The 71,147-nt window shown below is 38.7% G+C and overlaps 4 protein-coding genes across 8 annotated transcripts; 1 reads left to right on the top strand and 3 right to left on the bottom strand.

Annotated features, from left to right (window-relative positions):
- Window positions 1–3,279: 3,279 nt before the first annotated feature.
- LOC114475350 (solute carrier family 22 member 5-like) lies at window positions 3,280–17,136 on the bottom strand. 2 transcript variants are annotated; one of them, XM_028466060.1, is made up of 11 exons: window positions 16,794–17,136; window positions 12,239–12,421; window positions 12,025–12,128; window positions 11,363–11,517; window positions 11,104–11,275; window positions 10,841–10,967; window positions 10,166–10,260; window positions 9,740–9,954; window positions 4,477–4,659; window positions 4,183–4,318; window positions 3,280–3,826 (listed from the first exon to the last, which is right to left on the bottom strand). In XM_028466060.1, exons 1-11 carry the CDS (start codon window positions 16,998–17,000, stop codon window positions 3,769–3,771), a joined length of 1,635 nt encoding a protein of 544 aa, XP_028321861.1. In that variant the 5' UTR covers window positions 17,001–17,136; the 3' UTR covers window positions 3,280–3,768. The 2 variants fall into 2 exon arrangements, with proteins under 2 accessions (XP_028321861.1, XP_028321862.1); XM_028466061.1 differs by lacking the exon at window positions 16,794–17,136 and adding an exon at window positions 14,982–15,337.
- An 11,781-nt stretch (window positions 17,137–28,917) lies between these two features.
- LOC114475347 (solute carrier family 22 member 5-like) lies at window positions 28,918–44,346 on the top strand. 2 transcript variants are annotated; one of them, XM_028466052.1, is made up of 10 exons: window positions 28,918–29,356; window positions 31,625–31,728; window positions 32,974–33,128; window positions 33,827–33,998; window positions 34,953–35,079; window positions 36,728–36,825; window positions 37,497–37,711; window positions 39,664–39,846; window positions 41,274–41,409; window positions 44,129–44,346. In XM_028466052.1, exons 1-10 carry the CDS (start codon window positions 28,955–28,957, stop codon window positions 44,211–44,213), a joined length of 1,677 nt encoding a protein of 558 aa, XP_028321853.1. In that variant the 5' UTR covers window positions 28,918–28,954; the 3' UTR covers window positions 44,214–44,346. The 2 variants fall into 2 exon arrangements, with proteins under 2 accessions (XP_028321853.1, XP_028321854.1); XM_028466053.1 differs by lacking the exons at window positions 41,274–41,409; window positions 44,129–44,346 and having other exon boundaries at window positions 36,728–36,886; window positions 39,664–39,836.
- Window positions 44,347–44,960: 614 nt separating this feature from the next.
- LOC114475351 (solute carrier family 22 member 5-like) lies at window positions 44,961–55,968 on the bottom strand. 2 transcript variants are annotated; one of them, XM_028466062.1, is made up of 12 exons: window positions 55,819–55,965; window positions 55,172–55,650; window positions 53,835–54,017; window positions 53,595–53,698; window positions 52,701–52,855; window positions 52,439–52,610; window positions 52,183–52,309; window positions 47,533–47,627; window positions 47,210–47,424; window positions 45,937–46,119; window positions 45,705–45,840; window positions 44,961–45,554 (listed from the first exon to the last, which is right to left on the bottom strand). In XM_028466062.1, the coding sequence occupies exons 2-12, from the start codon at window positions 55,376–55,378 to the stop codon at window positions 45,497–45,499; spliced, it is 1,635 nt and encodes a 544-aa protein (XP_028321863.1). In that variant the 5' UTR covers window positions 55,379–55,650; window positions 55,819–55,965; the 3' UTR covers window positions 44,961–45,496. The 2 variants fall into 2 exon arrangements, with proteins under 2 accessions (XP_028321863.1, XP_028321864.1); XM_028466063.1 differs by lacking the exon at window positions 45,937–46,119 and having other exon boundaries at window positions 55,819–55,968.
- A 2,017-nt stretch (window positions 55,969–57,985) lies between these two features.
- On the bottom strand, window positions 57,986–70,440 carry LOC114475348 (solute carrier family 22 member 4-like). Of its 2 annotated transcripts, XM_028466054.1 has the most exons (11): window positions 70,004–70,440; window positions 68,176–68,358; window positions 66,565–66,668; window positions 63,902–64,056; window positions 63,652–63,823; window positions 63,115–63,241; window positions 62,204–62,304; window positions 61,630–61,844; window positions 59,418–59,600; window positions 59,192–59,330; window positions 57,986–58,772 (listed from the first exon to the last, which is right to left on the bottom strand). In XM_028466054.1, the coding sequence occupies exons 1-11, from the start codon at window positions 70,208–70,210 to the stop codon at window positions 58,703–58,705; spliced, it is 1,656 nt and encodes a 551-aa protein (XP_028321855.1). In that variant the 5' UTR covers window positions 70,211–70,440; the 3' UTR covers window positions 57,986–58,702. The 2 variants fall into 2 exon arrangements, with proteins under 2 accessions (XP_028321855.1, XP_028321856.1); XM_028466055.1 differs by lacking the exons at window positions 63,652–63,823; window positions 63,902–64,056 and having other exon boundaries at window positions 70,004–70,439.
- Between the last annotated feature and the right edge of the window lie 707 nt (window positions 70,441–71,147).

The following is a 71,147-nucleotide window of genomic DNA, read 5'->3' as shown; positions in this document are numbered from 1 at the left end:
TAGAATAGAATTCAAGATTCTTCTTCTCACTTATAAAGCCCTAAATGGACAGGCACCAGTCTATCTCAAGGAGCTTGTAGTGCCATACAATCCCCCCAGAACACTACGCTCTCAAAATGCTGGACTACTCGTTGTTCCATTCGTCTCTAAAAGTAGTATAGGAGGAAGAGCTTTCAGTTATCAGGCCCCACTTCTCTGGAACCATCTACCAACCACGGTTTGGGGGGCAGACACCCTCTCTACCTTTAAGGTTAGGCTCAAAACATTCCTCTTTGGTAAAGCTTTTAGTTAGGAACCAGCTCATAGCTCATAGTTAAGATGCAATAGGCATAGACTGCCGGGGGGGTGGGGGGGTCTGGCATGCTCGGTTGGAGAGAGGTTGGAGAGGGCGTTAAGAGAGAGGTCATTTAGGCTAGAGAGGGACCGGAGAGGGTCCCATTCCTCTCTCAAACACTCCCTCTAGGTCTGCTTCTTCCCTTGTGTGTTTGCTCCTGTACTCCTTCTGGATTTTGTCTTGCAGGTCCGTGGGATCCTCAGTGTGGAGTTACAGAGTCTCAACAACTCTGTCTCCACCCTTTCCTCTGCACACACCCAACACAGCATAACGTGGATGGCTGTTCATCATAGGAATGGGATCCACACAAGGTTGCTGCTGCTTAACAGAAGGTTTTCCTTGCCGCCATGATGAATTCATGTTGGGTGTGGGATACATATGTATGTGTATATACGTATATATGCATATGTGTGTATCCATAAAATGAAGAGTCCGTCCTTAAGACTGCTCTACTGTAAAGTGCCTTGAGATACCATTGGTTATGATTTGGCGCTATACAAATAAAGATTGATTGATTGATTGATTGATTGATTGATTGATTGATTGATTTCGGTTGTCATTTTGTGTACTTTTTGTATAAATATTGTTTAGTTTTTTTGTTTTATTTTACTCATTTAGCATATTTTTTATTATAAATACCTTATGTGTGGTAAACTTCCTTGATTTATTAGAGAGATTATTTTGTTGTTTTGTTTAATAATTAAACAACCTCATGTTGCCTGTTTGAAGCAAAGGCCAGAGTCCTTAGAACCAGCTGAGGCAGAAAATTTATAGTAAACATCTGCACGAGTCAGGAAAATAAACCAAAACATCATGAGTGAGGCCTTAATTCTGTATGTGCCAGTGGTTACTCTATATTTACCCAGCATTTCCAGTGCAATGGTTACACCTAACACACTGGAAGACCATATTTCTGATATTGCAATATATTTATAGTACCTCCTAATAGCAATCAAGGACACTATATAACCATAACACACAAATACAATTAATCATTTATTTTTTTTTAATCACAGCTATGACCTTGAAGGGGACATATCATGCTAAATCCACTTTTTAGCCCTTAAATGCATTTTGTTGTATATTTAGAGTGTTTAGAAGTACAGAAAAGTTCAAGTTAGTCTCTTCAGGTGCTCCGTTGATATCTTTATATTCTGTTTTGGTCATATTTTTCAATCTCTATTACGTTTTTTGAACAATGACTTCACAGTATTTGCAGCGGAACTGCCAAATTAGGACATCGGCTCCAGGCCAAACACTTCGAGCAATCTACCATTTTTATTTCTCGCTTTTATTTTGTAGTCCAAGCTCAAGGATGTCGAAGAAGCACATCAGAAAAGGGGTAGAAAAGGGGCCTGTGGAGCTATAATAATGAGGAATTCAGACCCAAGCAGTGCAGTTCCGCTTTATATAGACCACAACTGTATGATTTATATGTAAAAAGGAAGGATGATATGTCTCATTTAAGGGTTAAAAGAAACCTCAACTTCTTGTGATTTCACAGTGACTATGATTTTTCTTTAGTCTTAACTGAAGGTTTATTAAATACATGATGTATTGTAGAAGTGATCCCTTCAGATAGCAAACAAGTGATTTTTTCTCCAAAGTAAAAGGTTTGTTCTTAACTAAGCATTATGAATACATTTTGCATGCGCAATGAAGCGTACACATTTTTTTCCCCCCATGTGCACGTTTATCATTTCCCTTCCAGCCCCAGATATTTCAAAAACCTAAAAACGTCCCTGACGCAGACGTCTATTTTTGCCGGACGCAGGAACACAAAGCATTAGTTCAGTAAAAGATAAGCTTGTGCGGGACAGGAAGTAGTGCACAGACACAGAATAAAACATAGTTTTATAAAATAAAATACTCTGTGTATAAGGCGGGTCGTATTTCCATCTATTTTCCGACCCGCTTGCTCCTTATTAGTGTTGCGGGGGTCTGCTGGTATCTATCTCCAGGTATACCCTGGACAGGGCGGCACATATTGCACTTATCCATGGTTGAATCACAATAATCTTCACAAAAGTAGAAGATCTACAGGACAGGACCGAGTCAATTTCCTTCAGCTCCTCTTGGAGGTCGAAATGGATTATTTGCATGGCTTTGTGGTTTTCTTTGTATTGACTACAACTGATTATATTGCTCGATAACGCGTGAATTAGCAAGATCTCATCGGCAGCAGAGCCATTACGGAGCTGTTACACATCCAGTGGAAATCCAGTGTAACCCTGTTTTATTATGCTCTTAGCTTGTTGCATAAAATCGTACCAAAATCCAGCAAAATCCAAAGCAAGTGGCTTTTAAAAACATATGTGAAAGTCAATGTCACATCTCTGTATTATCTCATTCATCAGAAATAATTAAAAAGCCACTATCAAATGTTTTCTTTTACATAACCCAACAATTCCAGATACATTGTAAAACACAGAATTTAAGGACACAAAATACAATAATTCAAACTTGTAACTGCTTTACAAGAACATCACAGTCACATCTGTTGGAAGGATCGCTGCACATTATTTCTCTGTCGGGTTAATCAGGGATTAGGCAGTGGTGTTTTGGAATGTCATTCAGGAAAACTGGGGAAAAGAAGACCAATCCATTTGGTAAAGCTGTGGAACGGATTAGGAAGAAAACTATCTTCTGGAAAGGTCCCCACTGTCCCCAAAATGCTACTGTTACATCATTCTCATTCATAGTCATTGTTTGCCTCTGCTCTTGGCAGAGTTAAAATAAAAAAATACGAGACTGGTATTGAAACAACTTAAACTGTCTCTTCACACTTTACAATGGCAGGCAAACTGAAATCCAGACTCAACAAGTTGTTGAGCCAAGTACTTGTTTTCTTTTATTACAGATTTTTTTTAAAAAAGGACATAAATACAGCTTGATGCTGACACATTGCTCTCTTTCTCTCAAAGCCAAAAATGAAGAATTGCTGGTCAGACGAACACAGTTTATTTTCAAATTTGCACGTTGACAAACAGACCTGGAAGTCCTAGCTTCACTATGAGTGATCAGGCTTGACTACAAATCTACATTTGGTCTTCTGCACATTTATGGGTCTAGAGTTGCTGAAAAGAAGTAGCCAAAACACGGTGAAGACATTGCTTGTAAAGAACATGAATCTCTGTGCTGCAGCCATACAGATTCCAATGGAGCCAGCCTGTGCTTATGGCTGTAAATGGATCCTCCACTGTTTTTACAAGTTTGACCGAAAAGCTTCTAAAGGACTGATTTGTTCTTCAAAAAATGCCTTATCCATCCTAATCAATTTATTTTAAAGATGCTCTTTATAGAGTCTGTGATCCTCCATCATATGTTTATTCATTTATTGTTTATTTGAGTGGGACAGTGTGTATTAATGTACAGTCAAAATTGCAAATACACTGGATTTAGCAAAAATAAATGAATGGATGAAAGTCAAACAATCAGAGCCAACTTTCGTTAAGCACAACTTCTTTTTGAGTGAAGAAAGGACACTTCAAACTGTTAAAAAGAAAAAGAAAAAGGAAAAACATTAGCACAAAATTTGAAAGATCGTAATTCACTGTTTTGATTGATTTTTTTAAACCAACTTTAAATGATATTGCAGTTTGAAAATCATTCAAACAAAGAATGAAAATGTTAGTTAACACCGACAACTCGACAGGAAATAGCAACGTAAAATGTCAGCACTTGTTAACTAATTGATTGCAACATAGATTTGAAACAGCAATATTTTATGGGATGTAGACAACAACATTTGACTGAACACAAGACCTTCTCACTGTACATCAAAGTACTTACAGTCTACAATTAATAAGGTATTGTGCAAAAAGACAAATTGAAAAACATAAACTTACCGCTTTCTCTTTGGCATCTCCTCAATAGTTTGAGGAAGAGGCTTTTTAAAAGTCTCTGGCAAGAATAAAGTTGTAAAAAGTGAAACAAAAGCCAGAGTCCCTAGAACCAGTTGAGGTATGAATTTATAATAAACACCTGCACAAGTCAGAAAAACAACAACAACCTAGGTGAGGCCTTTATCCTGTAGATGCCACAATGTATAGAAATGAAGTTCAGTGTTTAAAATGACATATTTAGGACTTTTTCTTTGCCAACACAATGCCAGAATGATCCTTGATTATAAGTTTACTCACTTAAACTTAACAAGAAGGGAGACAAACTGCTTCCTATCCGTGACACAGTGGTACATAGTCCTGTGCCAGTGTTTCTGAGTCCTGTTGGATAGATCTCTGCTGTGTAGGGATACATAAGGCTTGCACCAGCTGTTAGTGCAAATTTACCCAGCATTTCCAAGGCAATGGTCCCACCTGACAAACCTGAAGATCAGATATAACATTGTTAACACTTTAAAAGCTCATTTTCTGAGCACACACTGTACAGACCATGAAACAAAAAAACAACAGACATTATACAGTAGAATTTGCACAAGTGTGTCTTAAAGAGTTGTGGTTTTTGCACTTTAATTAGGAAAAATTGAATGAATTGTTTTAATTCTGACACTGGGGGATAATTCTGACACTGGGGGATAATTCTGATATGATATTACGACAACTACAAGAGTAGTACAACCTTTGCATATTGCATTCATCGATCCCACCAAAACATTCAATCTGGTAGACAGACACTAGTTTCTGATATTGTAAAAGGCAGGCTGTCAACCAACCCTACTATCACTCATCTGATATTTTAATGATGGCATGATGGGGAAGGTCCAGTTTGATGGTGATGTATCTAATGCATTTCCTATTAACAGAGGCGTTAAGCAAGACTGCGTGTTGGCTCCAACATAATGTGACCTATCGCAAACTTTTCTACGTCGATGATGCTGCTCCGTCTCTTCAGAAAAATCAACCGTGTTGCGGTCATACGTAAAAGCAAAAAAATGCAGCAAACCAACCACTCAACACAAATAACCAAACGCACTGCGAGCTCACCTCACCTCTATTTTTAGGAACAACCAGAAAAAGTCAGGGACCTATGGAGTTAATGCAGCTTCTTTAATTCCTGTGGTGACAGGTAACACAGGTAAAATTGTGAAATTAAAGAAAAGCAAAAAGCTTTATAGAGATAAAAATTTGACTCCTATAACATGTCATCCAAAAAGTCCACCAGTGTCTCCAGTAAAGTCTTTAAAATTAGCTCTTCTTAATGTTCGATCTCTTGTTAACAAGTCACTAATAATTAATGATTTTATTTTGACACATCACTTGGACTTTTTATTTCTTAATGAAACGTGGTTGAATGATGGTATCAGTAATATTATTCTCAATGAAAGTGCACCACAAGACTTTATTTATTTAAATAAGTGTCGTACTTGCAGGAAAGGTGGTGGAGTTGCTGCCATTTTTAAATTAATATTTCAGTGCAAAGAAATAATATTTGGGGATTTTATCTCCTTTGAATATTTGTCATTCTTACTGAAGGGTGATTCAAGAGTTCTGTTTTTAGTCGTTTATAGACCCCCAAAATATTATGGAGAATTCATGGATGAGTTTGCTGAACTGCTGTCAGTTGTATGCACTGAATACAACTTTTTAATAATAACAGGTGACTTAAATATTCATGTAGGCAATAACATGGACAATACTGCCAAAGAACTGTATGCTTTAATGGATACTTTTGGTCTTACACAACATGTGACTGGTCCGACACACACTCAAGGTCACACTTTGGATCTGGTTATCTCTAAAGGTGTTGATATCTCTGCTGTTGATGTAAGAGACTTAGCTCTATCTGATCATTTCTGTGTCTTTTTTGATCTAGAGACTGTAACATCTGTTCCCCCTAGTTATGTGTGTTTAAAGAAAAGGTACATAAATGAGAACACAAGTGCACAGTTTATGGAAGCCATAGCAATGACACCAACATTGAGTGCTGAGACAGTTGATGATCTTCTGGATGAGTATAATAGAAAAGTCTGTAATGTCATAGATGTGGTGGCTCCAATCAAAACTAAGAGAAAACCAAACACACAGAAAACACCTTGGAGGAGGACTGAGATAATGCAGAATTTGAAATCTGACTGTAGAAGAGCTGAGCGTAAATGGAGATCAACAAAACTCCAAATTCATCTAGAACTGTACAAAATAAGTCTGCGAAAATTCAATGATGGCATGTTCAAAGCAAGGCAGCAATACTTTTCTGAAATTATTGCCAAAAATGTCAACAACTCTCGCACGTTGTTTTCTGTAATTGAAAAGCTCACAACCCCCCCAGATCAGATAGCCCCTGAATTACTGTCAGCTGGAAAATGCAATGAATTTGCTGTATATTTCAATGAAAAAATACAATCAATAAGGTCAAACATCAGAACAAACCAGCAAAATCACAAAAATCTTGAACAGCTTCAACCACTGAGGGATGAGTCAACTACAATGTTAGAGTTTATTACAGTGAACCCAAAAACAATAGAGGAGACTGTTCAGCAGCTGAACCCATCAACGTGTTGCCTTGACACAATACCCTCAAACTTGTTTAAAACTGTTGTAAAGTCAATTGTCACTGATTTGTGTCAGAAAATTAACTGCTCATTCCAATCAGGCACCGTACCAAAATCCCTGAAAGTAGCTGCTGTGAAACCGCTGTTAAAAAAGAGAACACTGGATGCCTCTATACTGGCTAACTATAGACCAATCAGCAACCTGCCATTCATGGCCAAGATCATTGAGAAGGTGGTCTTCAACCAACTGAGTCAATTCTTAACATTCAACAAAATATTTGATAAATTTCAGTCAGGTTTTCGTTCTCATCACAGCACTGAAACTGCTCTTATCAAAGTGATCAATGACATAAGGTTGAACACTGATTCAGGAAAAGTATCTGTTCTCATTCTGTTGGATCTAAGTGCTGCATTTGACACTGTAGATCATACAATGTTGTTGCACAGATTGCAAACATGGGTTGGACTAAATGGAAAAGTAATGCAATGGTTTAAGTCATACTTGGAGGAGCGAAGCTATTTTGTAAGCATTGGAAACTTTGAATCTGACAGATTACTAATGTCCTGTGGGGTTCCTCAGGGATCTGTTCTTGGACCTCTTCTGTTTAGTCTTTATATGCTTCCTTTAGGACAAATTTTACAGAACTGTAAGGTTGATTATCAGAGCTATGCAGATGACACAACTATATCTATCACTGAACCCAGATGACTATGGTCCCATTGAGGTGTTGTGTGACTGTTTAGAAAAAATAAACTGCTGGATGAGTGAAAACTTCCTTCAACTAAACCATGACAAGATGGAGGTGATTGTCTTTGGTAACAAGGAAAAGAGGACGGCTGTCAGCAATTATCTTGAGTCTCGATCTTTAAAAGCTAAAGACCAAGTCAAAAACCTTGGTGTTCTGATTGACTCAGATCTTACATTCAGCAGTCAGATCAAATCTATCACAAAAACAGCCTTCTACCACCTAAAGAACATCTCCAGAGTGAAAGGTTTAATGGCTCAGAAAGATCAGGAGAAACTGGTCCATGCTTTTATATCCAGCAGACTGGACTATTGTAATGGTCTTCTGACAGGAATCCCCCAAAAGAGCATCAAACATCTACAGCTGGTTCAGAACACTGCAGCTCGGGTCTTAACCAGAACAAAGAGGTCAGAGCACATTACTCCAGTTTTAAAGTCTTTACACTGGCTCCCAGTCAGCCTCAGAATAGACTTTAAAGTTCTGCTGCTGGTGTATAAATCTGTGAATGGGTTTGGTCCGGAATACATCAGTGACATGTTAGTCAGGTATGAACCCAGCAGGTCTCTCAGATCTATGGACACAGATCAGATAGTGGAGCCCAGAGTTCACAGTAAACATGGTGATGCTGCTTTTAGTTGTTATGCTGCAAAGAAGTGGAACAAACTGCCAGCAGAGCTGAAGTCAGCATCCAATGTGAACAATTTTAAATCAAAGTTAAAGGCACTTTTTTTCTCTACTGCATATGATTGAGAGAGAGATTTTTTGTCATGTTGTTGATGTAATGATGATTTTACTGATGGTTTTAATTGATTTTACTGATGATTTTAATTGATTTTACTGATGATTTTAAATGTTCTTATTGATTTTAAACAATTGAATGTTTTATCATGTAAAGCACATTGAGTTGCCTTGAGTATGAAATGCGCTATACAAATAAATTTGCCTTGCCTTGCCCTTGCCTCTGCTGTTTCCCACACGTTCACAACATACAATGATGCTTGACCCAAAGGGAAAAACAAACTGCTTCACTTGAAGGAATACACCTCCAGCTCAACAAACAAACGCATAAACAATTACCAAATCAGAACTAATTTGCGCAAACCGGACACAAGCCCCTATATTGTCATGAACTGGCTTTAAATCAATGACAAAAGATGGAGTGACAGTGCAAATTTACATGTGAACATGTATTTATTTTACATAATGATGCCAATAGGCAAAAATAAGAATAAAACAACAAAAGTGGTGGCTGGGAGTAAGACGACGCAAGAAGAGCAAGTTGGAGGAGCTCAAAAAGAGAAAGCTCAGCTGTTCAGCCAGGGTATCTATGCCTTTCTAAGCACCGGGCCCAGGTGCTCACGATCACCTTGTTGTTGTTACAGCTGATTACTTTGGAGAGACAACACAGGCATTAGCAACACAACAAGCGGCCAGCAGGGGCTGTAACAACTGCAATAACTTTTGAATGGCCTCTCCCAAGCCTGCAAGAACTTTGGACTTTAGAAAGACAGTAGTACGCTCTCAATGCCATGATATTGCCAATTTGAAAATGAATAACTTTCCACTGGTAAGTCTGAATAAGATTACTTCTGGGATCTACTATGACTTCTAATCTCTGTCTTGATTCGGAGCACTAAACTTGTCTTTCTTCAGGAAATGCAGTTCGTCTAGTGCAGGGGTGCCCAATCCTGGTCCTCAAGGGCCCCTATCTAGCATGTTTTAGATGTTTCACTCTTCCAGCACACCTGATTCAAATGATCAACTCATCATCAAGCTCTGCAGAAGCCTGATAACGATCCTAGTCATTTCAATCAGGTGTGTTGGAAGAGGGAAACATCTAAAACATGCTGGATAGGGGCCCTTGAGGACCAGGGTTGGGCACCCCTGGTTTAGTGTTTATGTGATTGGTTGTCTTTTTTTTTTTTTTTTTTTAAAAGTATATAGCTATTGAGTTGAAAAGGTAATACCTTGAGTAAGTATGTCCATAAATAAATCCAGAAAGTATATCAAATATGTGATGTGTATTGTTCAGAATGCAGACAGGCGATCAACATGTCAAAGTAAAAGAGATTTACTGATAAAAAATATGATTAACACATCATACCACCTGTCAAAAGCTTCGTTATTGGTCTCATTCTGCTCAGGAGGAAAATAATTGACATGGCTAAACCTTGTTGAGTGCAAACATGCTTCTATTAGTTTTCAGCTTACCTGCAGGAACCAGCTGGATGAGATACAGAGATGATCCTGCAACGACCAAGATACAAACAAAAGACAATCGCCGTGAAACGTACTGCAGGGCCAGCCAGCTGGAAATGTATGCTGGCACCTCTACCACTGCTGATAGGAAACAGCTAAGATATGGATTAGTGTGGAGTTGAGCAGTGTTAATGGAGAGGCCCACGTATCCAGTAGCCACAGTCACCCTGCACAGAAAAACGGGTATTTATTCATATTCATGCAGACAACAAAATACTCAGATTTGATTAATCCATAACAATGTACTGATATGTAACATATTACATGCATAAACACCTAGAGAAAGCATTTCAGAGATACTTGTTGTTTTGTGTTTCATCAGAGGGAATCATCCTGTGATAAATAAGATGATAAAGGTTTTTAATGGACTATACTCACCACATTAGGAACAGAATTAAAGTCGTGTTTCTAACGTCTGTTGTTCTCATCAGGTCAAATATGTTGTATTGCTGCTTGGCTTGTATGTTCACCTCCTGCAGGAAAGCAAAAGAGGGTACATTTGACCTATTATTGAATGCTGACAAATACTTGGATTAAATATGAGTATTGAAGGACAACTTGATTATTCTTTGAAAATTTGAGGAGAACACAGTGTATAATTCCCACTCAGAAATGTCCCCAGATCTCGGAATCGAACCAACCCTTCTTGCTCTGAGTATAAACATGCTACAGGTGCAAAGTAAATCATCTGATACATGGTATTTACACCCAGTGTTTTCAGTTTTTATTTCAAAACTTGAATACTGCAAGGCATGGGAAGACTCCACTTGAGATGCTACAGTATGATTGTGTGGCTATAAAACAAAGGCCTGTGAAGGGTGTAATTTGCATTGGTCAGCACACTCTGATCAAGACAAGGTCATATAAAGTCACTCGGAGTTATGGCAGTTCTTCTTGTATCAGCAGGAGATTTACTGCTTGTCTGGTTTTCTTGAATATTCTGAGGACCAGTGGCTATTTTGGTATGGAAATTTCTGGTGGGGTCACAAAATATTCACACAAGAAAAGCTGCTTGCCATATTTTCTGTAATATTTCAGACACAGTGAACTAACCTTGGGATCATCAAAAATTACATCTGGAGCGTCAATTTTGTTTTTCTTCGCTGCATTTCTCAATATGGCTTCAGCCTCCTCAACTCTACCCTGAGAGAGCAGCCAGCGAGGAGACTCTGTGATCATCCTTCATCATCAGGGTGAAATCCAGTGAGGGAAAGAAAAAGAAACATGATGAACCATATAGATATATAGAATATAGATATTCTCAAATCAAAGATTGTTTCTTCTGACCTGAATGTATAGTGTATTGTATTACCTACCACCACATGGGTATGTACAATAGACCAGGTACTGTTAACCCTAACTGAAGAGATTTCCAGTCCCTCAGAAAAAAGGCAAAAAGAGGCAGCATCATGTAGCCAATGGAGAATCCCAAAGTAATACCCAGAGAAGAAAATAAAACTCGGACATTGCCATTCAGGATCTCACAACCTGTGGAACAAATAGAAACACAGACAGAGATAAACTCTGGGTGTGTATCTTATAATAACTAAGGTGTAGAAAATAGTTTGTATTTACCCAGCACAAAACCAGCGACATAATTGCCAACTTGTCCGAAGCTTGCCCAAAAAATCAGGATACAAAGCACTGCCCAAGAAGGCGAAAAAATGGTGACAAAAGTAAAAATAGTTTGAACTGCCATTGTTGCAAAGAGAACCGGCTTTCGTCCAAATCTGAAGAGCAAAAGATTGTACAATTTTCAAAAAGGTGACAAGAAAACCAAACAATGAAAAAAAAAATACATATATATATATTTATGAACCCTGAGAGCTCACAACACAAAAGCCCATATGGAAACAAAAAATCGTTTGCTGCAAGTTTTCATTTGATTCTAAGTTCTGGGTAGATTCTTCTTTGTGGATTTTTTTACCCCCATTATGTCGCTCTTTTGCGTGGATTTTTTAACTTCTCTATTCTTGGTGGATCTTACTTAGGTTGGGATTTTTCTGTTGTGGCTTTTGTTTTGTGTTGTACTTTACCCCCTGAAACTGAAATATCAAAGTTAAACCAGGAGCTTTTTTTCTGTGAGGCAACAGGGCAAACCACTTAGAAACAGGTGGTGGTTTCCACTCTTTCCATTAAAGCTCCTGCCACAGAACATGTATGTAGTCTCCAGCCAGAGAAAACCTTGTCATTAAAAAAAGAATCAAAATACAACGGAAAGCATTTTTAAAGTTTACCTGTCAGAAAGTTGTCCTGATATGAAGGATCCGAAAAAAACACCAATAAAGATAACCGACGAAGTGAACGGCTGCTTCCATTGGTCTTTGCACACCAGGTTAAACTGGAGCATTCATAGAAGTAAGCACACAAATACAATCATTATTAAAATGCTAAGATTTTTTGAACGAATCCCATCAATAGAGACATGATCACAAGCATTGGCCCACTCACCTCAGAGACAAAGGTAGACTGGTAGATGTCTTTGCTGTAGTTCCATCCATCCACACAGTTCTCCTGATGCAGATCTGTGAGGTTAACGTCAACTCCAGGGTTCAAACCTTGAGCAGAAAGATTCAGTACCACATCCAGCCTGTATCTGCTACATCTGCTCAGCTCCTGTTTCCCATTCAGAACCTTGCAGTAAAAAGACAAACATCACAACATTAATAAAGTTACTGCAACACAATATGATATAAATATAACTCTAAATAGTACAGCACAATGGAGTTCATTGTTTCATTTAGTGGGCTATTTTTTTTTTTTTTTTTTTCAAACAGTAGACTTTTTCTCCACAGATCTTAATTTCATAAGGATATTCAGCCACTGGTTAATGTTTAGGTTTAAAACATCTTTACTAGCCAGAAATGGCTGAGTAAATAAGGACAGGGTTGATTGTGATTTCTAAAACAAGTTCGATGTCTCACTATGAGATACACACTCCCTGTAGCCTTCAGAACCACTTTTCTCAATCCGCCAAGCCCTGATTGGCTGGAGAGAACTGTCCATCCGCCAGGGACGCTCTCACCCTCTATAAGAGGGAGGGCGAATGTACAGTTCCTCATTCAAACACCTCTTCTATCTCTCATGCACATCTCTTTTTTTGTTTTTGTTAACCAGCTTTACTGTCCACAGGCGGATCTTTAGTTTCCAGTCGACGGACGCTGGTAAGTATAGACACATTGCGTGGACCCACAACAGGTCAAGAAGCATCCAGCGCTTACCTTGCCCTGCTTGGTTAAGTGCTACTCCGTTCACAGGTAAGTGAAAGTCAGAGCCCCAGCTCCGGCTGTTGGCTGTCCTCCAATGCTGTCTCTCCGGCGTGCGTTGGTCCTCGAGCAACTCTCTCATTCCGGTGACGGCCAGCAACTCTGAGCTCTGCACCGAGCCAGGTCCAGGGCTCCCAGACATCAGCAAAATAGCTGTCGCCACACGCTGCCCTGCTCTTGACGCCGTCGGGATCCTCGGCACATCGGCCATCCTCCCGAGTGCTCACGACAGTGAACGACCTGGCCAAAAGCTCTATACCACCAGTAGCTGAGCCTCCAGACACCAGCAAGCTGCTGTCTCTGACCAATATGCTGTCTTTGACGTCTCTGACACTCCAGCACACGTAGACCTCCAACCCTGCTATAACCTGCTTGCTGCCACGTGGTAGCCCAGGCTAATTCCATCTGCTCTCCTGCCTGCGTCAAGCACGTCCATGGAGACCAAGGCTCCTCTCCAGGAGGTGACAGGATGCTCTCAGGCTCGCCTTTGTCAGTGCGGGAAGAAAATCTCAGCCAAAGTCAAACACACGGTCTGCTTCGACTGTCTTGGTCTTTAACATGCGCGACTGGCGGTTGAATCCCCCGGCTCGTGTTGGCACTGCACAGCGTTCAACACATGCAGCCTCCACCGGAGGCTGACGTATCTGTTGTCCCTCAGGACCCCTTTCTTACTCCTTACGGAGGTATATGTCCATGTTACTTGCTCTTTACTTGCATGTTTGTTGTTTTAGATTGAGCTGGATACTGCTGGAAGTTTGTTTTTTCAGCATTACTTCTAGTTTAGAGTTTTTTTTTTTTTTTTTTTTCTCGTCTGCACATGCTGTCAAAGGTCAACACCACAGGAAGTGCAATCATTATGAGACAGCAATGCATATTTTGTTATTGCAATAAAATACATTAATTTATTTTATTGCTTAATTGTGACCATCACCAGCCCTCCCTAAGGAAGGGTAAGAAATCTTTTATTATAGGGAGGATATAAAAAGGGAGAGCAGTGTTACACCTAAGTGGAGGGGGAGGGGGAAGGGGAGGGGAAAGGAAGCAGGGAGGAGAGACTCAAGACAGGAAATAGAAAAGGTGGCGAAGAATAGAAGAATAGCATATGTGCAAAAAAAAAACGCTACTGCAAGCCCAGGAACTGCCCTGGGCCCGCAGATGCAGCCAGGCCAGCAGAAAGAGCGGAGGCCAGGGAGCCCCAGGCAACCCCCCCGCAGCCGAGCAACCCCCCAGATGCCCGCAAGATCCCAGGCCGAGAGACAGCCACCGCCCCACACACACACATCCGAGGAAGCCCCAAGCAGCCGAGCACCCAGCGCATCCCCCCACCGACCCCAACCCCCAACCCCAAGGCCCCCCGCCAGCATCCAGCCCCCCCCTTAGTTTAGAGTTTTTGATTTTTTTGTAGTTCAGTGGTTCGACACTATCTATGATGCCCAGTGTCTTCCATATTTTTGTTGAGTTTGGCCAGGGTCTTGAGTGACTTTAGTTTCTTGAAGTTAAATACATTTTTGTTATTACCTTACATATTTTTATTAAATAAACTATTCAAAAGAACTATTTTTGTTCTGGCAAGCAAAATGATTGCATTTAATCACGTAATATATTTAATGACAAAAGTAAACAGGCAACACAGATATTATCCCTGACTAACTAAAAAATTCAGTTAGCCTTTTATTCAATAACCTGTGATCTTATAAACATTAATGGCAAATTTCACTAACATTTCATACATCAAACTATACGTGAATAAATAAATACAAGAAAAGTTTAAACGTTTTTGGAATGGTTCCAAAAAGCCCTGAAACTTTCTCCTACATAACCCAACAATTCCATATGTTTTTAAAATAATGATACATAAAACACAAAATTTGAAGATGCACTGAATACAATTTTGCAAGCTTTCAACTACTTCACATGAACATAGTCACCTCGATCGGAATGATTGCTGCACGCCATTCCTCTGTCAGGTTAACCTCAGGGATAATGCAGTGGTGTTTTGGAATTCCATTCAGGAAAACCAGTGAAAATAGGACCAATCCATTTGCTAAAGCGGTGGAACAGATTAGGAAGAAAACAATCTTCTGGTAAGGTCCCCACTGTCCCAAAAACGCTGTGGTTTCTTCATACTCCTTCATAGTCTTCAGACATTCCCTCTGCTCTTTGGTTGAGCGGAAAGAAAAAACAAGAATGTTTTGAATGTCAACTGTCAATCTTCCTCAGATCGCTGTGATGCATTTGTTCTTATGAGTTTTTTTTTTTTGGGCGTGGCCAAATTGACAGAAGAATGCACACAGACACCTAACAACAGCAGGTCAATTATCTTTCGTATATTACTATAGTACATTGGTGAATAAGCCTTTGCAAGGTGTTAAAGTCACTGGCCATCATCCAGGTACCCTTTAAAACTGCTGTTAGATCAACGTAAACAACAGCTGAATATGGGTTTTTGATTCAATTTGGCTTTATTGACGCTCCTCTAATATCAAAATTGGACATAGTTACTCAAATTTAATGAAAACATTTGTAGTTTTAAAGAAATTATAAATGAATATCACAACACAGAAGAAGGCCTAGTTTTGGTGAAATCATCAACCCTGTGCTGTCACGTTCTGTTCAGTTGTCTTTAGTCCTTGTGGTCCTCTTTCTGTTCTGTTTAGTTTCCATTGTAGTTGTAGTTTCATGTGTTAACTCTTGTCTTTGTATTCCCAGGTATTCCTGCTCATGTCTTCTCCTCCCTGTGATGTCACTGTGTTTAGGCTGTGAGTGATTAGGCTCGTTCAAGATGCGGCTGCGGCTTGCCTGAATAATCGACAAGAGTAGACGTGCACAACGGGGCGGGGCTACAAATCTGCTGCCAAGTCAGACAACTCTGTCTACAACATGATGGCTGAGGTTGTGATTTGCTCATGTCCTCAAGGAATTGATAGATAGATTAGATAGATAGATAGATAGAACTGTTGTTTTACAAACTCACAAGCTGAAACCAAATGTTTCTCACCAGCCACACAGTGCAATAATGATAATGATTAATATTTTATTTTTCAATTTTTTTTGTGTATTTGACTTGCTGCAGGGTTATTTATCCAAGTCCACTTCTGTTTATTTTTCCTTTTTTGTTGTCATTGTTGTGGGTACCATGAAATTTGATGAGAATATAAAGACGTGGACAAAAAACTGCAGGATTTATATCACACCACTGGGAGAAGAGAACGGAAAACCAATCTTCATCAAAACGATGGAAGACTTGGGAAAATACGAAGGAATCACCTAAACAACAACAATACGGATGGTAATCACGGACATGGACCCAAATCTATATAAACACTGGAAACAAAACTCCAGGGTCCATCGGAGACATTCCCGAGTTGTGACGTCATGGATGAAAAGGGAAAAACCTTTCGAACAACTTCGAAAGAGGATGAGCTTTTCTTGGACTGGAGGAATGCGGACGGCGTCTGGCAGGGAACAAGGCACGAACAACGATAGAGAGGAGGAGGAATAAAAAAAATAAAAAAATAAATGAAAAAAAAGACAACACTGACTACAGATGAGAATAAATCCTACACAAAAATGGACTGTTCAGAACAACCTAAGAATGTTTGACCAGAGAGACATGTAAACCCATGTAAATTTTCGATGTAAAAAACGTTATGTTTAAAAAAATAATTAAATATAATTTGAGGAAGCACTGAATACAATATTGCAAACGTTCAACTACTTCACATCAACATACTAGTCACCTCTATTGGGATGATTGCTGCACGCCATTCCTCTGTCAGGTTAACCTCAGGGATAAGGCAGTGGTGTTTTGGAATTCCATTCAGGAAAACCAGTGAAAATAGGACCAATCCATTTGCTAAAGCTGTGGAACAGATTAGGAAGAAAATAATCTTCTGGTAAGGCCCCCACTGTCCCAAAAATGCTGTGGTTTCTTCATACTCCTTCATAGTCTTCGGACATTCCCTCTGCTCTTTGGTTGAGCGGAAAGAAAAAAACAAGAATGTTTCACCTTTTAACAAATACCTGCGAAGCAAATGTCAAACCACAGACACGAGTGTTGAGCCAAGAGCCGTGTGCTTTCTATTATCACATATCTATAGACAGGCAATAAACTCATATAAGCTCTCAGTTTAGCATTATGCTGACACACTGCTCTCAGTTTAGCATAATGCTGACACAGTGGCCTCTGTCTCTCTCTCACACACACTGTAATGGCAGGATTACTATTGCAACAACACATCATCAGTAGGGTAAAACTAACCTGTCTCACGAAGGTCTAAACCCAGCTCACATTCCCTATAAAAGGCAATTATTCGGAATTAGTTATTCTGAATTAAATCATTCGGAATTGAAGTGTTCTGCTATGTGTTTACATGGTAATAGTAATTCCGAATTGAGGTTTACATGGAAAACAGGTTTATTTGGCTTTATTCAATTCCGCTTTGGGTCTGGGGGTTGGGAAGGCTCTGATTGGACAGGGGGCGAATGTGACGTACCACGTCTATTGGGAAAAACACACAACAAAACCTTTCATTGTATTATATAATAACAAAAACTATTTTAAATGAATTTGGGACATATTAAATAGTATTATTAAAAATGGTGCTAAACAATAAAGCTACCCTCGATACTTTACTGATAACAATATTAAAAAGGGCAATATGGATGATGTGGTTAACCGCTGTAATTATTTCTTTTGTAAATGTTAGACCAAACCTGGCAGAAAAAAAATCCCTGATCCATTGACACCTGAGGATTGGAATGATAACAAGCAAGGAATCCCAGTTCGATGTTCCTCACAGCAGTGGAAGAATAATAATTAATAGATATTGTAAATAAATTTAACTACAAAATATCTACTGATACAAATTAAATTGATATGAAAATCATTAAAAAAAAAAGCCATCGAGTTGATTTCAGAACCACTAACATACATCTGTAACTGATCATTCCAAACTGGGAAATTTCCTGACAAAATGAAAATAAGTTGTGTCGCTGTACAAAACTGGGGATAGACAACAATTCACAAATTACAGGCCTGTCTCTTTACTTCCACAATTCTCCAAAATTCTAGAAAAAATATTCAATAACAGATTAGACAAATTCATAAACAAACATAAATTACTTTCTGACAGTCAATATGGATTCAGAACAAACAGTTCAATATTACTGGCATTAACAGAATCAATTGAGGAGATCACAAACACTATAGATCACAGTCATTATTCAGTTGGAGAATTCATAGACCTTAAAAAAGCATTTGACACAATCATAACCATATTAATCAATAAACTTGAGCGGTATGGGATGTGAAATTGGGGGAAAATTCATCGTCATGCTTGGACATTGCTTGGACGAGCCTGTGGTCACGTGACCACAGGCTCGGATATAAACATTGGGCTAAGGCTTTTGCGAGTATTTTTCCGCCTGTTCGACTCCTGGTCATGGCCGAGGCAAGCAAAAAGTTTAAACTGCTTCTGAGGAGGCTAAAAAGATACTGCCGATATCTGGCCCCCTCCGCCGACCCGCCTTCTGCCCAGCGCCGGACAACGCCGCTTGCACGCCGGGTCACCCGTCCCCCATCCACCACATCTATGATATTACAAAATTTTGTATTAAACTCATCCAAAAGATTATCAACTGTCTCAACACTCAAGGTTCGTGCCATCGCTATAGCTTCCATAACCTGTGCACGTGTTGTCATTTATGTACCTTTTCTTTAAACACACAGAAAGTAGGGGGAACAGATGTTATAGTCTCTAAGTAAAAAAGACAGAAATGATCAGACAGAGCTACGTCTCTTACATCAACAGCAGAGATACCAATACCCTTAGAGATAATCAGATCCAAAGTGTGACCTTGAGTGTGTGTCAGACCAGTCAAGACCAAAAGTGTCTATTAAAGCAAATTGTTCTTTGGCAGTATTGTCCATGTTATTGTCTACAATAATATTAAAGTCACCTGTTATTATTATTACTATTATTATTATTTGTATTTATTTTTTTCCTTGTCTGCACATGTCAAAGGTCAACACTACAAGAAGTGCAATCATTATGAGACAGCAACGCATGTTTTGTAATTGCAATAAAATAAATGGATTTTTTTTTTTTTTGCTTAATTGTGACCATCACCTGCCCTCCCTAAGGAAGGGCAAGAAATCTTTTATTATAGGGAGGATATAAAAAGGCAGAGCAGTGTTACACCTTAGTGGAGGGGGGGGGGGGGGGGGGGGGGGGGGGGGAGCAGGGAGGAGAGACTGAAGGCAGGAAATAGAAAAGGTGGGGAAGAATAAAGTGTTATACAGTGAGGGTGAGATGTCCATCCATCCATCCATCTTCATTCCCGCTTATTCCCATTTATCAGGGTCACGGGGGTCTGCCGGTGCCAATCTCCGGCTCTCATAGGGCGCTGGGCGGGGGAGGGTGAGATGTGAAGTTGTAGAATATATTGTGCTTATTATGTTGTGTAATCATATTCAACACGCCGCGAGGCGCGCCTCCAAGGCAACCAGGAGACGAGACAAGCACCAAGCCCCACACGTAGAGGAGGGGCAACCCCACGCCCCACCAGGCCGTCACCGCCCCGGAGAGACCCCGCAAAGAGAGAGAGGGTGTGTTGAGGTGTAATTAAAATTGTAGGGATTAGTAGGGCAGCCAGAGGTGGGAGTGCCGCCCCCGTGCCACTACTTAGTAGCACAGGCGGCGGCCCCCTCCACTCCCAGCCCCCTATGGGTTGGGTATGTGAGTGTGGTGCAACAAGTGGGTGACCCAGACCAGCTGGGAGTGTGTGATGTGAAGTGTCCATGTCGGAGGCCGCATGGCGGGCCACCGGAGAGGGTAGATGGCGCAGACGGGCACGCGGCACTGCATGCCCGCCCCGAGACGCCGAACCCAAAGACCCACCCCCGGGACACCCCCGCCCAGATACGGCACCCACGGGGCCCGATGCCCCCAGCCAGCAGACCAACCACTCCCGATGCGGATCCGCCAGGACAGGAGCCACTGGCCGCGCCCCCACACACACCTACCCAGCACGACCCGGGGAGGGCCCAGCACGGGCGAGGCCCCACAACTCACCCTTCCCTCCCCCCCGTAGCTACACAAGCCGGCCCCTGCGGTCCCCCAAGTGAGCCCCCGGGGAGGGGGGGGCGACCCGGGCCACCGCGCCAGCGGCACCCTCAGCGAAGGCACGCCCCAGGGAACCAGGCCAAGGCGCCCAGACCGGCCGGCGGAGCAACCCACCGCAACACCACGCCACCCAACAACCCAGGACGCAAGTGCCGCCCCCAAGAGCAGCGCCACTCCCACCCCGGACCCCCCCGTCCTGAAGCCATGAACCTCACCACCCCAGGCCCCCAGATGAGCCAACTCCCACGCTACCCACCCGGCGCAGCAATGCCCGCCCCCCAAGCGAAGGCCACGGCCCCCCCCACCAGCATCCCGAGCCGACAAGAGCCCTCCACGGGAAGGCTCCGCCTTGCTCACCCAATGGGAGAGCAAGGCGGAGGAGGGGGGGAGGAAGAGACAGAGGGAAGGAGAGCAAGAGGAAAGAGTGGCAGAGAAACACACAGGCCCCCAGCCCCAAGGGCCCCCCAGACGTGCACGAAGGGGGCAGGAGAGCAACACCAAACCGCCCAGGAACCACGAGAGCACCCGAAAGGGACGCACGCCCACGCAGAGGCACCCAAAACATCCCACCAACCCACTCAAGCCACCCAGGTCAAGGCCACCCCACAAGCCCATACCTGTTGTTATTAAATAGTTGTATTCAGTGAATACAACTGACAGCAGTTCAGCAAACTCATCCATGAATTCTCCAGAATTTTTTGGGGGTCTATAAACGACCAAAAACAGAACTCTTGAATCACCCTTCAGTAAGAACAACATATATTCAAAGGAGATAAAATCACCAAATGTTATTTCTTTGCACTGAAATATTGATTTATAGATGGCAGCAACTCCACCACCTTTCCTGCAAGTATGACATTTGTTAAAATAAATAGTCTTGTGGTGCACTTTCATTGAGAATAGTATTACTGATACCATCATTCAACCACGTTTCATTAAGAAGTGGAAAGTCCAAGTGATGTGTCAAAATAATATCATTAATTATTAGTGACTCGTTAACAAGAGATCTCACGTTAAAAAGAGCTACTTTTAAAGACTTTACTGGAGACACTGGTGGACTTTTTGGATGACGTTATAGTTTCCTGTCCCCACAGGAATTAAAGAAGCTGCATTAACTCCATAAGGCCCTGACTTTTTCTGGTTGTTCCTAAACATAGAGATATTGCAGTCCGAACCCAGCACACATCAGCCATGTGTCACTCTAAGTTGAACACAGCTGGCCTGAGGAGAAGAGTGATCTGTGGTGCTGATTGGTTCAATAGGGGAGATAAGATGGGACTGTGGTGGGATGTCGGTCTAGTGCCAGCAAGAATCAGCTCATTCATCTGGGCAGTTAAATCCAAGAGGGGAGAGGGCAGGGGTAGGAAAGAAGCTGGATGAGGTGGGTGAGTTGACCACTTAATTTTGGCGATTTTGATTTCTTGATGGAAGCTTATGGACTCCATGTTCTTTCCTTGTTGTTTTGTTCTCCGATGGTACATGTTGATAGCAGTGTGACTGGTGAAGTAAAATAAGTTGGATGTGAGAAGTTTCACTCCAGCCTTCCCAAAAATACTGAAAATTTTCTATAAAATTTAGTGAAAGGGCAGCACAAGCCGAAGACAAAAATATATTCAGAGAGTAAATCCTTCAGAATTTCAGATCTCCTTTGCGGACTGGGGACATCGGGCCACTGATGAACACTTGAGGCTGCAAACAGCTCACAGTTTTTAGCAGATGGGTGAAATCCTGCTTTAACAGCTCAGACTCCTCCTTGGCTAAATTAATCACAACATTCTTCAAATGTGGGTAATCTGCCACAATCTGCAAGATTTTGTCAGCCACGTCTGATACTGTGTCATTAGCTAAGCAGATAACTTTCACGTTGCTGCTAAACATCTTTAACAGAAACGTCCCCCACTATCAGTGTGTGAGGTTGTTGCATCATGAAAAAAAAAGTGGAAAAGAAATGCATGTCAATAATCATTCTTTGAAAAAAAAAAAAGACAAATGGCATTGGAGGTCAAAATATAACTAATTACTTGGAGAAAAAAGTGCTAATGACTTCACAGAATCTGACTGAGGACACCATAAATGTGATGGGGAGGCTTTAACAACAGATGGTGCTGTTGTTATGGTCACTGATTGAATACCCAATCACTTCAGTGAATGCAGTTCAGACTGTGAACTGGAATTGTACATGTTTGTAAACTGCAAACTTTAAATAAATTAAAAAGTGAATAAATAAATCACTTCAGTGCAAGAAAGATGCTGAAAAAGTGTAAGTTTGTGCTAAATTTCCAATCCAAATACAACAGACTCATGAATGTTTCTTAATAAAAGTACAAACACAGAGAGATAAAGCACATTTCTGTTATTTTGAGGTTAGAATGACAATTAATTTTTTTCAGTTACAATTACATTTTCAATTACCCATGTTCAGTGACAATTACAGTGATCAGCGTTTTTTCCAATTACAATTAAATTACTATTATTCTTTATCCTCAGAAAGTCAATTACAATTACATTCTCAACTACTTAATTTCAATTAATCACAATTACTGAGCCTGAAATAAAAAACCTATTAAAAGTTGTCAGCTTTCTATTAGGTCCTAAATCAGTTGTAAAATACACTAAAAACAAATATCTATCATCTAATTTTTTTTCTATCTGTTGATTTTTTTTGTTAGGCTTCCTAATCAAAGAAAATATAGGTTTTAAATTTTTTGGTGTGGGCATCTGAGCCTTTTTTGTGTCAGTATACCATTAGCACGAGCACACTCTGATCCTGGTGCCTCCAAATTGGCTGGTCTTGCACTGGCTGGCGGAGATCCACCAGCTGCTGCGCGCTCCCCACTGGCAACTCCCGTTGTGGAGGGACTTACTGTCACGGGAGGCGGACGGGACTTGGTCTTCCACCCTCACCCAGTGCACTTGGCGTTATGGGCTTGGCCCCTGAGTGGCGCAATCTGTCAGCCGTGGGTCTCCCACAGCACGTGATCTCTACGATACAGAGCGCTAGGGCTTCCTCTACCAGGTTTCTGAACGGCTGTAGGTGGAAGTTGTTAAAGGATTGGTGTCTCGGGGCGGGACACATCCCTTTTAAGTGCTCCGTGGGAATGATCTTGTCATTTCTGCAGAAGCTGAGAAGGCTTTCTTCACTGTGAAAGTTTATCTGGCGGCTATCGCTGCCTGTCATGTGGGCTTTGGGGATAAAACGACAAGTCAGCATCCGCTGATCATTTGTTTTATGAGAGGGGCACGTAGGCTCCTCCCTGTGTCCAGGCTGCTAGTGCCACCATGGGACTTGGCTGTGGATCTGGGCACATTCGACTTGGGGTTTGGCCACTTCCTGGGCCTTGTTCAGGGGAGTGTCTGTTCAGGATATTTGTGTGGCGGCGAGTTGGTCCTCGCCCCTCACTTTTGTCCAGTTTTACTGCCTGGATGGCTCTGTGGCACGGGCGGTTCTCCTTTCCTGATCGGTATGTTGCCACCCTGGCAATACCACTTTAGCACAGTATTTTAAAAGGAAATTAAACAGAATATCATGATAAATTATTAAATATGATTTTAAATCAATACAAATGACAATAGAAGAATTATCTTGCTATGTGTTTAATGTGTCCTGTACTTTTTATTTAGATGATCAGTCTCCATGTGTATAAACCATCAGTAATATGTTTGTATAAGGATACGTGTGTATCCATCGCTTCCGTTTACCGCATGGTATAAATGTCCATTCATTGATCAGAGATTAATAATGAGAAAGCTCTGAATATGCAGAGAGGGAGACGTTGTTCAGGAACAGTCACAGGGCAGAGCGAAGGCTCCCCAATGACAAAAAAACACTATCGCTTTTCGGGATGTGCACACAGAGTGCACACCTCCCTTGCGCGCTGCTCATCTGCACCTGGACCATCTGCAATGTTGGACGTGACATTCAATTCAATTCAATTCAACTTTATTTACATAGGGCAAAATACAACAAAGTCATCTCAATACGCTGATCAAAATATAAAGTCCATAATAAAAAAGAAGAAAGAACCCAACAAGATCCACATGAACAAGCATTTAGCGACAGTGAGAAGAAAAAAACTCCCTCTTTTTTATAGAAAGAAATCTATTCAGAGGTAGCAGTCAACCGCGTCGACTGGTTGGGGTTAGTGAACAGAGGGACAAACAGTATAGGATAGAAGGATAGTCCATCCGGGTGTTCCAGACAAGTTGAGCTGCGAAACATTGATCAGGAACCGCTATCTCCAGCATCAAGACACCTGAAACAGAAAAGAGAGCGGAGGGCGAGGAGAAGGCACAGACTGCAGGAAAAAAAATATATATACAGTGGTATGCAAAAGTTTGGGCACCCTTGTAAATGTTCATGATTTTCCTTAATAAATAATTGGTTGTTTGGATAACAAATTCCAGTTAAATTTATCATATAGGAGACAAACACAGTGATATTTGAGAAGTGAAATAAAGTTTATTCGATTTACAGAAAGTGTGCTGGAATTATTTGAACAGAATTAGGCATGTGCATAAGTTTAGGCACCCTTGCATCTTATTGATTTTAATACTCTTAGCACTAATTATTGGAACTCAAAATTGTTTTGGTAACCTCAGTGATCCTTGATCTCCATACACAGGTGAATCCAATCATGAGTCAGGGTATTTAAGTAGGAAAATTCTAGGTGTTTCCTCTTTGCATCTTCTCTGATTAGTGGGAGCCTCCAAATACCTCTCAAATGACCTGAAAACAAAGATAATTCAACATCATGGTTTAGGGGAGGGATACAAAAAGCTATCCCAGCGATTTAAGCTTTCAGTTTCAACTGTGAGGAACATTGTGAGGAATTGGAAGACCACAGGCACAGTTCTAGTTAAGGCCCGAAGTGGAAGACCAAGAAAGATCTCCGAAAGGCAGCGGCGCAGGATGGTGAGAACAGTCACAGTCAACCCGCAGACCAGCTCCAAAGACCTACAACATCAGCTTGCTGCAGATGGTGTCACTGTGCATCGTTCCACTATTCAGCGCACTTTACACAAGGAGATGCTGTATGGAAGAGTAATGCGGAAAAAGCCTTTTCTCTGCACACGCCACAAACGGGGTCGCTTGAGGTATGCTAAAGCACATTTGGACAAGCCAGCTTCATTTTGGAACAAGGTGCTGTGGACTGATGAAACTAAAATAGAGTTATTTGGGCATAACCAGGGGCGTTATGCATGGCGGAAAAAGAACACAGCATTCCAAGAAAAGCACTTGCTACCTACAGTAAAGTTTGGTGGTGGTTCCATCATGCTGTGGGGCTGTGTGTCCAGTGCAGGCACTGGGAATCTTGTTAAAGTTGAGGGGCGCATGGATTCCTCTCAATATCAGCAGATTCTGGAGAACAATGTCCAGGAATCAGTGACAAAGTTGAAGTTGCGCCGGGGCTGGATCTTTCAACAAGACAATGATCCTAAACACTGCTCAAAATCTACTAAGGCATTCATGCAGAGGAACAAGTACAACATCCTGGAATGGCCGTCTCAGTCCCCAGACCTGAATATTATTGAAAATGTATGGTGTGCTTTAAAACGGGCGGTCCATGCTCGGAAACCATCAAACCTGACTGAACTAGAGATGATCTGCAGAGAAGAATGGTCCAAAATACCTCCCACCAGAATCCAGACCCTAAGATCAAGGATCACTGAGGTTACCAAAACAATTTTGAGTTCCAATAATTAGTGCTAAGAGTATTAAAATCAATAAGATGCAAGGGTGCCTAAACTTATGCACATGCCTAATTCTGTTTAAATAATTCTAGCACACTTTCTGTAAATCGAATAAACTTTATTTCACTTCTCAAATATCACTGTGTTTGTCTCCTATATGATAAATTTAACTGGAATTTGTTATCCAAACAACCAATTATTTATTAAGGAAAATCATGAACATTTACAAGGGTGCCCAAACTTTTGCATACCACTGTATATATATATTTTTTTAGATATATAAATATATATATATATATATATATGGGGTGGATATCAGTGTAAATGGTGTGAAGCAGTGTGAGCAGTATGATGGGTATGCAACAAGGAACAGAAATGGGGAGTTGTCTACAACCTGGCACAACCGCATCCCTTCACAAAACATCTCATTGCAGCCCATTGGAGCTATGTGTAGATGGTGGATCATGTTTGAATATAATGTTGGTGTTCTACTATATAATCTTAGTTCTTAGTTCCTATTTTTAGAGCTTTTTTCCTAGTGTTTAGGTTAACGCTATTATACAGTATATGCTTTAGCAAATAAGTAGGTTTTGAGTTTACTTTTAAAGGTGGAGAGAGTAGCAGCCTCCTGTATTAAGACTGGGAGCTGGTTCCAAAGGCGAGGCGTTTGGTAGCTGAATGATCTGCCTCCTGTTCTACTTCTAGATACTTTAGGAACTTCCAGGAGACCAGCAGATTGAGAGCGGAGTGTTTTCCTCGCACGATAGGGCACTAACAGGTCTTTAAGATACACAGGAGCTTGATCATGTAGAGCTTTGTATGCTAACAGGAGGATTTTAAACTCTATTCTAGATTTTACAGGAAGCCAATGAAGAGAAGCCATTACTGGAGAAATATGCTCTCTCCTGTTAGTACCTGTTAGTATTCTAGTATTCTGCTCTATGACATCCAACAGCATCACACAACACCGCTGAGCTGTTCCCTCGGTTAATTTGAATTTAATGTTTAGTGCTGAGTTCAAGTATCAAAAATTACATATTATTTAATTGTGAGTTACTACATCGTCTTTATTTAACGCTGACAGGTGTCAAAAAAAAAACGTATCAAACTCACAGTGTGTATTAACATGCTTCATTGTATGATAAATTGACTAAATAACACCATCTTTTTTTCTATTGGCTGCTTTATCATCATAAAAGCTGCAGCGTGATTGATCCTGTGGGTCTTTAGCACTTAAGCTAAACACTGTCAGTTGGCTTGGCTCAGCTGGGGAGCTCCAAGCTGAGAAGAGTTTGATATAATGGAAAAGCCATCATGGTCACAGACGACTTGGCTAAACTAGGTTTAAACTGCAGGCCTGGCTCTCTTAAGAACACTTTGATGAAATACCCCTCAGGTACCATCCAAAAACATGTACGTTAGCTTATTTAAATCAGATTGAATGATCCTGGTAAAGTTTCACCAGTGATAATAAGGCAAAGTAGTGAGAATGCAGCAAGAATGAGTGTTTTACATTCTAACCTTGTACTGATAATAAAATGTTCCAATCACCTCTTTAGTGATAATAGAGTTCAGAGTGTACCTCCGCCATGGAACTGGAACAAAGCAGAGCACGTGGAAGCTCCGGCAATAAATACAGTGATTGGAAAATCAATAGTAGGACACAGTAGGATCACTGTATCTTTACATGACAGCTGTTTCAAAATTAGGCAAATTTTATTTTTAAAAATCATTAAATCTTCTGATCAGAAATGCAAAATGAATATGAAAGTGAGTTCAGTATACTTGTGACCACTATAAAATCACATTTCTAAATTAAATCCTAGCCTTCTTGTGGAGCAACACTGTTGTAAACATTTGTCAATTTCTAGGCAAAATTGTTAAATTGCCCTATAACAGCATTCTAAATGTAAATGTTTTGGTACATTTTGGTTTAATTTACAATGGTAGCTCAACAGATTAGTTTAGAGCAGTGGTACCCCCTTTCTTTGATTTCTGAATTCCTTTGCTCGACTTCAACATTTCCTCAGAATACTATGAAAACACAACTATAGTACATAATGATGGAATGAATGAGTGATAACACACATTTTAAAGAATCCCATTTTGTAAATAAGTGGAATAAAACAGTATTCAGTGCCTTATGAATAGGTTTATTTATGTAAATATATATACTTTTTTAAATGTATTTATTTTTGTCACTTCCGGTCACCTCCTGCGTGATGTGGGACCAAGACTGACCCTTTAATATTCAGTTCATATTCTAATCAAAATCATTTCCATCATCTTTATTATGATTAATGTTTTGAACTAAAAAATAAACATTAGAAACCCCACATTTACTCTTTCTCTCTGAAGTACCCCTAGGGGTACACGTAACCCCATTTGAGAAACTCTGAATTCGAGCAGACATAACATGTGGCCCTCTTTCTAATTTTGTGTGGCCCCAAAGTAAGCGCACAGAATGACTCCCAAAACATACAAAACAACAACCAAAAAGAAGTGCATTATACAAAGTATACTTAAGTATAGTTTAAGTATATTTTGCTCGCACTTTTAGGTACCAAGAACACTTACCCAATATACTAGCGGTATCTTTCAAAATGTACTATTTCAATACTCCTGGGGACTAAATTCGCCCAATTTTAGTTTACCAAAAGTACACTTTATGGATACTATAAGTAAATGTAAACTTTTAGTACATGCTAAAAGCTTCATTTCATACTGCAAGTAAAAGGTACACTGATACTATATTAGAATTATTATACTAGAATCTACCAGAAAAATACACAAAAATGACTCCAAAAATACAAAATGACAACAAAAACTCAGGACACATTCACACAAAAGAAAACTACACCTAAAGATATATTAAAAAAAAAAAAAAACACACACATATATATATATATATATATATATATATATATATATATATATATATATATGTATTTTTTTTATTTATTTTTTTACAAAACGACAACAGAAACTCACCTGCCAGTGGACAGTGGGAGTGGAAGTTTAAAGTCCTCTTAGTGAGTGTCTCCAACCACAGTCCAACCACTAGAGAACCGTGTTCCAGCATCATGACCGACTATGAGAGTTCCACAGCCTTCCTGGGGGAATGGGGACGGTTCCAGCAGACGGTGTTTTTCCTCCTCTGTCTGACCTCCGTGTCCAACGGCTTCGCGATCATCGCCGTCATCTTTCTGACCGCTACTCCGCAGCACCACTGCCTCGTCCCCGCGGACCTCAACCTCACCGCGGCGTGGACGAACCACAGCATCCCGCTGGAGGAGGACGACACCCGGGGAGGTGTGTTGGTGCCCAGCCAGTGCTTCAGGTACAAGCTGGAGGACATACGGAGCTTCTCAGAGAGAGGTTTGCTGCCCGGGGTGGACGTGAATCTGTCCAGTGTGGCCACAGAGGGCTGCTTGGATGGCTGGGTGTATGACCAGAGTGTCTCCCATTCCACCATCACCACTGAGGTTTGGGCACTTTGTCATTATTTAAGAGTATTTTTCCCCTTTTCTCACATTTGTAGCTCATGATCAAATTGCTTCATGGTCAGTGTATGTTTTGGTCATTAAATTTCCCTTTAGAAAAGGAAAAAAAAAAAAAAAAAAAAAATCATTTTTAGATTTAAAAAAGTAAAATTGAAATTCAAGGTATACATATTTTTCAGGGTGAAAAAGGGATAAACACACATTTAAAAATCGGTTGATTTTTTGTTTCTAAAACAAAAAAAACAAAACAAAAAAAATGGCCCATTTTTCATTGTGGTTGATAACCACGGTGAAGTTGGTTTCACGTTGGATGTTGGATATTCGCCTACAACACCAACAGCGGTGGCTTCACTTAAATATCCCACCCGCTATGAACTCATGTCATTCGAATTTAGGGACGGTCAATTAAATACTGTCTTTGTGAAAGGCGTTGGTTTAAAAAATAATAATAATTCAATCGATAATATAATGCAAAACACTTTAATAAATTGAAATATACTGAAACGTAATGTGCAGATATATTTCATAAAACATTTGAGCTTTTATTGTAATTGATGACAATTGTTTTTACACATTTTTCAATTCCTTTGGGGTCATGTGACCCAACGACCTCAAACCAATTTGTAAAAGTAGTCCTAGTCCCAGGCTATCAGGCACACCTTTTTATTTCACTGTTTTAAGGTTTTGAAATTTTTGAAAAATCATAATGTGGGAAAATCCAAGAATATCAATTATTTTTTTCAATAGCTTTGAGGTCATGTGACCCAACAACCATTTTATGATAGTACTCCTAGTCCCAGGCTGTCACATAAACCTTTTTGTTTTTTTGATGTGAGGTTTTGAAATTTTTGAAAAATCATGATGGCCGAATGACGGCAGAAGATTACGATATCGTCCTATGCTATATCTCTTAAATAAATATATCACTAATGATTAAAAACTCAATATATCACTCAGCCTTGCATCTCACTCTCACTTTAAAACAGTGAACCCTTCCCCACCCCTTCCATTTCCTACATTACCCCGATACTTTCCTCCCTGCACTGGCTCCCTGTCAATTTCCGGATTGAATATAAAATACTGGTTCTAACATTCCGGGCTTTGCATGGCCAGGCTCCTCTATACATTTCAGACATGTTGTGTCCCTACACTTCAGGACGCAGCCTTCGATCCTCAGGTCAGGGTCTACTAAGGTTCCCAAAAACTAAATTTAAAACCAGAGGAGACCTGGCGTTCCAGGCTGCAGCCCCCAGACTCTGGAATGGTCTGCCCCAGTCTCTCCGGGAGATGAACTGCGTGGACACTTTTAAAAAACATTTGAAGACTTCGCTTTTCAAAAAAGCTTTTAGTTAACAAGATTTTATTTTTAATTTTTACTGCCCTTTTATGATGCTACACATGTGATGTAAATGTATGTTTATTGTTTCTGTGTACAGCACTTTGTGATTTTATCTGCGAAAAGCGCTTTATAAATAAATACTTACTTACTTACTTACTTACTACCCTGACTCCCTCTTCCCTATTTTCTTCCCCCTCATTTATGTAACACTGCCCATTTTCTTACCCTGGCCCCCTGTTCTCTTCCCCCTCACCTAGGTGTTACACTGCCCTCTCTTTTTCTATCCTCCCTATAATAAAGTGTTTCTTACCCTGCCTTGGGGAGGGCTGGTGATGGTCATAATTATGCAGTAAAATAAAAGCAAATAAAATAAAAGGGTCAGTTGTTCTTTGCTCGAGTAATATCACAAGATCAAACCTTTTCTAACAGTCCTCCACACTACAAAATAAGTTTTCAAAGTATGTATGATCCAATATAATAGTATTGGATTGACATCGGTATTCACCATTATTATGCAAGGATGTAATATCGGTATCGTATCGGATGCATCATTAATCCTAATAGCTTGGCATTTTTAACAACAAGCAAGTTAGACTCTAATCTGCACAACATGCTTTGGGAGAACATTAAAACTATACACACACTAAACCAGCAGGTCTTGAACTCTCATCTCTTCAACTCTGTGTGTTAACCATCAAGTGGTTTAATGGTTACACTTCATGCCCTGCGATAATTGGTCCAAGTCTGAGGTGGTCCTGAGTGAGCGAGTCTGGCTCTGTTAAGCAGGATGTAACCTGCCAGGGGCAGACAACAGACAACCCTGTATACCACAACATTGGCATGTATAGATTGAGAAAATGTGATACTAAGTAATAAGCATGATGATGTTTTATTATTGTGTTTCTTTGCAGTGGAACCTCGTGTGTGATGAAAGCTGGAAAACACCATTAACGTCTTCCATCTTCTTCCTTGGGGTTTTCACTGGTTCCTTCTTCTCTGGACAGCTCTCTGACAGGTCCCAGACAGAGCCGTACCTTACATCACATGTCTCAAACTCAAAGCCTGGGGGCCAAATTCTGAACCTTTAGAGCAGACATAGGCAACTGGCAGCCCTGGGGCCACATGTGGACCTCAATCTAATTTTGTGCGGCCCCCAAAACAAATCCCCCAAAAATTGCATTACAGGAAGTTGGAAGGAATATAAAGCCCAACATAATACACAAAATAACTCCTAATACACATACATAGATAGCAAAATGCACAAAGTACACAGAAACATACAAAAAACACCAAAAATATACAAAATGACAAAGACAGACACAACAACCACTTCAACAAACAAAATGACTATGAAAACACAAAAAACAACCATACATTACAGAACAGCTCCAGACACACAACCTGCCGACAAAATTACACAAAATGACAGGAAAATACAGAAAGCAACAAAAGTACAGACCGCGACCCCAAAAACGCACAAATTGACAGAAATGCAGAATATTATAGGAAAATACACAAAATTGCAACAAAAACACAAAATGACTAAAATTTGACAAAACCACAGACTACGACTAAAAAAAGACAAACCCCCGCTGTGATAGTTTTGCCCATCCCTGCTTTAGAGCATCCAAATCGGCCCACTGGAAAAAAGAAAAAAGACAACAAAACATCAATGTGTGCCAATTACCAAATCATTCAAATGTAGATACTGTATCTCAGTCCCTTTTAATCACAAGTGTCAAAAGATGCCCCAGTCTTCTAAAACCTTGCAATTTCTTTTAAAGAATCACACAAAATTACACAAATATTAGTTGTGAAATGCAGTACTGATCTGTCATTTAATACTTGGATATTGTAAGTGCTTTACATATTGTAAATATCAGAAATGCAAACTGGAGCATGAAAATGTTGAAACTTCTTTTTCCCACCTAAAATCTGTGGCCCACAGATCAAACTGCTCCATATTTGGCCCCTGAGAGAAAATAATTTTGACAATCTTGCCTTCTAATGGAGTCAAACTTATTTTTACCAAGGATAGTTAGCCTTAGGGCCTTCTAATGGACTGTGTATTATAGGTTTGTATTGTACAGTTTTGCACAAAAACCTAAAAAAAATAATTGATTTCAGGCCCATTTAATGACATTATGCTAGTTGGAAATTAGTACACGCAGAAAAAAAACAACTGAATTTTCCTCACATTAACAAAGTGGTGATTTATTTTTGAGAATCTGTGCCAAAAACTTTTGATTTCTTCTTTCAGGTATGGGAGGAAAATCGTTTTGTTTGCTTGCCTTGGAATCCAGGCTGTCTTCACACTGATCCAACTCTTCTCTTCATCATGGACCATGTTCTGTATTATTCACTTTGTTGTTGGGATAGGACAAGTCTCCAATTTTGTGGCAGCCTTTGTCTTAGGTACTTCTGCTGAACTCCATTTCCAGACGTTATTGGTCCTTAGTTGTCAGCTGTAGTGATTTTGCCTAGAGGTCGACCGATATGGGATTTTCAAAAGCTGATGCAGATACTAATTTTTTTTTTTTTTTAAATTCTTAACTAAAGCCGATTTTGGAAGCCGATATTTGAGGCCGATATACTTCTTTTTTTTTTTAAAGCACACTGATTATGAAAGAGAATTGAAACACTCATATGATATAAAGGTGTATATTAGAAATTATATTAAATACACCAATAGAACTCTTACTATTTATTGAACTTTAAATATACCCGTACACAACCAAGTAAAACAAAAAGTACAGGACGGACAAGTAGCAGTGCAGCACGACAACAATATACAATGTGCAATGCGCAAGTAGTCGGTTTAAACTATTTCAAGCTTCTTTCTGAACTTAAAGTATCTAGTAATTAAGTTTGCAAAATATTTTCAAATTTACCACCAAACAGTGACCTTAAAAGTGGTTTCAGTGCAGATTGCTGGTTCAAGCATCTTGACTTCAAGTATTAAAGACAAACAGATCACCACAGAATAAAGCACACTACTGTAAAGTACTACTGTAAACTAAAGAAAGTGAAAAAATCTTGAAAAAGTCTATATATCGGCCCGATATATTGGTCAACCTCTAATTTTGTCCTTTTTTACCTTTCTGTGACCAAAGGAACTGAAATATTAAGTCCTCGTGTGCGGACGGTCTTCTCCACCTTGGGAATGTCTGTCTTCTTTGGTTTCGGCTACATGATGCTGCCAGTGGCTGCTTACTTCATTAGAGATTGGAGGATGCTTCTTGTAGGCCTCGCCCTGCCATGCCTTCTACTTATGCCTTTGTGGTGGTGGGTAGGTGGGTGTTTGTGGGTGTGTTTATATATTCAATCACTATAAGAGTTCTTTTTATCACAGTGCCCATCGGATGTATGTATTTATATAGTGGGAGCTTAAGTAGAGTTGTCCATTATGGCCAAATGAGTATGTGTTATAAAGGGGTTTAGTTGCGGGTGCAAAGTAAAATAGCGTTTTTGATTTCCCTTGTTTAATTTTTACACATTTTTATATATTTTTTTGTTTGGTGTATTTCTCTGTAATGTATGCTTTTTGGAATCATTACGTGTATTTTTTTTTTTTTTGTGTAGTTTTGTGCATTTATGTTGTCATTTTGTGTATTTTTTGTATAAATATTTAGTTTTGTGTATTTCGAGTCAATTTCGTATTTTTGTTGTCGTTTGGTGAATTTTTTTGGCATGTATGTTTTTTGGAGTCATTTTGTGTGTTTTTGGAGCCTTTTTGTGTATTTTTATGCATTTTTGTTGTCATTTTGTGTACTTTTTGTATAAATGTTGTTTAGTTTTCTGTTTAATTTTGCTCATTTAATATATTCTTATTATAAATACATTTGTGTGTGGAGAGGGCGTGGTTTGAGACGTGTGTGTGTGTGTGTGTGTGTGTGTGAGAGAGACACTCTCTCCATCTCCTCCGTGGGTTCTCTCTCACACACGCACACGCATCAGCCACGCGCATGCACATACTGTAGATAATAATGTAGTGAAAAAAAAAAATGGACCCACGGGAACTATTTGAAACTTCCGAGAACTCTTCCATTGTCGCAACTCTCCCTCTAAACTGCTTTGTGTGCATTCAGCATCTACATCCAAGGTGTGCATTTGGTTATATAGCACGTGGTGAAAATATCAGCACTTATAATGCCGTATCTGCAACGAATTTTGCATTTTTCGCCACTGAGTTCGTTGATCATTCAGGCTTTGATCATCCCAGGTTTGTTTTTTGTCCAGGTTCATCCCAGAGTCCCCTCGATGGCTTCTCTCCCAGGGACGAGTGGAAGAGGCCGTTGCAATAGTCAAAGCTGCAGCTAAGATGAACAACATTGAGCCTCCTCAAGTGATCTTCAGTCCTCTGCTGGTGAGGCTTTGTGGACTTTGGTGTCCAGTTTATTATTACAACCAGTAGATTTGTAGAAAAAAATTGGCAATATCACATGTGCTTAGTGATGTTTAGATTGAAAGAATAAACTGGAACTTATGCAGTAAAAGTGAGACAGGTAAAGCTTGGCAAGGGTACAGTTACCTATTGAGAAAAACTCGATATTCCTCTTCACCTATTCATGGATTGAGGGTGCATTGTGACACGCATCAGCCGCGCACTCCTGTACGTGACGTTTGCACACCTTTAGTGAATCTGCTCCAGAGTGTGCTAAAACCTCTGCCAAGCGGCAAATTCCGTCTCGGCCAAATGCACAAAAACTTCTACATATAAAGACTGTTGCTGCCTGCTTGTGTGCATTTATTCAATGTAAATTGTCAAACTTTGATCCAGATCATGGTACCATGATCATTCACACTTTAAAGCCTTGTAAGATCCCCATCCATCATGATACAGTTGGTCCAAATGTATAGGCACCCCAATTTTTTTGAAAGATCTCAATGAAATGCGCAATCCGGATTTGGTCCAGATTAAACTTAGTGGGGTAAATGAAGAACTGATGTTAGAGAGACAGTTTTTTCTTAATTTTTGAATCAGTATATTGATCAGGATCCCGTCCAAAATTTCATGGAATCTTCCATGGTATAAGGTCTGTGTCTAGTTAAAATCCGTTAATAGGTATGTGGCCAGCACCAGAAAAAAATAAAAAAAATCGAATACCCCTCCCCAGGGTAGAATAAAACAACTATTTTTTTTTCAAATTTGATATATACGAAGTGAGAAAATGGTTCTTTTGGTCTCCGGAATTATTGGCTGGGGTATTTTTGATATACCCTGGTGACGTTTCGTGATTTATCAAAAAGACATCATTATCAAACATATTTGTTTCAAAACATTTTTATATGTCATATTTGAGATCAAAATATCGACAATGATGAGACACATCTTCAATAAAACTATTTGAGTTGCTTCAAGAGAAACAAACAAATAAATAAACGCTGGTGAAAATATTACCTCCTTGGTAGAAGTAATTATAATGCAACAAGAGCTTAGTTGAATTTTAGTGAAATTGTGTGGACATGCCAATCTTTCACACAGCTGTGTGAACCATATCCCTGGGGACAGCATCTCCCATGTGTGACCTGTACTCTGTGCAGACACTTGTTGTCATGTACTTTGTACTGTACTATCGAGGCAATGGATACTCAGCATGGTGCAGGAGGGGCTTGTTGTTACTGAACACAGCTGGTGCAAGAGGACACATTAGCATTTAACATTTTAGCCTTGGTTAGTTTCTCCATCTGTCCTTACATTACACTGTGCAATATTGTTTCTACAGTAGTTTGTTAATGTTTACATTGAAGTTTGTCAAGTTTGCCATTAAATCATCGTGCATGACTTTCCTGCTTTAATGAATAACTATGTAACAACTTTAACAATCGTTAACTGAATGCTTACGTGCTTTAAACGTATGTTCATATTTTAGGACATATTGTGTAAAGCCGCTCATGTGTTAACTCAGCAAGTATCCATTGATAGATAATCCCTTTGTCAAAGGACATTATTTCCCGTCAGATGAGTCTTCTTGCTAAGTGTTTATTTTTCCACGTGCTCCGTCGCCCCGCAGAAAGAACTTCAGGTTCAGAAGAAGACCCCCCACAACTTCTGCGACCTGCTCCGTACTCGAAACATCCGCTGGATCTCCATCACGCTGTGGCTGGTCTGGTTGGTCCCTGCTGTTACAGTTGACCCTATCATTCAGTACAGTGACCCTGCAGATACTCATGTATGCCGGGGAACACACGTTTGCTATTTCCTCTAACAACAAATAATTACCTGTCTGGTGCTGTGAAGTCCACAACTGAGATCAAGCCCAGGTTTTATGTAACTGCACAGTATGTCATTGTTCCTCCTGAGTGGGCCTCTAAGGCAAAAACAAATGCAATTTATTGACTTGTAATTCTACATTATAGCAGCATCCGTGTACTCTTCGTTCTTTGGTTATTCTGTTTTAAAACCAAATCAAAATAACAAGTAAACTTAACTTAAAACAAAAACAGAAATACAGAAATATAAAAAACTGAGATTAAAACTTGAAGCTCTTGTCCATAGTTTTCCTGTAAACATCCAAATATCACAAACAGAAGTTTAATTTTAACAGACAAACGCTGCTTGTCTGGTTTTTGACTTTTATGTGTTTCTGTCAGTAAAACAAAATAATCACACTCTTTATCTTTGATTTGGTTGTAAAACAGAATAACCAAACAGCTAAGGGTACGCATATTTAGCACACACATTTTTCTTTGAGAGATACATTTATTCAGAAAACAATATTTGCTTTCTTTGATTTTGATGCTCAAGAAAAACATTTTCTTTTTTTTTAACTTTCCCCACAGGAATACAGTTGCCATTGCCTACTTTGCTCTTTCACTCAACGCAATAAACCTCCATGGAAACGCATACTTGAACTGTTTCCTTTCGGGTTTGGTGGAGATACCGGCCTATGTGTTATCATGGGTTATGTTTCACTGGTGGTCAAGGCGTCTCAGTCTCTTTTCAACTTTCATCGTGGGAGGATTGTTTTTGCTGATTGTACAGATTTTACCCACAAGTAAGATTCTTCAGTATTCTACCATTTGTTAAAACCTTTTACTCTCAGAATTACCATTTTCTGTCTGCCATGACAAAGATCTGAAATCTAAGATTGGATTTATTGTAATTACATTGTAAAAATACAACAATTTCGTAAGGTTCTCTAAACCCTAATCCTAACTCAGTTTGGATCAAAACTGCAGGGGTTCAGGGACATGAAAGCACAGACAATGAACCAATGAACTTAGCGCTTCAGTAGTTGGGAAGGTAATTGGCTGATGAAAAACACCTGAAGTAAGAGAGGGGGTAATCTTTCTCTCACACAATCCGACTGCCAAAACATGGAGTGAATACACAGACGGGAACCCATGACCAGCAAAGACAAAACTAAGAATTAACAGAACACAAAACCAACCATAAAGAGGACTGACTAAAATGAATAACATCTTAAAAATGAGACCCACAGGGACTTGAACAGGGGACTAAACCCCCAGATGACAAATTAATACAAATCTGATCTCAACTGAAACGAAACGAACAAAAAGCAACAGCAAACCCCAGATCATGACACTGAGCAAGTGAGTCCATTGGTCACATGATCTCTCAGAAGGCGATATAAGAGGTGCTGTGGAGTTAGCGAATGATTCAGACTTGCTCGAACAGTGTTTCTCAAATGGGAGTAGGCGATGGCACTTCTTGAGAAAGACAGAGAGAGAGAGACAGTGGAAAATTAACAAATGAAAGCATTCAAATGTAGGGTTTTATAATTTGTAATAAAAAACAAACAACAACAAAATACTCAAAATGACACCAAAACACACGCACTAATGCTGTGTTCACACTGGACGTGGCACAATTTTTTGTGACGCGTGTAAGCTTCCGCAGGATCGAAAAATGTTTTCCCCATATTCACTTTATATGCACCTCTGAAGCGACTATAAAAGCGCAGCCAACCAGACTCTTTCTTTTCACCATCAACTATGGAGGACATCAGTAAAATTGTTGTTTTTTACCTTCTGTGGAAGCTGAAGTGCCGTCAAAACGCTTGACCTGGATTCACCAGTTTCATTGTTTTCTTCATGAGCTGTGCAAGTTCTTCCTGGTCCGATCCCGGCAAAAAAAAACTGGTTGTGTCGTAGAGCTCCGGATGGTCCCACACCGCTACGATTAGCTTCTCCTTCATGGTCGAATGGGTGAAAGGACTGGTGTCCGTGTTGACGGCCTGACGTAATTTCAACAAGGACTCTGATTGGCTTTAGTGCCTGCGCGTCACACGAAATATTTGCTGGAGTTTATTATTTTCAACTCAGGCGAATGATGAATGTCACGGAAAATCGGGAGCACATATGCCGCGGCCAACGCTTTTGCTGCACGGATCAAATCGCGCCTTCCAACAGGAGAAGAATTTGCTTCTTATCGCGTCTATCCCACTGACTTGGTATGTAATCTGGTCGTGCAAACATTTTGTGATGCGTCTGGTGTGAACGCAGCACAAGACAAAAAAATACACAAGATCACGACAACATACACAAAAATAACAGAGAAACATACAAAATGCACAAGAACACAACTGAAAGATACAGAAATACACATAATGACTACATAAAACATACATTACAGAAAAATACACCAAACGAAAAAAATATAAAAATGAGAGAAAAAAAACCAACAAACACATTTATCATGCGCTACAAAGTACTGAGTGTGTACACCTCTTTGTACATCCAGCCTTCAAAAACATTCTCATTTGGCCATAATTGACAACTCTACTTAAGCCCCCACGATATGAATACAGTTTTTATCCTTTCTACCTGCTCAGGAAATGCACAGCGATTGTGAATACATCTGTCTGCCTACCTCGCTAATGCATACATTTATGACACTATACAGTATATTTAGTCTGTAGGTTGAATTACACATTTAGTTCAATCTTACATTGTGGTTTAAACATTGTGTCTTTGTTCCCCGTAGACTTGGTGTCTTTGGCCATAACACTTGAGATGACAGGGAAGTCTTCACTATCGATAGCGTACGGCATTGTGTACGCCTACTCAGCCGAGGTTTACCCGACTGTACTGAGGAACACAGCCATCGGTGCTTGTTCCATGGCAGCCAGACTGGGCAGTGTCACAGCCCCATTCTTCATCTACTTAAGTACGTTTTCTTTCTCTTCCCCTGAAATATATTTTGTACTTTAACTAGAACTTACTACTTAGTATTTGAGAAATGTTCACTTCACTACTTATACTAGCATGAAACAGCATTATTCTGCCTGCGTTGGAAGACTCTGTTTTCTAAGCTTTTGTGTGAACTAAGGCTCCTCAAATGTGCAACAAGGAAGTATATTATCCAACAAATACATCACATTACTGTCTGGTTGTTCCACCTACTGTTCCTATAGGCTTGTAAAAGTATGTAGCTTTATTTGCCCATGACGGCTTTGCGAGCATGTATGCAATTCTTTAGAAAATTGAAGAGCTTTACACAGCACACTAGTGTCCTAGATCTTACATGGTTTAACCCCCCAAGTTGTACCCCTCGGATTATTAAAATCCTGGCTCAAGTATTAGTTAATTTGATATTATTTTTCATTTTATAGGTATTTGCCTGTGTATCAATATTGGAGGCTTCTGATAGAGTATTATCAGTTCACACATCATCGTCACAAACAGACATTTGCGACAGCTTAGAATGAATTGATTAATAGCTAACTGTGTGACTCAGTTATTATTTTCAGTTTGTATCAGAATCAGAAATACTTAATTTTTTCTAGGGGGAAAGTACTTGTGTTACAGAGGCTCAAGAAATATAACAAATAAAAAGAACAAAGAAAGAAAGAGAAAGAAATTTGTACATAATTAAGTAAAAGACTGTTCATTAAATAAGGATTAAATACAAGTGCACACATTACAGTAGAAAAAAATGAAACAAGATAAATAATTATACAAATGTACAAATATAATACAGATATATACATCAATCAAAGCTGTCAGGTTACAGTGATGAATTGTACAGTTTGAGTATGCTCAGGGTTGTGTGTCATTTTCCTTCTTTTTTTTAAACTATCATTAATTTATCCAGAAAATCTGTGGTTAGGTAAAATGGCATATAAACCTGAATAAGTTGGTGTATAAGTTCACATATTTATATCAATTTTCAATCAACGTGTACCACAGCACAGTGGTGAAAAATCACTAATGTAAAGCATTTAAGAAAAAAAATCTAATGATAATAGTAATGATAATAATGTACTCAAGGCCGCTTTACATAAGACAAACATAAATAAAGAAAAGAAAAAATTAAAATAAAGGTTCAGGAAATTTAGGACTTTTGTCTATAATAAACGATCAGAACTGTTAGAAGATTGAAGTTTATCTAATTCTCATCTTTTTTTAGTGTTTCATAGACATAATGGGCAAAACCATCTTAAGCGTAGATCCAAGTCTTCTAATAAATGGAAATTAGCATGAACAAGCTTTCTTTTCCAAAGCTGGTTGGTGTTTATTAAAGTGTTTTATGGCGCCATTGTAGACAAGGTTGTTTGTCACTCCCTCTCCTTCTCTCTCTCATGTGTGTCTCAGGAAGCTATTCTGTTAAACTGCCTTACATCCTGATGGGAAGCCTGACCATTGGATCAGGGTTGCTGAGTCTCCTGCTACCCGAGACCTTTGGAATGCCTCTGCCTGACACCATCACTCACATGCAGCCCTTCCCAGGGTAAACCCCTCCCTTCCCCTATTGAAGGATTTCCTCCAACCTACTAGCATAACTAGGGACTAGGATTGTCAACCAGTAACTTTTACTCGCGGATCATATTAAAAGTGTGACTTGTGTTATTTTATTATGATTATACATAGCTGCGCATGTTTTCATCATCCAGTTCCTCATTTTCTTAAAGGGGCGTTTACTCCAGTCTTGTAACTTTGTTTAACAATAGACCGTTTGTCAGGAACAAAACCTTACTGACAGTTTTTCAGTGCAGATGCAGTAAAGTTATTTTTTTCTGGTTTAATAATTAATTTACATGTGTTAACTTGAATCTAAAATATCCAACAAAGTGTTTCCCTTCTACACAAATGAGTTTGATCAAATATTCACAAGTGCCATTTGAATAGGTCTGGTATCAACTCCCACCATGATAATAGGGGTATTTCATCAAACCCAGCTCAGGGTTAACACCAGGTTTAACCTGATAGTCCGGCTTTGTTAAGCTGGGTTCTAATTGGAACGGCCGTGTCATCAACGAGAAAACACCTTAGTTAGTTACCATAGTTACACAGTCCCGACCAGGTTTAAAGAGTATCTAAACCCCTGCTCTCTGCTGACCTGCCACTAGGAGGGAAATTCAAAAAATGCCTTGATTATGGGCTTTACTGCTGTAGCAGTAAGACACGCCCACTCTGTCAGCCCATACCGCTGTTCACAGAGACAGACAGTAATACACACAATGATGTGTCTGTACACACACACACATAGTGAGTTCATTAGCTGAAATATGTCACTACTACCACAGACATTACTCAGGGGCAAACAACCCTGCTCTCGCGCACATAGCGATAAGACGTACACACATGTCCGCGCACACGCAAGACTGATGAGAATACGCTCATAGCATGATGTGTCTGTAAATACACACATAGCTTGGTGAACCCTCTGATTAGTGCAGAATCTGCTCTTTATAAAAGCACAGAGTTAAAAACATCTCGGAACACGGAACACAGTGGACTTTATCATTACCTGTCAATCAATGCTCACTGAGGGCTGTGATTGGCGGAAACCCTCTCCCTCCTTTCTGGTCTTATAGGAGAGGAGGGGCCAACGGTAAAAGTGATGACGTAGGGGATTCCGGAAGAGTTCCTTCCAGCCAATAGAAATATTCAGTTGCGTTCAACCCTTAGTGGCCAGTATGATGGACATTTAACAGCTAAATACACAAAATTAAACTTACTTAATACCCAAATACATATGTATTCAGCAGAAAAAAGTGGGTTTGGGGTTTAGTTACTATTTAAGCAGCAGGTTTAGCTCAAGCTGCAGACGCACTTGAAAGAAGTTATTTAGCGTTGCTTCTAAACACTCAACAAATATCTACGAAAGAAAAAAGAAGTCAAGACTTCTGATACTTTTTTTTTTTAATACCACTTTAACACAGTATTTTAAAAGGAAATTAAACAGAATATAATGGTAAATATTTGAATATGATTTTAAATCAATACAAATGATGATAGAATTATTGCCTTATTATGTATTTAATGTGTCCTGTACTTTTTAATTAGATGATCACAGTCTCCATGTGTTTAAACCATCAGTAATAATATGTTTATATAAGGATACGTGTGTATCCATCGCTTTCGTTTCTGAATATGCAGAGAAGGAGAGGCTGTTCAGGGACAGTCACAGGACGGAGCACTAAGGCTCCCCAATGACAAAAATACACTATCACTTTTTTGGGATGTGCGCACAGCTCACCTGCACCTGGAGCGTCTGCAGTGTTGGACGTGACATCCAACAGCATCACACAGCACCGCTGCTCCCTCCGTTCATTTGAATTTAATGTTTAGTGCTGAGTTGAATAAATTATTCATCAAACACTCAGAAGTCTCATAAATGACATAGTATTTAATTGTGAGTTCCAGCATTGTCTTTTATTAAACACTGACAAAATCTTATCGAACTCACATGATCAGTGTGTAATCACATGCTTCAGTTGTTTACTATGATGAATTGATTAAAAACCACCATCTTTAACCCTTTACAGCATTTAAAATGTTGAAACCACAATAACTTCTTAAACATATCCGTCCTTTATTCTCACTGCTCAGTAACAGATGACGTCACGTCCTGTTGGTCTCAGCATTGGTTTCTATTGGCTGCTTATTCATCGTAAAAGCTGCAGCGCATGCGCCATCACGTCTCCGATCATTAAATCTGTGATCGATCTCGTGGGTCTGTTGAATGTTTTCTTTTGCACTTTTTGATCATGTTAAGTACATTGAGTTGCCTTGTGTATGAAATGTGCTATACAAATACATTTCCCTTGCCTTGCCGAGCTGATTGGCTCAGCTGCTTCAAGCTGAGAAGAGTTTGATGAAATGTGAAAAGCCAGCATGGTGACGACAGCTTGAGTTAACCAGGTTTAAACCGTAGGCCTGGCTCTCTTAAGAACACCTAGATGAAACACCCCCAATATGTCCATTAACAATAAGTGATATTTATCTTTAATATTTTATTTTGACGTTGTATTATTCTTCTGAGAATTTAAAAAAACAAAAAAAAAAAAAAAAAAACTAAAATAATGTCTGTGTGCTTTATCATGTTCATTGATCTCCTAATTTCCCATTCTATCTTGTATCTTGTCCTCAAAGTTTAGACAGATGTAAAAGTTTGAAACGAGTCAATCGATAGCGTTTACTCTGCATGTGTTTCTCTCCACTAGATGTTGTGTGAAGACGCCGTACACACTCACGGACACTGAAGAAAAGTCAACGGCTCCTGAAGAAACAAACCTCAAACCAAAGTGACTCTCAAAATTTAAATGAAGCTACAGACAGTCTTCTGCAGATTTCTGCTCAAAACACTTCTTCAGTTTTAATGTAATTTTTTTTTTTAGGTTTCCTCCATTTGCCGCTTAAAAAACAGCCATTAAAATATCAAATGTCTGATTAGATTCAGATGGGTCGTGTGGATTATTGTCTGCATTAGAAAATTGATTGTGTGGTTGACCACAGTGACTATGGTCTTGTTAAAGTCTTCCCTGAATGTTTATTAAATATATGATGTATTTCGTAAAGATCCTTTTGCAGATATTAGGAGTGATCCCTCCAGAGAGCAAACAGGTGATTTTTTACTTATCAAAGTAAAAGGTACAGTATGACTACATAAACGATATCTAGTCATAAAAACGATATCGTATATATGCATACGCTGTCCCAGGACCAGTGGTGCTGCGAAACCTATTGTTTTTGTTCTGATTTTTATAGTTATTCATTTCTTTTTTTTTCATTGGTAAAAGTGGTGCTTCACGCTAAATAATGCTAGGGAGAGTTGTGCAATTTGGAGGGTTGGTCCAAACCCCTCCACGTACCTCAAAAACTCACATACCTTTGTGCCAAAAAAAAACTCAAATAGTTTCACTTCAGTTCACTCTTAAGGGTGCAGTCTGCAACTCTAATAAAAGTGACTTTTATTGTCACTATGTAAGGACAGCTTTACATCAAACTAGTAGTTGGTGTGAAAAAAAAAAAAAACAGACTCATTGAGTACTCCCCTGCTGCTCCTGCTGCCTTTGGCAGATTGACAGAATGCACCGCGACCAAGCAAAAAGAACCAATCAGAGCCAGGATTGTGTTTGATGAGCTGTCTGACAGCTGTTGCTCACAGGCCCTGCCCCTTTCCCTGAGCTAGAGCACCGTCATTTTACAGTGTATGGTCTGGAGGAGTAGAAGAAGGAATTGGTGACTTTTCTGCTTGAAAGGTAATTTCTGCTGCTTGATTTACATTATGTTTGATTTGTAATTGTTACACTAGAACTCTGTAGTGCATGTGTTCATGTGCGTGCAGCAGCCTCCGTGTGGCTGCTGTTAGTGACACTGTGTTGTTGCTGCTGCTCCAACCCCTGCGGCTTCTCGGCGGATGTTTCTTCTTATATCAAAAAGAAGTCTTGGTCAACAAAGGGTAACTCCAATTAGGGGTTGAACAGACTTGCCGTTTAGTCAACTAGTCGACTTTAGTGTTGTCTCGCGACTCTGTCGCTAGACAACGAACGAACGAATGGGTGCATGGATGGACGGATGAATGTCAATAATCAGAGCCGACTTTCGTTAGGTACAACTTCTTTTTGAGTGAAGAAAGGACACTTAAAACTGTTAAGAAAAAAGAAAAAACCATTATTTGGCATGATATGCACAGATTTTGTAAGATTGTTTTTCAAATTCAAAATAGAATCCCCGCAAAAATGAAATAATTATCAATACATGCAAATATATCATGCAAATGAGAAAAAAACATCTTACTGTTCTCTCTTTGACATCTCTTCAACAGTTTGAGGCAGAGGCTTTTTAAAAGTCTCTGGCATGAGGAAAGTAGTAAAAAGTGAAACAAAAGCCAGAGTCCCTAGAACCAGCTGAGGCATGAATTTATAGTAAACACCTGCACAAGTCAGAAAAAACAACAGCATAGGTGAGGCATTAAAATACTAGATGCACAAAATAAAATATAGAGAACAACTTTTGTTAATATACTTACAGAAAGTTAACAAGAAGGGAGACAAAATGCTTCCTATCCGTGACACAGTGGCACATACTCCTGTGCCAGTGTTCCTGAGGGCTGTTGGATAGATCTCTGCTGTGTAGGCAAACACCAGGGCCAAGCCAGTGGTTACTGCATATTTACCCAGCATTTCCAGGGCAATGGTTACACCAGAAAAACCTGACAATCATATACAAATAAATTGTGCTGTCATGAATATTATAAGTGCCTTTTCTGAGCAGAAAGCTGTGAATGAACTTTTGCGCTAATGTTATTCAATTGAATTGGTTAGCTTAGCCTAGCCGCTACCATGACCTGTTGATTGTTTGGTGTGGTTAACAGCGTCTTCTATGCCCAGTTTCTCTGAGTATGATCTGCTGAATGAAACATTAGCATTGTAACTTATTTTTAATGACTGTTATGAACTGATTATATTCTACAATATTGGATTACTGAAATTGAAATACTGTAAATTGTAATGCAGCTTGTGTTATTGAGCACTGGTATTTCTGAATGGTTTTGATAATGTGTGCACACACCAGATATTAAATTGGACGTGTTTTTCATTCAGGCCAGGTTGATGGTGGAGCTAGAAGCCTTGTCTGGGCGCTAAGTGTGAAGATTGTACCTGGGACACAAACCAACTGAACCTCCACTGCTCTGGTCGGGCTGGTAGGAGGCTCTTTTGTGCAGCCGCCCCTCTTCCCTGGTTGCCCAGACACACCTCCCAATACTTGGACTTCTTTTTTCCCACTTATGAACACTCAACTTTTGGGCTGTTAAACTGTGGTTGTGCCTTGCCATTACAGGAAAAACTTGAACTATTTTTTTGGCGCATTTATGGACCAGTACATTTCAACATTTTTCGGCCAAATTTGTAAAAACAGTGGAGGATCCCTTTAATATTGCGATACATTTTCACACAATGGATTCTCCTACCTTTAGTGGAAACATCAAAATACTTGAATAGGCTTGAAAATAACTTTGTTAAACAATAAATTTAATTACAATTTTGTCAATAGAGATAGTCACACATACTTTGATTTGCATAAGTTACAACAGGGCAAACAACAAAGGGCAAGTTAATGAAATTTTGTATATGATTTTTTTTCATTAAATGAATTAAAATCATGAAATTCTTCAACTCTGGACATGACACTGTTTTATGAAGCAACCTTGTGCAATTTTTTGCTTTTTTCTATTGAGGAGAATAATAATTGACATGGATAAACCCTGGGTGCAAACATGCGTCTATTAGATTTTAGCTTACCTTCAGGAACCAGCTGGATGAGATACAGAGATGATCCTGCAACGGCCAAAATACAAACAATAGCCAATCGCCGTGAAATGTACTGCAGGGCCAGCCAGCTGGAAATGTATGCTGGCACCTCTGCCAATGCTGACAGGAAACAGCTAAGATATGGATTAGTGTGGAGTTGAGACGTGGTAATGGAAAGGCCCGTGTATCCAGTACATATAGAAGTCCTGCACAGAAATGTATGTATTCACATCATATTCATGCATAAATCATGGATGAAATAGGAATTATTTGTTTTTTTGAGTTTCATTAAATGGGAAATTGTTGATACTCACCACAACAAGAACAGAAGGAAAGTTGTGTTCCTAATATTTCTTGTTTTTATCAAGTCAAATATGTTGTATTGCTCCTTGGCTTGTATCTTTACCTCCTGCAGGAGATGAAAAACTGTAATCCGTGTGTTTGATATATTTCAATGATATTAGAAATACTAGTATAAGAAATAATCAAATTGTGTTAACAAACCAACCCCCTCAAAAATATAAATCCCACAAAGAAATGACCCAAGATCCTGTCTGGGATCCAACCATTTGTTATTATTATAAGTCCCAAGGTGCAATATAAAAGGGCATTACAGTAACTTAAAAATGACAATACAATACAATACTTTTCTTTTTTTTTTTTTTTTAAAGACACAGGTGTCACAGTCAGACAGCCAGCACAGAATATATCTCCATGGCATCGTATGTAGTTTCTTTGTAGTTAAACGGCTGTTCTAGTAACATACCAAATGAAGTAACCCAAGACACCGGGACTAGCCTGGCTAAATTCCTTGTCTAAGTTTGGTAAAACACCTCCCTGAGCCTAGATTTTCAAAAGTAATCAACTCAGATTTTGGATTGGACCAAATCTTGAAAAAAGGTTTTTCAAAAGAAAAAATGGATTACCTAATGGGATTACATCACAGAATCCAATCTTGGTTTATATCCGGATCAAACTTTTAGTTTGGGTTTTTCAGAACTTTTTAGTAGAATTGGGATCACTTTGATTAAAAAAATCTGGATTAAACTGAATAAACAGAAGGGTGGATTCAGTGTTGATTTCAGGCACAAAATGAAATGAAACTTTAAAAGTGTATCAAATAATACCATATTTAGATCATGTAGTATAGCCTACAAGATATCCTATTTATTCATAGGGTTTTCATTTCATTTGTTCATTTGCCAGGCCACAGTGATTAGGTAGGCTATAACGTATTCAGCCTACCAGTACAGGCCTACAGCAAAGTAAAATGAGTTGGCTTCCTAAAATGATTCCTAAAACAGCTGTCAATAATGACCACAAATAGTATATTTAATTCTGTCACTAATTGATGTATATCTATCACAAAAAAAAAAATACCAGCTCAAAAGTAAAATGGATAATGTGATCAGAGATAGCAAAAATTATTATCCAGATTAAAAAACCTTTTGAAAAACTAGGCTCTAATTAGTGAATGAAGCACAACCTTGTTTTTGCACTCAGGTGTGCATCATTCCCTAATTAGCCTCCATTGTTGGGTCTTTGTAAACAGACTAGTTCCTGTTTCAGTCAGTCTGATGGTTTGCTGAGGGAAGAAGATATCTATACTAAACTTTGTAAGCACGCAAAGTGGTTCAACCTTTTGGTTATCCTTATTGTCCTTAAACTAGCCAAATGATTTATAAAGTAAGTAAAGGTGCACTTCCAAAATGGTTGCAGAAAAGATTTTTAGAGAGAGAAGGGGATTGTAATCTAAGAGGAAAAGTACATTTTTAGATACAAAGACACAATATGCTAGAACAACACTGAAAAGGATGAGTATAACAATAGCAGGAGGTAAATTATGAACTGACAGGATGAAATAAAACAAATCCCCAACATAAACCAGTTTAAAAAGTTTTTTAAGACATATATCATTAGTAAGTATAAGAAAGAAGAGCAACAATCGGTCCCAAAACTGAACCTTGTGGAACTCCATGATTAACTCTGGCGTGCGCTGAGGAGAGAATATTAACATGAACAAAGTGGGTTCTGTCTGATAGGTAGGATTTAAACCAACTTAGTGCCGTTTCTTTAATCTAAAAAACGCTTTTTAGTCTCTGAAGCAATAAATGATGATCCACTGTATCGAAGGCTGCACGGATATCTCAGAGTACCAGAACTGAGATCAACCCTGTCTCTGAGGCGAAGAGGTTATACTTTTACTAAGGCAGCCTCTGTGCTGTGATGGGCTCTAAAGCCAGACTGAAAAGTCTCATTTAAATTGTTCCTATGTAGGTGATCACATAGTTGACCTGCGATGATTTTTTCAAGAATTTTGGAAACAAAAGGGAGATTGGATATTGGCCTATAATTGGACAAGTCAGCTAGATCAACGGTAGGTTTTTTAAGGAGAGGTTTGATTACAGCGGTTTTAAAGGCCAGTGGCACATAACCTGTTACTAGAGATGTGTTAATCCACTTCATAATATTAGTGCTAATTAGTGGAAAAACATATTTAAATAGTGGAGTTGGGATTGGACCTAAAAGACAGGTTGTTGGTTTAGAAGCACTAACTAATGAGGTCAGTTCAGATAGACCAATTGGAGTGAAACTGTGCAAAAAAAAGTTACATGTTGGGTATATTTCAGGAGCTGCTTTGTCAAAGACATTGTTGAGCACTCCTGCAGGAGGGGCATTAGCTTTATTTCTAATTGTTAGAGTTTTATTAGTAAAGAAGTTGATGAAGTCATCACAGCTCAGGTTGACAGGAATAGAGGGTTCAACAGAGCTGTGGCTTTTGGTGAGCCTGGCTACAGTGTTGAATTTTTGTGATGCCTGTTTTAAAAGACGCAATTCAGAATTATACCAGGGAGCAGCCTTTTTATGACATATCGTCTTCTTTTTAAGCGAAGCAACAGCATTCAGAGTTGTGTGCAGTGACAACATTTCACTGTTGACAAGATCATCTATTGTCTCTGTCGTAAGCAGTGTTTGGAATAACAGCGTTTAAAATAACGGCGTTTGTTTTTCAGTTACGGGGTAATCTAACTAATTACTTTTTACGCCGTTACAATGCCGTTATCGTTACTGAACGTTTAATGCGGTGCGTTATTACATGCATTGATTGAATAAACTGTGATTAGAAAGCATCCCTGGCTTCTTACTCAGCTGTTGTGAGGAGGTGGGTTAAAAACAAGGTGAGCGACTATGATTGGCTTAGCGGGGTCCTGTTTCATGGTAGCCAATCAGAGCCAGTGTTTTTACACGTGCCAGCAAGAGGAGGCGGGTTAAAAACAAGGTGAGCGATTATGATTGGCTAAGGTGACATGCCAGCACACGCAACACACACACACACACACACAGAGCAGATTGGATGAAGCAGCAGAGATGGTGAGCATGGAGAAATCTGATGAAAAGTTGGCATTTTTAAGGTGAAGATACAAACACTACTTTAAATTAATTGTGGTCAAAGGCAAGAACGTACATGTGAAGTGTACATTATAACCAGGAGAGAAGACTTTGTCGACATCCGTTGTAAGCAACTCAAATTTAATGAAGCACCTCACGACACACGCATCTAAAAAATGTGAATTATTTGACATAGAGCAACTTTTTTTTTTTTTAACAGTAACGCAAATAGTTACTTTCCTTGGTAATGAGTTACTTTTATTATAGAGTAATTCAGTTACTAACGCAGTTACTTTTTTGAACAAGTAGTGAGTAACTATAAGTAATTACTTTTTTAAAGTAACGTTCCCAACACTGGTCGTAAGACATTAATAGCTACTTTCTGTTGAGATATCATATGGATCAGAGGTAAGCAGAGATGGAACTAAATCTTTAAATCTGGCTACAGCTTTTTCAGATAGGGATTTACTATAATGTACTCTTCTCTCAAAGTTGAAGCAGGCTGATATAAATTCAAAGGATGAAAAGTGATCTGAAAGAATTGGATTTTGAAAATAGATTGTCATGTGATCAATATCTAAACCATATGTTAGAACAAAGTCCAGGGCATGATTAAAATAATAAATTGGTTTGTTTACATTTTGTGTAAAGCCAATTGAATCTAATACTGAGGTAAATCATGTATTTAGGCTGTTGTTTTCATCATCAACATGAATGTTAAAGTCACATACTATGACAACTTTGTCAGCGCTCAGCACCAGATCAGTGAGAAAGTCAGAGAATTCAGAGAGAAACTCTGAATATTGGCCAGGAGGACGATAAACTATAGCCAGTAAGATGGGTTTTTCTATATTATTTTTGGGATTACAAATTTCAAGAGAAAGGGTTTTCGAATGAATTATGGTTAAGTTTGATTTTTGGGGTGATTTTAGCATTTGCACTCCATGTAAATTACACGTAAATCCACGGACGACAACCTCAACCCACAATGGCTGGCACGGTGTTGAACAGGACAGTCTTGAACCCGGATTTTCCCATGGAACTGTGTTGTTGTTACATAGAGTACTATGGAGGAAGGAAGACGGTGCTATTGACTGTTGTACGACCGTGTCAGTATACTTGGCGAGTAGTTCATCTTTCTTTTTTAGCTTGTTAGAAAGGCGGCAAATCTCTTCTCGTAGTTTGGTCATTTCTTTGTTGTTATTTTGTAGTAAAATGTCTTTCTCTGACGGCAACTGAGGAGCAGCGTCTCTACCGTCTGTAGATGCGACCATCTTGGGAATGTCCACATCTGAAGACAATTGAGTGTCTTTTGTTCTGTTTGTTTTTCTGAAGACTGCCGAACTAAATTAAAAATAGTTAAATAGCTAAATTATGTACCTCGTAGTTTTGTGCTTAGTCATTAAAGGCGACAATTATTTCATGTTTCCTGCTTAGTATGTTTGTTCTGCATAAGGTAGAACATCTTCATCAATCCATGAAACATGTATGATGAGTCATCATAGATGGATTTAGTATTTTATCCCTTCTTCCAAGCCATCTTTTCTATAATATTTCAGTTACAGTTAACTCGCCTCGTCATCACCAAACATTACATTTGGAGCATGAACTTTGTTCTTCCTCGCTGCATTTTTCAATATGGCTTCAGCCTCCTCAACTCTACCCTGAGAGAGCAGCCAGCGAGGAGACTCTGTGATCATCCTTCCTCATCAGGGTGAAATCCAGTGAGAGAAAGAAGAAGAAGAAACATTATGCACAACACATTCATATTCTGAAATTGTTTCTCCTGACTTCAATTTATATTTGTATTGTAAGGTGAGTACTACCTACCACCACATGGGTATGTAAAATAGAACAGGTAGCGCTAATCCCACTTGAAGAGATTTCCAGTCCCTCAGAAAATAAGCAAAGAGAGGCAGCAGCATGTAGCCAATGGAGTATCCAAAAGAAATACCCAGAGAAGAATACAGAACTCGGACTTTGCCATTCAGGATCTCACAACCTGTAGAACAGTAAGGAAAAAAAACCCAGACAGAATAAAACTTTGGCTATTTATCTTAAAACAAGGTGTACTTATAATGTTTGCATTTACCTAGAACAAAACCAGCAAAATAACGGGCAATATTTCCTGAACTTGCTATAAAAATGAGTATACAAAGCACTGTCCAAGAAGGTGACAAAATTGTAGCAAATGTGAAAATATTATGAATTGCCATTGTTGCAAAGAGAACCGGCTTTCGTCCGAATCTGAAGAGTAGAAATGAAATTATTAAAAAAAAGCTGACAAGAAAACAAAAGAACAATAATACTTTATTAAAAATTCAACAGATAATGTAAAAGAAAAGAAGGCACTAAGGAAGCTCTGCCATAAACATCTGCTGTAATAAAGTAAAACGGATTGAAAGCTGTTTATTTTCATGGTCTGAACAATTAATATTGTTAAATTTTCTGCACATCCATCCATGGTTTTTGCTACGACAACATTAGCTTGGTTTCCATTACCCTTGGAAATGCGTGAAATGTAAATAGCGCAACAAAAACTGGTAATGGAAACACCTGAATTTTGAAAACACAAAAATGTTGCTAAAACGTTTTTTAGCATTATACTTTAAAATTATCACTGCCACATTAGACATGAAACAACAAAGGAATGCAAAGCATTGTAAGGAGTGTTTGAGTGTCCATCTTCCTGCAGCATAGTCTCACGGGATGAGATTTCACTGGAGTTAAAACAACGCTTAATGGAAACACGTTCAAAGCGCAATTATACTTTGTCGGCAGATAGAAATATCACTTATTTTATTCTTACTCTGTAATGAAAACACAGCTATTGTTGCTTTCGGCTTGGTTTATCGTTTTTAATTCTGAACATTTGGTAACTATACTTATCTGTCAATATTATTTGATGGTGAGGTAATTCTGATTGATCAGAAAGTCTTATCATTAAAAAATCAAAAATGCAAAGGAAAGAGTTGTCAAAGTGTACCTGTCAGAAAGCAGTCCTGATATGAAGGATCCAAATAAAACCCCAATAAAGAAAACGGAGAATGTGAACGGCTGCTTCCATTGGTCTTTGCACACCATGTTAAACTTGAGTGTTCATGTAGAAGTTAGCAAACAAATACAATTTTTATTAAAATGCTAAGTTTGGAAAACCACAAGATTTTAGAACAAATTCCAACAAATCCATTTGTAGAGACACGATCACAAGCATGGACGCACTCACCTCAGAGACCAAGGTAGACTGATAGATTTCTTTACTGTAGTTCCACCCATCCACACAGCTCTCCTGATCCAGATCTGTTAGGTTGACATCAACTCCAGGATTCAAACCTTGAGCAGAGAGATTCAGGACCACGTCCAGCCTGTATCTGCTACACCTGCTCAGCTCCTGTTTCCCATTCAAAACCTTGCAGGACAAAAATCAGATTTTTTTTATTTACAATTCAACCTTTTTGTATTATCAATCTCTTTAATATTCTTACTTGTCTTAAAAACATATTTTTGCTTGAAATTATGTTTACTTGTCAAATTTGTACTGTCATTGTCAATATGCAGCACAGTCTTTTCTTTGGTAATACAGACCTAGAGACTCTGTGGGATGGTCAAGTAAGAAATCCTCAGTCACTTTAAAATGTGCGTGGGAAAGCCCAAAATATGTATTTAACTGAGATTTCTAGCAGTTTGTACTTAAGTTCTTGGCACCGGTTTTTCTTGCTAAACTACTTCTTCCTGTATATTTTTCTATGTAATAGTTTTATGTTTGCTCAATGCCTCCTGGCTAATTCTGGCTTTTTTTTAACCATGTTTGTTCATAGGTTATATGCACTGTCCCCTTTCAAATAAACCAATACAATACAATACAATGGAAACTCACGTAAAAGACCAAAAACACTCTTGATGATGAACGATACTTGACTCGATGATTTTGAAGATAATCAGCTTGCATATGTTAAAATAATAAAGTATGGTGTGTTGATATTTTTTTTTTTTTTTAAACACGTTATTTACGCAATGAGGTTAGAGGCCATTTGTAATTTCTAAGACAAGATTCCAAATTCAACAAACATGTTTCACACGACACTTGTTTTTGCATTGTATTTTCTAGATGTGACTCTTGAACACACCTAAATTGGTTTCACAATAATGGCAGATGCAACAAAGACTTCTAAAATCTATTGTGTGTTTTAAATAGGTTGCACATAATCTTTCGACCTGTGAAAAGGCAAAACTAGGCAAACTTTCAATAAGCATGCAACAAAGAATGCACATTATTCCATAATGCTATGAGCTTATTGAATAAAAACATATCCTTTTTAACCAGGAAGTTTTTTTTTTTAAAACCTCTGATCTTGATCAACATTATTATCAAATTTCATTAATTTCTCATGCATCAAGTTATAAGTGAATAGTTAAATACAAGCAAAAGCTCAACGTTTATAGAGTGCTTGCAAAAAAAAACAAAGTTTTTCTTCTACATAATTGAGAAATTCCAGATGTGTTAAAATTAGCATGCACAAAATACAATATTGGGAATTAACTGCTTTAAAGGAACACAGTTACCTCTATTGGAATGACGGCAGCATGCCATTCTTTGGTCAGGTTAACCTCAGGGATTAGGCAGTGGTGTTTTGGGATGTCATTCAGGAAAACCAGGGAAAATAAGGCTAATCCGTTTGGTATAGCTGTGCAGCACATTAAGAAAAAAACTATCTTCTGGTAAGAACCCCACTGTCCCAAAAAAGCTGTGGTTTCTTCAAACTCCTTCATGTCACGAGGAGGTGAGGTGAGGACACAGAAAAACGAGGCACGGGTAACGTTCGTGATACCAGTCAATTATTGATTGAACTCAAGGTTACAAAGTACAAAATAAAGTTTGTTTGAAGAGAATAAAACTTGTTCCTAAAAACTGAGACAGGAAGAGCAGCAAACATTCTGTGTCCAAACACCTTAATTCCTATTGTGCCTCCCTCACTTTTTAGCTCAGTGCAAAACAGGAGGGAGACTGATCATTCATGGCACACTGACACAAGCAGGAATACCTGAAAGCACAGAAAGACAAACAAAAAAACAAAGATCAAAACATAAGGTAACCACCAGGTAACCAAAAGCAAGAACTGAACAAAGCATAGCGACAAGAGGATAATCCACACAGGGCTTAAAAAGCAAACACAATGAATGTTTCATCTTAAAAACAAGTTACACCGTACCTTCACACACATCTCTGGCAGGCAAACAGAAATCCACTGTCTCAACAAGTTACCAAGTTATATTCTCTTACAGAACTCTTCTTGTTCTACTGCAGGAGCAAGAAACTGAACATTATCAGGAACTTTCTTACACCCTCTTCATTATTTATTTGAACTGCTGCCATCCGGCCATTAAAGGCAGAGGCACAAGAGCTGATCAACAGGTTCGTTCCACAAGCTTTCAGAATGGTGAATTGCATTAAACTTGTTTTTGTCAAACCATTCTTTTATTTTACTGAATTCTAAAGTGGTAATGACCAAAAGTTGTTCCAAATTCTCACCAGAACCCTTAATATTTGTGTCATCAGGCAACACAACAAATTTCAATAATTATGATAAATCACATATATCAATAATTTAGTAAGTAGTAAGTAAGTCATTTATTTATAAAGTGCACCATCATAAAAGCAAAATAAAACATGAGTGCATATACATCATAGGAGCAGCATCATAAAAGGAGAAAAATAATCATTTAAAATCCAGTTAACTAAAAGCTTTTCTGAAGAGCAAAGTCTTAAAAGTGTCCACACAGTTGAGCTCCCTGAGAGACATGTGCAGGTTATTCTAGAGTCTGGGGGCCACAGCCTGGAACGTCAGGTCTCCTCGGGTTTTAAATTTAGTTTTTGGGATTTTTAGGAGACCCTGACCTGAAGACCGAAGACTGCGCCCCGAAGTGTAGGGGCACAACAAGTCCAAGATATGTTGACTGGAAGCCAGTGCAGAGTAGAAAGAATGGGGGGGATGTGGGATGTTCTGAGAGCACCAGTTAAAAGTCCGGCAGCAGCATTTTGTACGATCTGGAGTCTGTTTAGGGTTGATTTATTAAAACAAGTGAAAACAGAATTAAAATAGTCAATGCGAGATTATATAAACGTGTGTATGACCAGCTCGAGATCAGATTTTGCTAACAAATGCCTCACTTTAGAGATATTTCTCAGGTGGTAAAAACAGTTTTTAGTCAGTGGACGACAGTGCCCCTCCAAAGACATTGCTTGATCGAACACAACCCCAAGGTTTCTGAGGCTGGTTTTCACAGATGACCCAGATCACCAAGGAGTTTTTAATCAGAGGATCTTTTTGTCAGGAGCGATGATCAGAGTGTCTGTTTTGTTTGAATTAATCTGGCGATAACTTGATGACAACCAGTTTTTGTTACTGGATATACAATCTAAGAACTCAGATGAAAAGTGAAACTCTGAGTCAAAAAGCAGTAGAACTGGAAATCATCAGCATAAAAATCATAAGACACTTTTTTAAAAACAGGAATCAACCGACCAAGGGGCATCAGATACTGTAAAAACAAAACAGGGCCCAGAACAGAGCCCTGGGCTACCCCACATGACAGATTGAACATATTGGACATTACATTGTTAATAGCAACATTAAAAGTTTTTCCATTTATATAAGATGTAAACCACTGAAGAACAGTACCAGACAACCCCATCTTGGATTTGAGTCAGTCAACTTGTATTATTAGGTAAGTTTTGGTTCTAACACTGACCCCTGGGGGACACCACACACATTGTCCAAACATTCAGATTGATGTTCTTCCATCCAGTTCTGAATCCATACTGACTGTCTGAGATTCATTTGTATTCATCTATTAATTTTTCTGATCTATAACTGAAAAGCTTTTCTATGATTTTTGAGAACTCTGTGAGAAGAAAAAAGGACTGCAATTTTTGAAGTTGTGTTTGTCTCCAGCTTTTAAGAGTTGGATGACTTTTGCTATGGAAATCCCATTAATCACCTGTTATACTATTTTTCATACTAATGTCATCTGTGACGTAAGCTCGACATCCCAAACCCGTTAGCATAGCTGTTAGCGTCGGATGAAAGTACACTTCCGGGTCACGTACTTTGGCCAATCGGTAATGGAGAAAACAAATAAAGGTGTTCGTTTTCCGTTTTCAAATAATTAGTATTTTTTTTTTGTTTTTCATGTTTTTGTTACATAATGAAAAACGTTACACGGATTCTCTTGGCTGTTCTGGTGTACTGCTGCGGCGGTGTATGATCAGTTTATTGTGTCACAAATAGGCATTGTGCCCCCTCTCACTCGCAGCTCTCAGATCTGGCATCAGTTCTTTTATTTTGCTTCTCACAGCATCTGTAAAATTCTCGTTTATGTAGATTTTTGTTTCTGGAGGTTCTTGGTATGTTGTAAAATTGGTGTTCTATCCTTGTACCTCAGAAATTTCACTCTTCATCCCAATCTCACCTTGTAGCTGTAACATATTTCAGTTAGAATTTTTTTTTTTTTTTTCTTGTTAACTTAATTGTTTTAATTTGTCCCTAGAGAAACGCTCTTTCATTTTGCCTTGACTACTGTTGTATTTATAGCTAAATGAAAAACCTTGATAGGAATTCATATAGATTAGACAGGTAATAAACAGGTTACAGCTAAGCTGACACGCACTACAATAAATTATCCACTGCTGGCAATTTATTAATTTTCCTTTGAAAGACATAAAACATACCCATTGTATTCAATATTTACATAAATATCATACAAACACAATAATGAAATGAACTAGTTAAACTACATGCCTGCTGAGACTGCATGTTGTTTGCTACTTTCACCATATGAGGTCATTTTACCCCTGAGTGTGTATTTACAGTGTATTCAGACCTTCAGTGACAAATACAAATACAAATGAGACATCTTTCAACTGTCATAAAAACCAAGAAATATAGATTGGAAGTTGTTTAAATAATGAAATCATGAAATCCCACAGCATAAAAATTGTTCAGATTTCAAAGTTAAACATGAAAAATGCAAACAAGAAGTTTGGATATTGACAGAAAAATTATTTCAGCAATGTCTAAAATACAAAATGAGTCATTAAGAATCATCATCGGACATCGTCACTGGCACTGTGGTTTTTGTCCGGTTGATGCATGGACAAGTTATCCTGTCATGGAGAAGAAAGGACAAACAAGGCATTATATTAGTCACACTGTAAAACATCTAATCTCGCAATTGCTTTTATGAAAATCATTTTTCAAGTGTTCATTGAAGGTATTACAGTGAACAACTTAAACTTGTATTTTTCACCTGGTTCTAATATTATCAGGACTGCTTTGACATTGTATCCTTCAGGTATCAAAGTGCCTAATCCACACACCTCCATTTGTCTTTATGGTATTAAAGTGCAAAAATATTTCTGACCAGCAGGGGGAAGCAAAGACTACTTTTTAATTCCCTTGGTTCCACACACATTTATATCCTTTCAAAATGTCTTTCTGGTCTAGGCATATTTTAATGAGTCTAGAATCTACAAAAACAAAAAAAGAAAAAAACAATACTGGAGTTTATAAAAAATGAACCTACCTGTTGGTTTGCTTTTGCATTTGCTCTATTGTTTCAGGGAGTGGCTGTTTAAATGTTTCAGGAAGTAAAAGTGTGCAAAACCCACACAAAATGTACAGAATCCCTAGTATGATATAGGGCAAGTATATGTGGTAATCATCTAAAAAAGAAAAGACAAGAGGAGATGGCTTTAGACACGAGGTGTGTAGTTGTGTTTGCAGTCATCTTTCAAATCTAGTGTACTTACTCAGCTTTAGAAAAAAGGGAGTTACACAACTTCCCAGTCTTGCAAAAGTACTACTTGTCGCAGTCGCTGTGTTCCTAATGGCTGTTGGGTATATTTCGGAGGCGTAGACAAATACCATGGAAAAAGAAGTGGTGACAGCAAACTTTCCTAGCGTCTCCAAAGTGAGTGACACTTGTGATTGACCTAATACAAATACAAAGTATTTGAAACAGTCAAATAAAACACAAAGGGAAAAACAATATTGGCACTGACTATATTTGGCATTGCATGTTATCTGGAACAGTAGATAGTTTGCCCTGAACGTTGCTATTGGGCATCAAAGTAATGATTAGAAGGTAGTTCACAACCGTGTACTGTTTGTTCTTTGGTTATTGCATTTTAAAACCAAATCAAAATAACAAATAAATGGTTTGATTTTTTTTTTTTTACTGACTTAAAACCAAAACAGAAATACAGAAACATCAAAAACCAGACAAGCAGTGTTTTTCTGTTTTAAATTTGAAATAATAATGGTGATAATATATCTACCCTCTGGGTCTATGGTGGGGTAGATTATGTTAAAGAGTAAACTTTTGTTGAAAAGGCCAGAGACTTCTCTTTGAGTTGTAACTAGAATTATATGTGTTTTGTTTGTGAGATATTTGGATATTTCTGAGCAGATTAGAGCGAGACCTTAAGCATGTCACATTCTGTCAGAGCGAACAGAATCAGAACTGAAGTCCACTGCACATGGTTTCCCTCACCAGGTCCTGGACCATGTCTCTGCACACAATAGGACCGTTTGGCATTCATTTCAGCAGGTTTCTGGTCCTGCTACTGTTTTCATGCAGTGTGTGGATGCTTTAGCTCGTAAAAAGCTGCTCACGTTTGATGGTAAATGAACTTGATTTATCTCCACTGAAGTAGTCTCAAAGCGCTTTACATATAATTCAGTGTCTTGCCCAAGGACACTTTGGCACATAGACTAGGATCAAGCCCCCAATCTCTTGCTTAGAAGACAACCCCCTCTACCACCTGACCCATGGCCTTAAGTTTTGTTTTGTGGTGTTACAGTCCAAATAGTATCCAAATAATTAGGTGACTGACTACTGTGGCAGGTGTGAGGAACAATAGATGTTAGAAATTCAACAATTACACTTTTTTTTGTTTTTTTTGCATGCTTGAATACTGATAGCTACTAACGGCAGCCGTCAACATAGACGGAAGTTGATCACAAGTAACGAAGAGCACCAGTAGATTCATTATACTACCTCTGCTTCCTTTAATCACATATCATGTGCATGTTTTTTGTAACATACATTTTTTTTTTTTTTAATGTATTTATGTAATAATAACATTTCAGTTCACCAGTTCATCAGTGATGTGACTTATGCGTTGCTCCTTTGCTTGTCTGGAAGTAAAACTCCGCCCCCGACTGTGGGTCCTCTCTGTGTGGTGATCTTAAAACCTGAAGCTCTCGTCCATAGTTTCCCCATAAATATCCAAATATCACGCAAACTGAACAAAACTTAATTTTAAAATTGAAAAATGCTGCTTGTCTGGTTATTGGTTTTTCAGTGTCTATGTTCAGATTTTAAGTCAGTAAAACAAGATAACCACACCATTTATTTATTTGGTTTTAAAAGGAATAACCAAAGAACGAACAGTGCACGTATTCAACATGAAAATACCTTATTTGTTCTTCCCACTAAGAATTTTTCTTATTTATGAAATTTTTTACATTATTTCACCTTTTGCAAAGTCAACCAAAGAGTCTCGTGAAACATGGAGGCAAAAGGCTACATGCTCAGCCATTGTAATCATTAAAACAAATAATACTTTAATTATTACTAAATTACAGTCAACCAGGTTACTTGAATAGTAACTAAGTCTGCTATGAGTTTTATTATTCCCAAAGAGAAAGTGGAATTTAAGGATTACAATTACTTTATTATCCAGACTGTCTTCTTTCCCAATTTTATTATGCACATAGACTTTTGTCCCCTTAAAAAGACGTTAAACTTATAGTATTTTACTCATTTTAGGCCAGGAATGGTAAAAGCCATTTGTTCAATATCAGTCCACCAAAGTGTGTGATTTGGTTAGGTAGGTAACCATCCTTAAGGTTCAGTTTAAAATATTTGTAATTGTAACTTGCAACTGGTTGAAGAGCGGTTAAAAAAATACACAAGTAAATTGCCAAATATCAAATCTAAAACCTTCTTTTCTTTACCTTTTGGCACCAGCTGAATAAAGAATAGAGGCAGTGCTCCGACAACCAAGATGCTAATGATGGAGTGTCGTCGTGGGAGGTACTGCAGTACCAACCAGCTGCAGATGTAAGCTGGAACCTCCACAGCAGCAGAGATGAAACAGGCGATATAAGGGTCGGCGTGGAACTGGGTTGTATTAAAAGACAGACTGTAGTAGCCCAATGAGGTAGTGAACCTGAGAAAATAATGAATATAGAGGATATCGATCGTATTTTTAGTGTTCCTGTCACATACAGACAGTGGTTCACATAGTAGCATGAACATATATTTTACAATGAAAAAAATTAAATGCTTGTTTTAATTAACATTTTAACATTTTTTATTTTAACACTTAAGTTGCTGTTTTGTGTGATTTGGAGTCATTTTGTATATTTTTCTTACATTTTGTATAATTTTTTTCTCATAATGTAGGGCGTAGGGCTACTAGTTATCCATCTCTGGTCTGTCATCATAAGAAAGCAATCTGCTGGTTTGTCCTGTCCTCCATACGTAAGCAAATGTTTTACAGTTCTGATGAAACAGCGGTTTACTCACCAAAGAAAACAAAGGACAATTGTTGATGTTCGGATGTGGCTGTGCTTAAGCAGTAAAAAGAAGTTGAAACTTTCTTTTATATTCCTTTTTTTTTTTATGGGCTGCAAAACACAAAAATAAAGCTTATTTTTTTCTTTTTTAGGAGTAATTGCTATCACTCGAAATGGAGAAAAGAGTCATTGCAACCAGTCTACTTGTTGAAATACTAACCAAAGTACGTGACCCGGAAGTGTACTCTCATCCGACGCTAACGGCTATGCTAACGGCAGTTCGACATGACAAGATCGCTGCTTCCAACTGTGCATCTGAAACGTGTCCTTTTCGCTTTAGCTGGTGTTGGGCACAGAACCTCCTCACGGACATTTCGGAGGATTTAGAAACTCCTAAGTGTTGCAGAGCTAAAGAATGTGTAACGCTTCACTTCTGGGCCACGTACTTTCTCCAATTGGTAATGGAGAAAATGAATAAAGGAGTTCGTTTTCCATTTTTCGTTTTCTGTACGGAAGCAAAACAGCTTGAATTTGAAAAACAAGGCGTTTTCCGTTTTTTCATTTTGGTTTTGGAAACAGACAACCACTCACTCTCATTCACTCCTATGGGCAATTTAGAGACTCCAATCAACCTTGTACCCCCGCCCAACACCCAATGAGAGCCAGAGATTGGCACCGGCAGACCCCCGCGACCCTAAAAAACAGGAACAAGTGGGTCTGAAAATGGATGAATGGATGGTTTTGGAAACAATTATCAAAAAAAGAGTGTTTTTTTCGTTTTTCATGTTTTTGTTACATAACAAAAAAACGAATGAGCGAATGATACACGGGTTCTTAAAGCTTGCGTTCTATCAGTCAAACATACTGCTTAAATTTGCTCGTTGAGTGTTTCTGTTAAGTCAAAATCAAAATCAAACTTACACTGTAGCCTTCAAAGATGACGCTCGGAGCCTGGACTTTGTTCCACTTGGCAGCCTTTTTAAGGATAGCCTCCGCCTCCTCTACTTTGCCTTGAGAAAGCAGCCATCGAGGAGACTCTGGGATGAGCCTGACTCAAAGATACAACATGAGAAAATATGAGAAGAGATATCTCGCTGGAACTATCACATGGAAGTCAAGTGAAACTTCAAAGGAAGCATCAAAGGCGAGCAGCAGAACTCCTCTGAGGAAGACTGGTAGTTGACAGTCAAAACATGTAGGGGAGATAAACATTTCCTGAAAAACCTTGTCTCTCTTAGAGAAAAATACACAAAAAATAGGTTATATAAAATAGTGTTTCTTAGATACATACTGTAAATAAGATTAAGGTAGTTTACTTGAATTCACACATACAATAGAAACCTTTTGTCGCTTTTTAAAAAAATAATTGATTACTTCGTCTAACACTCTGATACAGTCATATCAAGGTCTGGTTCACCCAGTTATCCTATATAACTGTTTTTGTGGGGGAGGTCTTACCACCAAAAAGGAATGTAGAGCAAACAAGGCACAGACAAAGCTAACTGGAGATGCTTCCAGTCCCTCAAAAAGTAAGCGAGGATTGGCAGTATCATGTATCCAAGAGCAAAGGCTGACATTGTACCCACAGATGCATAAATGATGCGCACATTGCCAATCAAGGTCTCAGAACCTGTAAAGGAAGAAAAATACAAAGAAAGTTACGAAAAGAGACGTGGTGTTGGTGGAATACTTGGATAATTTTCTATACCTAGCACCAAAGCCGCCACAAAGTTGGACATTTGGCCCAAACCATTGATGAAAAGAAGGATAAGTAACATAATCCAGGAGGTGGAGAAGACTTGAAGGAAAGTGAAAACCATCTGTGTTGCTATGGTAGCAAAGAGAACAGGTTTTCTTCCAAATCTACAAACATAGCAAACACAAAAATTACTCGATGGTAAAATCAGTGTTTATTTTGTCAGCAAACATTGATTTAGTTTTACTGAGTCTTTTGACTAAAATACAATAGTTAAAATTTTGTCAAAGATTACTAATTTAGTGCTCTATTCTCCCATGCGCGTAAGTAAAAAAAAATGCGCAGTGGCGCCCTTTTTGCTGCGCGCTATTCTCCCCCTGTGCTTAAGTCAGTCGCTGCGCGCCTCCATTCCAGTTATGCACTCTGAGTGGAGCAGCCCTGAAATGTGTGCGTTCACATTCAAATCTGGCTTTTTACGCGTATTCTCCCTTCTGCTTAAGTTCTTTTTCTCTCACGCGCTTCTGAAATAAGTGCAGCGCCCCGATAAGGTCAAACATTATATTGCACGAGAAGTATGGCCTTAGTTTAGGCCACACACACTCAAAATATTGCAGAAGAGAATAAAAGAGGAATCTATCCAAACTGACACTGTCACGGGGGTGGGAGGAGTCACACAAGCACGCCAAAGGACTGACCATCAGCAATCAGCATGTTCACATTTACCACTTCTAAACGGGACAAAATGTGTTACATTTAATTATATCTTATCCGTGCCATCCTTGTCCTGGGTGGGGGTGCGTCGCGGAGCTGATCAGCTGCAGCAGCTCGTTACAATGAAACTCTGACAGACGTCAGACTGATGTCCAACTATTTTAACACTGTGTATAACGTAAGGCCACAGTTTGATCACCACAAGAGTAAATAACAAGTGAAACATTGATGACAGATGATGACGACTAATGCGCGCTGATCATTTTTGAATGCAGGAACGTAAGAAGTGAATAAAACCAGGCTTTCCACACAAACAGATGTTCATCTGGAGTTCAATGAGATTTACAAGTGTTAGGAAAACTCTGTGTTCCGTGATTTCTAGACAGCTCAAAAATAACGCCATCATGGCCCAGTCCACCGTAAAAAAGCGCTTAAGTCCAGACCTGAGAATAGGGCCCTTAGTCAACTAAATGACATTTAGATTTTAGTACACACAAAGACAGATTTGATGTCATTATTGCGTCAGACCACATGATCACCTGAATGGTATTCATCATGTGATGAAATTATAGTTTAGATTTTATTAGTCGATGAAAATATAATTACGTTTTTGACACAGTTTTTATTATTTTTTCTAATTAGTCATAGTCTAGTTATTGTCAAGAGACTATGACGACAATTTTTAGTCGACATAATTAACACTGGAAAACACTAGAAAAAACTGTTAGTTCCTAGGGATGTAATGATTAATCGTAAGGCAATTAAAAATCGATTCATAGGTATCACGGTTGATATCGATTTTCTGAAAATTGAATCGCAGTACTTTTTTTAACCAGCAAAAGGCGCTATCCACAAGTGTAGGCGGCGGGCGGAGTCTGCTAATACTTTCTTTCTGGCTGCCTTCTACTCTTAAATATGTTAATAAATGATTCATTACCCCTTTAGCACCGAAAGAATATCTGTAATATTACTTGAATATCTGTAAAAGTCACGTTTTTCTATTAGCTCTGTCTGCTAGCATAGCTTCTCTTCTTCACTGCAAGATATCTGCATGCCAACCGACCACTGTGTTACCAGCTCCCTCTGCTGGTCCAAACAAATATGACGTAATTTTTTTTTTAAAGTCCAATTGTTAAGGCACAAAATACATTTTCAGTTGCACTTTTAAAAAGAAAAAGAACTATTATGCAGTTTTGCATTGTTTATTATAGAACCAGAATTTAAATTAATAGGCTTCATTTTCATTTGTATTATTCCTTTATTTATTTCATTCAAGATTTATTTTTAGTTAAATTGCATTGTTTTGAATAGTTTATCAAGGAATTCTTTTGACAATGAAAAATAAAAGGAAAATAGTACAGCATTTTCTAGTTTTTTTCCCAAAAAAAAATTTGTCTACAGTCCCATTTTGTAAAATAAATCGTGAGAGAATCGTATCGTGAACCCAGTATCGTGAATCGAATCGTATCGGGAGTTGAGTGAATCGTTACATCCCTAGTAGTTCCTCATTGTTCTGAACATAATTCGGTCTTTATCGTAGCATAAAAAGGCTATCAAAATATCACTTACATTAAGTTGAAAATACAATTATTGCAAATATTTGACCTCAATTAGGGGTTTACTAATTATAATGCTGCTTTGAAGAGAACTGGTGCATCTGCATACAAGAAATAAAAGTTTGTACAACAGTTTAATTTGACTATAAAGCATTGTGTCATGCAGAGAAGAATTCTGCAACTTTTAACACTTTGATCACAAGTATGTTGCAGCTCTCAGGGTGTTTTAATCATCTTTCATTAATCAGGAGAATCCCAAAAAGCAAGGTCTTGATTTTAATGTGAGGCACAGCAATTTCAAAAATAGAATTACAAAGTGGCTATTGTTCAGTTTAAACGTAAATAAAGTTCAGGAGCGTAAAATTGGTAATGATGTTGTAATTCACAGAGATCTGGAATTCCCAGTACCTGTCAGACAGTGGTCCAGAGAAGAACGACCCAGAAAGAATCCCAGCATAGAAAATCATCGTGGTGAATGGCTGCTTCCACTTGTCATCGCACACCAAGTTAAACTGGATGACACATGTTAACAGATGAGTTATACACACAGAGAAAATGATGTTGCCTCAGGTGCAGATGGCTCCACAAACACACACACACACACACACACTCACGCACACACACTCACGCACGCACGCAGAACTTTCTTGCTTTTATAGATAGATAACTCGAGCTGTATTAACGTACAATTATTTACAGTCCCAGAACAAACACTGTTGCCTCACACTAAAAACAGAGATGGGTAAAAACCTCAAAAAACTGTGATTGTTCGATCTCATTATCAACATTCATGTCAGCATTTAGAATAACGACTCGTGATGGTCTGAGCATCATTGCCTTAAAGAGCACAGCCTCATGTGTTTTTGTTATTGCTTTGTGGGTTAGGAGTCATTTTGTATCATTTTCTGTGTTTTTGTGTATTTCAGTAGTCATCTTTTGTGTTTTTGGAGTAATTTTGTGTATTTGTGATGCCTATTAGCGTTATAGCTTTGTTGTCCAAGCCTATGTGTGTGTATATATTTTCCATTTTTAATTTTTATTATGCTGTTCATTAATCTGTCTATTTATCTACTGCTGCTGAAATGCTGCAAATTTTCCCTTTGTAGGACAATAAACGTATTTTTCTGTAATCTATGTTTTTTTCGAGTCATTCTTGTGTAATTTTGTTGTCATAGATACTTCTCTGTATGAGTATTTTCTATTTATCTTGTGTGTTTTTAGAGTCATTTTGTGTATTTGTGATGCCAATTAGTGTATTTTCATTATTCTTTCCTGTATTTATCTGTAATGTATGATTTCCTTCCAGTCATTATTGTGTATTTTTGTATTCATTTTGTATACTTCTCTGTATTTTGAGTACTTTCTGTTTTGTAGTCATCTTGTGTGTTTTTAGAGTAGTTTTGTGTATTTTCATTGTCAATTAGTATATTTCTTATAGTCATCTTGTGTGTTTATTGCTGTCATTTTAATGTATTTTTGTTGTTTAGAATTTGTCTCTGTATATTTGCAGTTGGGGTGTCCCGATCCGATACTGATATCGAATATCGGTCCGATATCAGCCAGAAGACGAATATTGGAATTCATCGGACTGCATCTAAAATCTCCAATATATATTATATTATATTTATTTATTTTATCTGACTATTGTTTTCTGTTTGAGTAACATCACTTGATCAAGCCTTTTCAAACATTCCATACTATAAAATAAGTAATAAAAGTATGTATGATTTGTGCAGATATAATATCGGATTGGTATCAATCAACACCCAAGGCTGCAATATTGGTATCATATCGGAAGTGAAAAAGTTGTATCAGTACATCCCTAATTTGTAGTTATGTTGTGTGTTTTTGATTTATTTCATGTAAATGGGTTCGTATGTAATAAAGTGAGAGAATTAAACAGAGGGAAAGTATTGTTGTTTAATGGTGTTGACAAGTAGGCATCATCCACTTTGACGGCCTTGAAGATACTGACATGTTGGACACATGGCAAGACAGAACAGGAAAAAAGCTGCATACCTCGGTAACGAGTGTTGAGTCATAGATCTTTTTGCTGTAGTTCCACCCATCCACGCAGCTCTCTTGCTCGAGATCTGTCAGGTTGACGTCAATCCCTGGAATCAACCCCTGAGCGGAGAGATTTCTCACCACATCCAGTTTGTACCTGCTGCAGCTGCTCAGCTCCTGCTTACCGTTCACCACCTTGAATTACACACTTCCTGTTAGGACAACTTGACATGTAGCCTATTCTTTAAATACTGTTTTACAAGAGAATAAGAAGGATCAGTGATGTTATTGCAGATCAGTCGGGTATTCTCCTATCATGTCAGTCCATTGAAGGGTAACAGTATACGTGTAATTTACTGGTGGTTCTACCATCTGTAAATCAACAGCAGGCCTTCCTACATGGTAATGATTACTGGTTTCTGTCTGAAAAAATACAAAACTATAGTCCATTATCAGACCAGTTCATCTAGCACAGTGTTTCTCAAATGGGGGTGCGCAAAATTAACAAACAAAAGGAATAAAAATATATGGGTTTAAAATGCTTATTTTTAGCTAAAAATAATAATAATAATGATGATGAAAGCATCTTGATTATAACATGAACTGAAAATACAAGAGTCAGTCTTGGTCTCACAATAGGTGGAACTTCCACCAAGACTGACCCTTGTGTCAGGTGGCTCAGGTGGTAGTGGGTCGTCTTCTGATCGAGAGGTTGGGGGTTCGATCCCAGTACCTGACTATGTGTCAAAGTGTCCTTGGGCAAGACACTGAACCCTGAGTTGCTCCCAGTGGTCGACCGGCGCCTTGCATGGCAGTCCTGTCCCACTGGTGTGTGAATGTGAGAGTGATTGGGTGAATGAGCTGATGTGTAAAGTGCTTTGAGACTCCTTCAGTGTGGTGATAAAGTGCTATATAAATCAAGTCCATTTACCATTTACACTATGTTGTCGTCATGAAAAAGGTTTTTTTTCGGCTCCGGAAGGACTTTAATCCAGGTGAGATGAGGCAAAATGGCTCTTTTGAGAGTAAATTTTGGAGACCCCTGCCCTATGCCTAACCCTAACCCAGGAAGTGCCTTAAAATGTTTATTTTTTTTAGATATGTTTTATTAAAGGAGGGAATTTACCGTGTTAAATATGTTGAAATGAAAAAAATATGTATGACAAAAGCATGATTTGAACCCATGGCAGCAGAAGAGAGAATACTTGAATCAGAAGCTTAGACCAGTGGTTCTCAACTGGTCTAACCCTGCAACCCAATTATTCCAACTGTCATTAAATCGTGGTCCACTTTCTTTCTTTCTTTCTTTTTTTTTAAGCATAAATCTATATATTTGCCTGTGCAACAAGCATTTTACAACAGGCCTGTCAAAAGAAAAGTTTATTTCAAAATAAAAGACAAGTCCAACCCAACCTGAGAGACTTTAAATATTTATTTATTTTTGACCAGCTGTCCGCGACCCACCCAGTACAGGTCCGCGACCCACTTTTGAGTCCCGACCCACCAGTTAAGAATCACTGGCTGAGACCACTCAGCCATCTATTGATACGTTTCCGTATGACTAGACACTTCGTTTGACATTTACGAGAAACATTTCACAAATATTGCTGTAAACCTGGTTTAAAAAAAAAAAAAAGTACCATCAAAAATCGCATACGTTTCTTAAACGTGGTTTGTTGTTAAATGTTGCAAAATGTGTTGTATATTATATGCGCACCTTTACAATGAGCACCCCATACTCACTGATGCGCATCATGATATTTACAAAATAAATAAATGAGGGGAAAAAATAAGTTTAAACATCTGAAGTGTTCCAGGTGTAGCGGGTGTAGTGACTCACCTGTGCGGGAATGGCACCTTGCCTCCAGGACTCGGTGAGGTTGTCTCCGGGTATGAGGCAGCGGTGCTCCGGGACATCGGTGAGTAGGACCAGGGTGAAGCCGCCGAAGCCGTTGGGCATGATGGTGGCGCAGAGCAGCAGACACACGGTCATCTGGAACAGCCCCCACTGGCCCAGGAATGACACGGCATCGTCGTAGTTCTTCATTGCGCACACAGAGCTCTCTCTCCTCTGGAGGTCAGATAAATAAACACTGGCTCTTCCTGTCACACAGGTGACATATTGACCGCAGGCGCCTTCTTTAATAAATACTATTTGCTGCACGTTTTAAGGGTTAAAGACACATTATCCCAATAGACTTCATCCAAGATCGACTTCTGAATGTACGGTAGACTTTTCTAAACCGGATTGTCCTGTTCTGGGCGTGGTGTCATACATATGTTAAATGTAATGCAAGCACTTGATACGTAGTTCAGTGATGTGCTATACCTAAAATTTGTTGTTAACATCATCATCAGTATACAGTATAAGAAGAAGAAGAAGAAGAAGAAGAAGAAGAAGAAGAAGAACAAGAACAAGAACAAGAACAAGAAGAAGAAGAAGAAGAACAAGAACAAGAAGAAGAAGAATCTAATTTAAAAGCAATGTTGTAACAATGCCTCAAATAAAATAATATACAAACTTAGCTCAGATGAAAATTAGTTCCCACTGTTTGAAGTTAGAAATAATAGAAGTAATCAGTACTAAGAATTGCATGTACTGTGGAGAAAAAAATGTTTTACTAACATACGTGCTCTTCAAATGCAAACAAATCCCACTCCCATCAAACTGTATAGTGCACATTTTAAAGGTGAACAAATGGTCGAATACCAGCCACTCACGACCGACATCTATTTAGTATTAAAACTCCTCATTTTCATCTTCTTTTCAGATCCTCTTTCATCAACATTTTTATTGTGTCGGCAGCAGCCTTCATTTTGATTTATTTATTTTTTTAATTTTTTTTTTTGCAGTTCAGGTTTTTCAACACCCGATAAATATCTCCACATGTGTGTTTGTTTTTCCTCAGCTAATTTTACTACTTAATTTCAGATCCTATTTTTTGTTTTGCGCCATTCTGTCTGTGTTCTCCGACACCGAACCA

This window comes from Gouania willdenowi, chromosome 14 (genome assembly GCF_900634775.1).
Source record: "Gouania willdenowi chromosome 14, fGouWil2.1, whole genome shotgun sequence".
In the NCBI taxonomy this organism is placed as follows: Eukaryota; Metazoa; Chordata; class Actinopteri; order Blenniiformes; family Gobiesocidae; genus Gouania; species Gouania willdenowi.
The sequence above is the reverse complement of the archived record's forward strand: the minus strand, read 5'-3'. Positions and strand labels throughout refer to the sequence as shown.

Bases quoted from the DNA above. Each gene is read 5' to 3' on its own strand.
- LOC114475347 (XM_028466052.1), top strand. From the start codon at position 28,955: ATGACCGACTATGAGAGTTCCACAGCCTTCCTGGGGGAATGGGGACGG. The intron at 35,080-36,727 runs GTGAGGCTTTGT...GTCGCCCCGCAG, and splicing joins TGATCTTCAGTCCTCTGCTG to AAAGAACTTCAGGTTCAGAA. The intron at 36,826-37,496 runs GTTGGTCCCTGC...CTTTCCCCACAG, and splicing joins ATCACGCTGTGGCTGGTCTG to GAATACAGTTGCCATTGCCT.
- LOC114475351 (XM_028466062.1), bottom strand. From the start codon at position 55,378: ATGAAGGAGTTTGAAGAAACCACAGCTTTTTTGGGACAGTGGGGTTCT. The intron at 47,425-47,532 runs GTGAGTATCAAC...ATTTCTGTGCAG, and splicing joins TTCCTTCTGTTCTTGTTGTG to GACTTCTATATGTACTGGAT. The intron at 45,841-45,936 runs GTAAGTATATTA...TGACTTGTGCAG, and splicing joins TCCCTTCTTGTTAACTTTCT to GTGTTTACTATAAATTCATG.
- LOC114475348 (XM_028466054.1), bottom strand. From the start codon at position 70,210: ATGAAGAACTACGACGATGCCGTGTCATTCCTGGGCCAGTGGGGGCTG. The intron at 64,057-66,564 runs GTACTGGGAATT...CTATGTTTGTAG, and splicing joins TCTGGACCACTGTCTGACAG to ATTTGGAAGAAAACCTGTTC. The intron at 63,824-63,901 runs GTATAGAAAATT...CTTCCTTTACAG, and splicing joins TGTGGCGGCTTTGGTGCTAG to GTTCTGAGACCTTGATTGGC.
- LOC114475350 (XM_028466060.1), bottom strand. From the start codon at position 17,000: ATGAAGGAGTATGAAGAAACCACAGCATTTTTGGGACAGTGGGGGCCT. The intron at 11,276-11,362 runs GTAAATACAAAC...TTTGTTCCACAG, and splicing joins TGTCGCTGGTTTTGTGCTGG to GTTGTGAGATCCTGAATGGC. The intron at 10,261-10,840 runs GTTAGTTCACTG...GCTTTCCTGCAG, and splicing joins TAATTTTTGATGATCCCAAG to GAGGTGAACATACAAGCCAA.